The sequence below is a fragment of the Staurois parvus genome, unplaced genomic scaffold (assembly GCF_062004578.1).
Source record: "Staurois parvus isolate SC_StPar_1 unplaced genomic scaffold, SC_StPar_1.0 ptg000978l, whole genome shotgun sequence".
Lineage (NCBI taxonomy): Eukaryota > Metazoa > Chordata > Amphibia > Anura > Ranidae > Staurois > Staurois parvus.
In genome coordinates this window covers 741,494-813,582 of record NW_028318774.1, presented here as the reverse complement: position 1 = coordinate 813,582, position 72,089 = coordinate 741,494, and the positions used below count along the sequence as shown (strand labels likewise).

The 72,089-nt window shown below is 44.6% G+C and overlaps 1 protein-coding gene and 1 non-coding gene across 2 annotated transcripts; both read right to left on the bottom strand.

The window, feature by feature from the left end:
- Positions 1-23,163: 23,163 nt before the first annotated feature.
- EIF5 (eukaryotic translation initiation factor 5) lies at positions 23,164-39,296 on the bottom strand. Its single transcript, XM_089657229.1, has 12 exons — positions 39,173-39,296; positions 38,402-38,622; positions 32,269-32,548; positions 32,096-32,177; positions 30,282-30,454; positions 28,889-29,000; positions 28,414-28,535; positions 28,051-28,215; positions 26,344-26,505; positions 25,707-25,871; positions 25,177-25,311; positions 23,164-23,546 (listed from the first exon to the last, which is right to left on the bottom strand). The coding sequence occupies exons 3-12, from the start codon at positions 32,338-32,340 to the stop codon at positions 23,454-23,456; spliced, it is 1,281 nt and encodes a 426-aa protein (XP_089513355.1). The 5' UTR covers positions 32,341-32,548; positions 38,402-38,622; positions 39,173-39,296; the 3' UTR covers positions 23,164-23,453.
- On the bottom strand, positions 28,585-28,712 carry LOC149441509 (small nucleolar RNA SNORA28). The gene has a single exon (XR_016307336.1). It is a non-coding gene; the product is annotated as a small nucleolar RNA SNORA28 (small nucleolar RNA).
- Positions 39,297-72,089: the final 32,793 nt, after the last annotated feature.

Below are 72,089 nucleotides of genomic sequence, written 5' to 3'. Positions count from 1 at the left end.
GAAGGACAGTAAACTGGCCCTTTGTTTAGAAAGTTTGGAGAGCCCTGCTTTAAGCTAAAAAAAAAAAATGCTCCGGGTTTAATACTACTTGAAGAGAATTATTATTATTATACAGTATTTATAAAGCGCCAACAGTTCGCTCAGCGCTGTACAATACAATGGGAGACAATACATGCGACAGAACAATAACAATACAATGCGATACATGAGGGGTTCGAGGGCACTGCTCCTTGGAGCTTACAATCTAGGAGGGAGGGGATAGTGGTACAGGAGAAAATAGCTGTGGGGGATGGAGTGGTAGGAAGTGTGGAGGAGATCAGCAAATAGCAGAGGGCGGGGTAGGCTTCCCTGTAGATGTGGGTTTTCAGGGTGCGCCTAAAGCAGAGGAGAGTAGGTGATAGTCTGATGGATTGGGGTAGGGAGTTCCAGAGGATGGGTGACACCCTGGAGAAGTCCTGGAGGCGGGCACGGGAAGAGGAGACCAGGGAACTAGAGAGAAGGAGGTCTTGTGAGGAGCGGAGAGTGCGTTTTGGGTGGTATTTGGATATTAGGTTGATGATGTGTCAACATGTACATTCTGTCAGACTGACATTAGTAAAATCACACAAAAACCATCAAACATATGACAAAGACAGAAGATGTAATCACAGCAACATATTTAATTTTTTTAAATCTCAAAAAGAAATCATTAAAAGCATTCATGTACCTTGGTGTGTTTATACTTTTGTACGATTCAATAAATGCAACTGTTAAAGAAAAGTACACTAGGAGAGTCACGCACATAGAAAAATCATGAATCGACCACAATTCTAATAATTCAAAGCAGAATGGAAACTCATAATAGTGAGGATACAATAAGTCTAAATTTAGCACAATGTTCTTCCACCACAAGACCAGAAGGAGAACAAAAGGTACAAGAAGAATGTTCAATTCCGATGACAGAACTCTGAAAGGAAGCCTTTGTAGACAGAAAAAAAGAGGAGGTCTTGCCAGATCCCTGTCTGAAAATGCTAGCTGCCTGGTAGTCATGCTGATCCTTTGACTTCAGTAAATTCTGAGCAGCCAGTGAAATCGGAGCTATTTATTATCACACTTGCTCCAGATTTGTTGGCTAATGCAGGTGTAAAGTCAATAGATCAGCATTTCACTGCCTAGCAGTTATAGAAGGAGATTTTAGCAATGGTAGCCGTCGTATTTCTTCCCGTTAAGAAAAATGTAAACTTCTGAAACAGTATATTGATCCAAGTGAAGGGATGGACGCTGCTCAGTATATTTATCCAGTCCTCTTTCACCTAAAGAAATAATTAAACGAGGAAGGTTCATAGGCATGCAGGCTGTATTTTAATAAATAATATAAAAAATATATATATCCTCCTGTGCTCTTATGATAAATGATGCACTTAACTAAAAAGCAGCCAGCATCTATCCCATACCAAAAAAAGGACAATAAAAGAAATGCATATAAAAATGATGCAGCGCTAAAATAAAAAATATACTCAATAAATATACATAAAATAGTAAAGATACGTATAAATTAACAAAATAACAAATGACCCCAATCTACATGGGGATATGAAGGAGACCGTGACCCCTCACAGATAAATAACAGTGGCTTAGTGCAAAATAAAGTGTCCACAGTTCATATTTCTAAGACGTGCAGGTGAATCACAGCACACTCCAAACATGATCCCAGGTAGTATGGCTGCAATGGCCTCTCACCTCCACTCTCTGACCCCAGAGGGCCACAAAGCAAATGTAGATCACCTCTGGATCCCTCAAACCAGTAGCTCCTCAGATGGGATGGGATGGGCAGTCATCACATGAACATGGACAGTAGCCAGCCGGACCAATGGGCAAACGAAATACACCCTCCTCAGATGTCAAAAGCTCATATGCTCATAAATGAGGAAAGAAACACAATCCTCATAGTGTATTACTGCTTTTAATGGCAAAGAGGCGACAATAAGCCAAAAAAATACAATTTTAATACCATTTTACAGGTAAACTTGTCACCAAAGTGTATAAACTTCTAGTAAAGTGCAAACTCCTTGTGCCCTTCACAAGCTCAAAGGAACTGAGCCTCAGACACGCTAAAGCCGGCCAAAGATGGATTGACTCTCGGCTGGTTCAGAAGAGACTTGTCAAGATTCGATCCATCTATGGGCAGGATGGTTGTAACCAAGTTGACCCATCAATTGACTTGGGTACAACCAGCCTGGCAAATTTTTAGGATTCAATTATTGCCAGTGGCTATTGTGTTGTTCCGGCAGGCACGGCTCACTCGCTCAGCACCACCGTCATTCATAGAATGCTTTTTCAGTGAAGACAAGCCATTCTCTGATTGGACGAGGTGGTGATGTTACTGCCCTTCCTCTCCACCTAGCTAAGGGCATCACTAGTGCCTTGAACTTGGGACACGTGCTACAACTTTTGTGGGGTGCCCAGCATTTTTGTTTTCATTTGAACTACGTACACACCTGACCCCTGCACTCTTTGAGATACATACTCCTGACCCCTGCACTCTCTGCATTCTGTATTTCTGATCTCTGCACATTGCTCACTATGCAGTTTTGACCCCAGTACTGGCCCTTGAACTCTGTGTGATACACACTTTTGACCCCTAAAAATATAAAATATTAATGCAGTGCTTATACTCAAACAAATAATTTCCAAAATATATAAATGTGTTTATATATTTTGGAAATTATTTGAGTATAAGCGCCACATTAATATTTTATATATTTTTTATAGAATATTATTATATTATTTTCTGTATTAACTCAATGTGGCAGCATGTTATGAGATATGTGTACACTTTTTTTATTTTTTTATTACACTTACACATTCACAGAGCAATTTGTGTTTGAGGGTTTTATACCTTAAAATATTTTTTGGATAGTACAGGAGATGACCAGAGACTGCGGACACGGTACAGGAGATGACCGGAGACTGCGGACACAGTACAGGAGATGACCGGAGACTGCGGACACGGTACAGGAGATGACCGGAGACTGCGGACACGGTACAGGAGATGACCAGAGACTGCGGACACGGTACAGGAGATGACCGGAGACTGCGGACACGGTACAGGAGATGACCTGAGACTGCGGACACGGTACAGGAGATGACCGGAGACTGCGGACACGGTACAGGAGATGACCGGAGACTGCGGACACGGTACAGGAGATGACCGGAGACTGCGGACACGGTACAGGAGATGACCGGAGACTGCGGACACGGTACAGGAGATGACCAGAGACTGCGGACACAGTACAGGAGATGACCAGAGACTGCGGACACAGTACAGGGGATGACCAGAGACTGCGGACACAGTACAGGAGATGGCCAAAGACTGCGGACACAGCACAGGAGATGACCAGAGACTGCGGACACAGCACAGGAGATGACCAGAGACTGCGGACACAGCACAGGAGAATACCAGAGACTGCGGACACAGTACAGGAGATGACCAGAGACTGCGGACACAGTACAGGGGATGACCAGAGACTGCGGACACGGTACAGGGGATGACCAGAGACTGCGGACACGGTACAGGAGATGACCGGAGACTGCGGACACGGTACAGGAGATGACCGGAGACTGCGGACACGGTACAGGAGATGACCTGAGACTGCGGACACGGTACAGGGGATGACCAGAGACTGCGGAGACAGTACAGGGGATGACCAGAGACTGCGGACACAGTACAGGAGATGACCAGAGACTGCGGACATAGTACAGGAAATGACCGGAGACTGCGGACACAGTACACGAGATGACCAAAGACTGCGGACATAGTACAGGAGATGACCAGAGATTGCGGACATAGTACAGGAGATGACCAGAGACTGCAGACATAGTACAGGAACTGACCAGAGACTGCGGACATAGTAAAGGGGATGACCAGAGACTGCGGACATAGTACAGGAGATGATCAGAGACTGCGGATATAGTACAGGAGATGATCAGAGACTGCGGACATAGTACAGATGACCAGAGACTGCGGACATAGTACAGGAGATAACCAGAGACTGCGGACATAGTACAGGAGCTGACCAGAGACTGCGGACATACTACAGGAGATGACCAGAGACTGCGGACACAGTATAGGAGATGACCAGAGACTGCGGACACAGTAGAGGAGCTGAAGAGAGACTGAGGACATAGTACAGGAGATGACCAGAGACTGAGGACATAGTACAGGAGATGACCAGAGACTGCCGACACAGTACAGGAGATGACCAGAGACTGCGGACATAGTACAGGAGATGACCAGAGACTGCGGACACAGTACAGGAGATGACCAGAGACTGCGGACACAGTACAGGAGATGACCAGAGACTGCGGACACAGTAGAGGAGCTGAAGAGAGACTGCGGACACAGTACAGGAGATGGACCAGAGACTGCCGACACAGTACAGGAGATGAACAGAGACTGCGGACATAGTACAGGAGATGACCAGAGACTGCAGATCTTTCAAATTCAGGTACCGGCTCCCACTTCCGCTGAGTTGTCCTCCCTGTAGGCTTGTGGGACATGTGACAGGTCCCAGAAGACTACAGGTGGCCATTCACAAAGCACAGCGCTTCTCGCGCATGTGCAGTGGGCACTCAGCTGTGAAGCCACAAGCTGTCACAGCCGGGTGCCCACACTGAAGATGCCGGTGCCAGGGAGGGAAAACGGCTGTTGAAAGCAGAACACCGCTGGACTGAGGAACGGGTAGGACCGAGGAGCAGGTTCTTCTGCATAGCAGAGCCGAGCGGCCGGCCCAGTATTCTAACATGGCAGCTGCGGGAATACCGGTCTGGCCGCTCCATATTCGCTCCATAAGACGCACAGACATTTACCCCCATTTTTGGGGGGGGGGAAAGTGTGTTTTATGGAGCAAAATATACGGTAAGCAGAGTGCCATTCATTCCAAAGACAAAAGAAAGAGCCAATAAGAGGAGAGTCCGGACATGTGACCTGTCAACGTAATGTAACCGGCCTCTAATCCAATGGACAAGTTCTCTCTGCAGTATTATACAGAGGGGACAACATGGGGCACTGCAGGTTTCATGCTGTGATTTCTTCTGAATGAGTTGTAAAATGAAGTCACATTGTGGAGTCCACACTGCAATGTCCAGTGGAGAGGTACTGTATCTACTCTGCACCAGGGGCTGACTGACCATTTGGAAACTCGGGCACCGCCCGAGGGCCCGGGGTCTGTAGGGGCCCCATGAGATGCCCCTGGTACCTTTTTCATAGGCTTTTTTGAGTTTGGGCAAGGACACAGGGGCCCCATGATCCCCTATTGCCCGGGGGCCCCATGAGTGGTCAGTCCGCCCCTGCTCTGCACTATAAATAGGCCGTTAGGATAACTCCATTTCATGCAGGCACCCTCCGTACAACCATGCCCGATACAAAGTACTTTGGGAATAATGCAATTCAGACACTGGGGTGTGAAACGCAGAATTCAAAGGTTTTTATATTTTTGTACTTGAGTTTAAATACAGAGATAACACTGAATATTTTTGGTGGTATTCATAAAGCACCAATCAGAATACATTATTATTATTATACAGTATTTATAAAGCGCCAATAGTTCGCTCAGCGCTGTACATTACAAAGGGGGACAGAACATGTGACAGAACAATACCAATACAATGCAAAACATGAGTGGATTGAGGGCCCTGCTCTTTTGAGCTTACAATCTAGGAGGGAGGGGATGGTGGCACAGGAGGAGATAGCTGTGGGGGATGGAGTGGTAGGAAGAGTGGAGGAGGTCGGTCAAGTTAGCAGGGGGTAGGGTAGGCTTCCCTGAAGAGATGGGTTTTCAGGGTGCGCCTAAAGGAGAGGAGAGTAGGTGATAATCTGATGGGTTGGGGCAGGGAGTTCCAGAGGATGGGTGACACCCTGGAGAAGTCCTGGAGGCGGGCATGGGAGGAGGAGACCAGGGAACTAGAGAGAAGGAGGTCTTGTGAGGAGCGGAGTGTGCGTGCTGGGTGGTACTTGGATATTACGTCAGTGATGTAGTTCGGGGCAGTATGGTGGACGGCTTTGTACGTCAGTGTCAGGATTTTGAATTTTATCCGTTGCGCAATCGGAAGCCAGTGGAGGGATTGGCAGAGGGGGGTGGCGGAGATGGAGCGGTTGGAAAGGTGAATGAGTCTGGCAGCCGTATTCAGGATCAACTGAAGCGGGGATAGCCAGTGGCGAGGCAGGCCAGTGAGGAGGGAGTTGCAGTAGTCGAGTCGTGATACGATGAGGGAGTGGATGAGCTGTTTAGTGGTTTCTGGGGTTAGGAACGCGCGTATTTTGGTGATGTTGCGGAGGTGGAGTCTGCACAAGTTTGTTAAAGATTGGACTTGGGGCTGGAAGGATAGGTTGGAGTCCAGAATGACACCAAGTACTCTGGCCTGCAGGGCGGGTTTGATATTGGCGTTGTTGGATGTGATGGAGAAGTCAATGGGGGGTGGTGTCCGGGCTGGAGGGAAGACAAGAAACTCGGTTTAGATGTTACAATAACTCATCATATGGTACGTAATAGAAATATAGCAAACAAAATAATAAGTTCTGCAAAACCTTCAAGGCTGGAGATACTCATAGATAACAACATTCCACTCCCCAGAGAACATACTGTTTATGAAAATAAAAGTTGGCTAGTAAGCACAAAGCAAAGGATAGTTAACTATTAACTCTTTCAGGCCTCTCAGTGGGTTTGGATTTTAATGATACAACTGGCAGATGGAGGATGTCTGATCTGAGGTTACCTACAAATAGTCATTCAGAGCTAGTATTTGGGTAAGTTTTTCATAAAGTGGTATAAGTGAGTCAGTGAGGCTGGATGAGGCCTTGTATGGTTTTGTAAATGCCTTCTGAATATAACACTCTTCCACCTTTATAAACTAGAATTAAAGTGAAAGGAAAGCCTAACAAAAGGTTTCTTCCTTCTTCTACTACCTATCCTGCCTATCCTGTATTTAAGCAAAATCTGTATACTTACGCAGAGCTTGAAAAAGCCGCTCGCCAAATGCGAGGGGAAATCCTTCTGTGGCGAGCACAGATGGAGCGGCTCCACCTGTGCTCCAAGCCTCATTGTGAAGCCAAGTTCCGGTTTCCAACTACCGGCTTCTTCTTCGGCACCAGCCATTACACTGGCAGCGCCGCTGAGGGGACAGGTCCAGGAGAGGTGCGCTCTCCTTCGCTGAGAGGAGACACCCGCTCTCCACTGCCGCGTGGGACTTGAGGAGAGTTCCGCTCTCCCCCGCCTTGGGGGACACGAGGCACGTTCTCCACCACCTTGGGGAACACGAGGCCCGCTCTCCACCGCCTTGGGGGATACGAGACCCGCTCTCCACCGCCTTGGGGGACACGAGGTCCGCTCTCCACCGCTTTGGGAAACACGAGGCCCGCTCTACACCGCCTTGGGGGACACGAGGCCCGCTCTACACCGCCTTGGGGGACACGAGGAGAGGCCTGCTCTACACTGCCTTGGGGGACATGAGGAGAGGCCCACTCTACACTGGCGTGGGGGACACATGAAGGAGAGACCCGCCAACAGTGCACATTACTACACCCGCCAGCTTAAGGTAAATGACATTAACTAAACTTACATCTTTTAAAAGAGACTTTAGTTACTAAAGTCTCTTTTTAAAGATGCAGGAGATAACAAAAATACAAAATGTTTACTACAGGTTTAAAGCTGTAAAACTTGATATTTTGATCACACCCTATTGCTATTAAGCTATTGCTGTTATGTTTAAATTGACATAATAAAGCTATGTTATAATTGCAGTTTTTTATATTTTGGACTCTTTATTCTAAAGAAAAATGTAATTTCATAAGCTTTAAGGGGGTGTGGTAGGGGGAAGGGCTGGGGGGCAGGGTTGGAGGATGGGCCAGGGGTGGGGTTGGAGGCAGACCTGGGCAAGGTTGGGTGGGGCAACTGGTGGAGAGTAAGGTTTGTGCCTGGCTAGTAGGCCTAGCCTTGAAATTTTAAGCCCTGTACTTACCTATTTTTAATCTGGTCTGGTGATGTGATCCTGCAGCTCCAGCTCCCCATGCCAGTGAGCAGCTGCTGCAGAGCAGAGCTAGAAGTGCTAACAACAGCTGGGCTGTGATAGCCTATGGGAGACCTCATGACACCTGGTATTCAGAGCCACTGTCGAGCACTCCCTTACATAGAGCTGCAGGATCACATGATCGGATGAAAATAGATAAATATATTGAACTTTTTTATACAGGTTGGACAGGATAGGAAGCAGTAGTAAACCGCAGGGAAGGGGAAAAAAAGACCCCTGCAAGGAAATGTCATAATGTGCTAGCATACATTGCATATTAGCACATTATGTAAAATTTACCTTAAAACAAAGCCCTCCAGCATTGCGCTGTCAATGCTGAAGAGGCTTCCTTCTTCATCTGGTCTTCCTTCCGGGTTTGCAAGCTCCGGCCGTCTGACAGGCCGTGCCCTCGATGACGTCATTCCTCGATGAGTCCCAGGCCACGGCACACAGCTCTGAAGGCCACGGCGCACAGCTCTGAAGGCCACGGCGCACCGCTCTGAAGGCCACGGCGCACCGCTCTGAAGGCCACGGCGCACCGCTCTGAAGGCCGCAGCACACAGCTCTGAAGGCCGCAGCACACAGCTCTGAAGGCCGCAGCACACAGCTCTGAAGGCTGCAGCACACAGCTCTTCAGAGCACATGCACGGGCTTTAGAAAATAGAGAATATCTCCTAAACGGCGCACATTTAGGAGATATTCATTTTACCTACAGGTAAGCTTCATTAAAAGCTTACCTGTAGGTAAAATTGAAAAAGAACGAGTTTACTACCACTTTAAAGCTAGGCTTTTCTTGTATCACACATTGATGAGCATTTTAATGCACCTTAAAGTAGTTCTAAAGGCAAAATTTAAATAAAAAAGATGTTATACTTACATGCTCTGTGCAATGGTATTGCACAGAACGGCCCATTACTTTCTCTTCTCTGGCCTTCCACCAGCACTTTCTGCTCCTCTTCTTCTCCCAGTGAACTTCAGCAAGCGTGTGCAGAGGAGGCACAGGTGTAGGTGGGCTTCTGAGCCTGGCTGTGTGCATCCATAGACATACACAGCATAGCTCAGCCATGTGCCCTGCTCCTTTCTCACAGGTGTAGAACTCAATGTCTCCCACTGCTCTCTGTGTTTCCTATGAGAAGTGGAAAAGAGAGCACTGCTGCAGATGGGACAGCTCCGGATCGATGGAGGAGTCAGGGAAGCCTTTAGGGAAGAGAGGAAGGAGCAAGAAGTGGGAGATTTTTTACCTAAATGCAGGGAATGCATTAAGGTAAAATATTGTATGTTTTGACTTTAGAACCACTTTAATGCACAGTACACCACAATGTATGTGTTGTCTTGCAAAGTGCTGATAAAAAGTCAGGTTCCTTTTTATGGTTCACAAAGGGGCGGACTAACCATTTGGAAACTCGGGCACTGCCGAAGGCCCGGGGTCAGCAGGGGGCCCCATGAGATGCCCCTGGTACCTTTTTCATAGGCTTTTTTGAGTTTGGGCAAGGACACAGGGGCCCCATGATCCCCTATTGCCCAGGGGCCCCATGAGTTGTCAGTCCACTCCACACCAATACAGTGATCAGTGCTATTAAAAAGCACTGACACTGTACTAATGGCACTGGGCAGGAAGGAGTTAACATGTGGAGCGATCAAAGGGTTAATTGTGTTCTGTGTGTTTCACTAATTGGGCTGTATGTGCTTCACTCTGAGCACACTGATTTGTATGGCTCTGCTATGCAGAGCCATACAAAGCAGTGTGCAGGAGCTGACAGGGGAGAGATCTGTGTTGTTTATACACAGGTTTCTCCCCTGTCGGAAATACTCGGCAATCACCGGGTGTCGGTGATTGACAGCCGAGGCCGCAAATAGTGGCATGAGTAGGGCACGCCCCTACCCGGAACTGCAAAATCACGTATATATACACATGATTTTGCACACCTATTCCCCCCATAGCAGTAATTCTGAATTGGTTAAAAAATAGCAGAAAACATGCAAGGAAAATGTTAAAAAAAAACTGCATTTTTGCTTGCATATAATTGGAAGATTGGAAATCAGCAGCACATCCCCTCATTTACTAAGCAGTTGAGCAACTGCACTTGCCAAGACAACAGCTGTAGACTTTCAGCCTGGACAGGGTTGCCCAGATATTTTTAAGAATCTGGAATTGAATCTGAACCATAGTTACATAGTTAGTCTGGCTAAAAAGACAAACGTCCATCCAGTTCAACCATTTAAAAAAACCCCACTGACCCCAGGAGTAGGTGTCCTGCCACAATCCTTCCACGAACCAGGCATAAAATCATTAACAAGCTCAGAAAGAATGCAGCCTAAAATCCAGGAAACTGCAGGCCTTTCTGACCACAACCCAAGTCAATTTTCATGATTTTACAAAATATTCTGTAAAAACATGTGACACACAGGAAAATGGCAAGTGGAAACCATTGTTCACTGAAAAGAAAATGAACATCTGGATTATACTTTATAATTAAAAACATAATGGATTGGGAACACCTCAGAGCTTTTCATTTAATTGTGAATTTAATTTACAACACAACAATGAGACCACCGCTATTTATGCCACAGAGTGTGCCTAAAGTTAATCATTGTCTTTTCCATGCAGGGCAATACAACAGGTTCTCTTTAGTGCACATCTCCACGGATGCATATACTTACCTCTCTTTCACTATGTTCAGGAGCACTAGGGACGCCCTATGTAAGCTACAAGTTGCAGGAGCTTACACATAACTATGGACTTTTCGTGCGACAGACTGGAAGGTTTTTTTTGTCCCAAAAGAGAAGTTCAGAAATTAAAAAAATAAACTTACATACTCACTTCGGTGGATACAGCATCAGTCCAATGTTACATCTGTCCCCCGACATCTCTAACTCTAGACTGCTGATCGCTTGGTTCTTGGTCAATAGCTAAAGATCTCCAAACTTCATGTGGCCTTCAGATTAGCACAACAGTGTATAGAGAGCTTCATGGAATGGGTTTCCATGACCGAGCAGCTGCATCCAAGCCTTACATCACCAAGTGCAATGCAGTGGTGTAAAGCATGCCACCACTGGACTCTAGAGCAGTGGAAACGTGTTCTCTGGAGTGACGCTTCTCTTTCTGGCAATCCGACGTGTCTGGGTTTGGCTTTTGCCAGGAGAACAGTACTTGCCTGACTGCATTGTGTCAAGTCTGCAGTTTGGTGGAGGGGGGATTATGATGTGGGGTTGTTTTTCAGGGGTTGGGGTTGGCCACTTAAGGTGTCAGCATACCAAGACATTTTGGACAATTTCACGCTCCCAACATTGTGGGAAGAGTTTGGGGATGGCCCCTACCTGTTCCAACATGACTGCGCACCAGTGCACAAAGCAAGGTCCATAAAGACATAGATGAGTGAGTTTGGGGTGGAAGAATGTGACTGGACTGCACAGAGTTCTGATCTCAACCCGATAGAACACCTTTGGGATGAATTAGGGAGGAAACTGCGAGCCAGGCCTTCTCGTCGCACATCAGTGCCTGACTTCACAAATGCACTTCTGGAAGAATGGTCAAACCTTCCCATAGACACCCTCCTAAACCTTGTGGACAGCCTTCCCAGAAGAGTTGAAGCTGTTATAGCTGCAAAGGGCGGGGCCAACTCAATATTGAACCCTACAGACTAAGACTGGGATGCCATTAAAGTTCATGTGCGTGTAAAGGCAGGCTGACCAATAGTTTTGGCAATATAGAGGATTTCTCTTTGAAGTCTACTTCTTTGTTAGGCATAAATTAGTTATAGGTTATAGGACGGTTATTTTACCATTTATTTGATGCACATTGTTATGGTTTAATGCGTTAACTTTTTTTTTTTCACACACATATTTTTGTATTGATCACTACAGAGAGATTGGTTTTGTGCACCTTTTAGATCAATTATGTTTGTAACTCCTTTGTGCCCGGAAGATAGGTTGCTACATTACCTCTTGTTGAACTAAGCGCACAGTTTTTTTCTGTGTTTATAGAAGCATTTCTCAAATGCAGTGGTGAAGAGATAATGTGGAACATGAAATACTTTCTAGCATTTTACAAGGAAACAAACAGCTCACATAATAAGGTAGTGCAAAACAATAATTGAACTTATGCAATTTGCAGTAGACTTTTTTTAATCAGATAAGTAAAAGCAATGTGTTTGGTTAATATGTCAAACTATTGCTCATTTTTGTATTGTGTTAACAAATTCAGCAATGTGTACTGCCACCTATAGGGAAACATAATGTTGGTAAGTTTTTCTTGGATAAACATTGCTGTTGAATTGAATGCTACAACATTCTCAGGAACATGTCTTCTACAAAACCTTTCATCAGAGGCAAAACCCAAGTTTATGAAAAAAGGAGAGACACCTTTTAACAATGTATTTATTTATTAGGCAAAAGATGTGCTCTTGCCATCTCCCCCGTAATACTTCACAGGAAGATTGTGGATACTTTCTGCACAGAATTAGAAACTTTTACTCACCGGAAAAAGGTTTTGAAGTCCATTGAGGTACACAGGAAGTACTAAACCAGAGGTAGGCAACCTTTCAGAGGTAGAGATCTACCTGGACATGGAGGAAATCAAAGATTCCCAGGGGAAGGGGGTGCCCTTTAAAAAATAATAACTATCAAGCCCCCAATAAAACACAGCATAGTGTCCTGTCGCCCCCCCCCCCCCCCACACACGCACACAACTGGTGTCCTCCCCCCTCCAACTAGTGTCCTCCACTCCCCTTCACATGATCCCCCTTATAGTAGTGTCCTCTGCCCCCAACAGTACTTTCCCTCCCTCACAGTAGTGCCCTCTGCCCCCTTCCCCCATAGCAGTGTCCTGCCCCTCTTCACACACCCCCACTATAGTATCTTCTGTGCCCTTGTCACAACTCTCCCCCCCCCCCATAGTATCCTCTGCACCCCCATAGCAGGGTCCTGTGCACCCTTCACCCCCTCCCCCAATGTAGTGTCCTCTGTCCCTTACACACACACCCCAATGCAGTGTTCTGTGTCCCCTTTGCCCCTCCCCCGGATGTATGACAGTACTGGATAGAGGGCGGGGGTGGGAGCTTCCAGCTTTAACTTTTTACATTAACAAGCTGGTGATTGGTTGCTAGCACTGCCCAGCCACCAATCATCTGCTGGTTAATGTGAAAAGTTACCTCCAGCAGCTCCCACCCTCTGTCTAGTACTGACTCTTCCCGCTCTCGGTTTGCAGTGAAGAGTAGAGCAGCAGAGGCAGGGCGAAGAACTGTGTGCAGGCCTGTGTTCCTGATCAATGGCTTGCCAACCCCCATCCTAAACCTTCAGATGATACCACCACCAACTGCAGAAGGATTAAACACTGCCAAACAAAAAAATAGAAAAACTGTTCAGGATAAGCCCTCCTACAGCCAGAATGCCTCAGGTTTGTAGCTAAGCAGTACCGAAATCATGATCATAATATACACAGAAGGTAGGAATGGTAAGTACAAAAGCCCCGTCTTCTTTCTTCTCCACAAAGGGATACAGGAAGTCTTAAACAAGGCTTGTCCAACCTGCATCCCAAGACAACTATTATTGAGGCCCAACACAAAATTATAAAAACTTACTTAAAAATGTTGATTTTTTTTTTGGGGGGTTTGGGATTTTTAATTTTTTTTAAATGTGTTTACACATAGCAAAACACATGCGGCCAAATAAATATTTGAGTGTCTCTTTCCTAGACTTTTATACGTTTTATCTTCCACTCTTCACAATCACGCCTTATTCATGTCATCAGTTTTCGGCAGCACTTATATTTGTGAGAAATTATTTTCAAGGATAAAGCACACGAAGGGCAAAATTAGAAACCAAAATATCTGATGAGCACCTTGAGAATGCATTGAGAATTGCTACATCCATCAAACCAGATATTGATGCATTAATTTAACAACGGTGTCAAATATTACACTAGTTTTATGTTGCTCTCTTTTACTTTTATTATAAAAAAACAGAAAAAAAATGTTTTTTACTCAGATAGGTACATTATCTATATCAGTGTTCATTAACTTGTGATCTGCCCGACGTTTTGTGCTCATCTGCTTCCCTTATTGTTAGTGTATTTTATGTGTGGCCCAAGACAATTCCTCTTCTTCCAATGTGGCCCAGACAAGTCAAACATTTGGACACCCATGTCTTCAACCTTCAGGACATCCAAAACAAAAGTCCAACTGAGGGGTGGGCAACACCGCAATCAATTGCTAATAGGCCCAAAAACCACAAGGACTGTCAAAATGACCCTATGCCCCCAGCTGGCATCGCATGAGGCCACAACATCCACCTGGTAGAACTTAGAGAACATGTTATCAGAAGCCCAGGTGGCAGCCTAGCATATCTGAGAAACAAATGCTTGATGTTGAAATTCCTAAGAAGAATTTTTAGATCTAGTATAGTGCGCCTTGATAGGGAAGGGTGGAACCCGATCTTTGAGACCCTAAGCTTGGATAAAGAACTGTCTAAATAACTTATAGAAAGTAAAACAAGAAGCAGATGCATCCTTACTGTGCCCAATTGGAAACACAAATCGAGACTCACTGAAAGGAGCAGTGGCTGAGGGATGGATTCTTATAACCTGAACCACATCCAAATGGAGGAAATTTTCCTTTTGGTTAATTCAAGCTGAATTTGTGGGGGGACATTGTCCTGATTAAATGAAAGGCAGAAACTTACTTTCTGCAAAAACAAAGTCTTGGGCCTTAACACCACTCTGACCCTATGCAGAACCAAAAAATGTTCCTCTCAGGATAAGGTCGTCTGTTCAGACACTCACTGAAATAATGGCTACAGCAACACCACTTTGAGCTGGAGTAGAGAGAGTAATGTATCTGATGGATGCAGATCGCAGAGAGTCACAGGGGAACAGACAGGGGTAGCTACATAGGAGATGCTCTGTACAAAGGTTGCAAAGAGTGAAAAGGCCAACAGTCTCCAAAATAAAAAACAAAAGGCAGAAACTTGACCTTTGATAGTGTTGAAAGCCCGACCCTGGTCCAACCCCAGCCATAGGAAAGAGAAATTGTCGCATAGAGAAATTCCTAGGGGGAAGCCCCAAGACTTGCACCAAGTCAAGTATGCCTTCCATGTATTATGATGGACCCTGCAAGGTGTAGACTTCCTAGGTTTTAGTTATGAGACTCAAATGCCCCTGTCCCACAGAACCTGGGCTTCAACAGCCATGTTGTTAAACCCAGCAACTGTGAAGCAAGATATCAAATTGGCCCTTGGCAGAGAACATCCACAGACAAGACGAGTCCACAGAGCACCTGCCAGGTGTCTTACCAGATTGGACACACCATATCCAACCAGGCTAGTCCAGAGCAATGAGGATCACCACCAGAGTGTCCTCCATCTCAATCCTGCAAAGCACAGTAGGAGGAGAGAAAAAGCATAGAACAGGATGTAAAGATCTCCCAGGGCCACCAAGGTATCACTAGAGGATCCCTGTACCTGGAGACAAACCCTGTACAGTTTTGCTGTTGAACCTGGAAGCCAGGAGTTCAACATCTGGCAACACAGGTCCTGGAAAACCTTTACGTGTAGGGACCAGGTGCCACCAGCTAAGGAAATGTGCCATACATGGCTGACAAAGCTCAAATGTGAAGTTCTGCCAAGGACAGGATCAAATCTACCTCTCTTGCCAGAGCAAGACTTCTGGTTCCTCCCCAATGATTAATGTATGTTTTCTGACTGATTTCAGATTGGATGCCCTACCAACCTACCCTTCCCACCCCCCAGTAAGATGGTCCAATGCTGTAGAGAAAGCAAAATCACACATAGCTCCATAATATTCGGGAGATGAGACCCCCCCCCCTTTAATGACCAAGTCTCCTGCAATGACAAAATGCCCAGGACACTGGTGTCCTCTGTGAGGATCTTCCAAATCATTGGAAGTAAGGATTTCCTCAACTCCAGAGTTGAATTCCTGATGTATTGATCTGTTTAGAAACTTGATCGACTTGTCCCACAAAACAACAGAATATTGCACTGTAGGGGTCTAGAGTTAAACTGGGTAAACGGGAATGCCTCGAAAGAGGCTACTATCAGACCTAGGACTCATGCAAAGGTGGAGCTCGAATCTGAGTGTCTGATGTTTCTTGTGTGGAAAGAACACTCTAGCCTAAGCTGTGTTCATGACTTGCCCCAAATACAGTCAGGGAGCAAAATTCCAGTCTGTATCCCTAAAATATCACCTTCTGCTGTTTCTTAGGCTTCTTCTACTGTGGAAGATGGGAGTTATAGCACCAATAGCATCCTTGATGATGTTAAGAAATGGTTTGAAGAGATACTTTCCCTTGAAGACCATGAGGATCAAATATTATATGCACAAGGGTTCCAAAGTCCAGTACTTTAGTCATTGTTTTGCGCATATGAACAGACGTGAGATATATGTGAGAAATGGAGGAGGAGGCTTCTAGAAAACAGTCACCGCTGAAATCCACAGTGGAAATAGACCATCTATGTACAAAATCCTCACTAAACGGATACAAGTCTAATAAGTGGAGTAAACAGCTTGTTAGAATGTTTCACATTTCTATACAGAAACAGTTGGACCAGTTGTAAGAGTGAGTGCAAAAAGTATTTGCAACCTTAATAGTTTTAAAGTTACCCAAGCTTGAAACGAGCCCTGGTAGAAGCGAGAGGCTGATCCTCTATTGGTATGCACTGCATCAATAACAGTCCAAACTGTCTCCTTTGAGAGTAATAACTGAAGAGTGTGATTACTAGTGTGGTACGCTAAACAGTCAAGGACTGTATTTGCTCAGAATTAGAAAGATTCTCTGTGGACAATGACTCAGACGATGCGAAGGCCACAAGGGAAGTCAGATATACAATCTGAAGGAGGAGACGTGGGTGCGCCCTAGTGCCATCTGCGATCAAAGTCAGCTTCGGCTGATTCGGGTCATAGCATCTTTCATGATCCTGGCAAATACATTAGCCCAGAGGGAAGAGGGTCCAGCCACAACCAACAAAACCAAGAAGGATTTCAAGGACAAAAACAGTCAAGAGCATAGGGTAATATGATTTCAGGCTGCAGACATCTGAATAGTCAGTAGACACGTTGCAAGCAAGGAATGCATTTACCTGTGCTCATACTGAAATCTATGAGGCCAAAATCACCTAATTATGCTAAAAAAAATAGCTCATGATTTTTTTTTTTTTTTAAGCATAGGGCATCTAGCATCCAAGTGACTAGATATTGAAATGGGAAAAGCCATAATTACAAACAATGGGATTGTGCATGCATAGTCAGGCAAAGGGAAACACACTACAAAATGCCTAGGCGTGAATGAGGGCTTAAAGAAGAGCTACAGAATTTTTTTTTTTTCATTTTGGATAGAGTAAAGGAGGGTTATGACCCTTGTCAGTTTATGTTTTGCCAGCTGCGTCCTATTGGGGAGATTTACCTTTACCTCCTGTCCCATAGCCAAAACAGGAAGTGAAGGAAAATCCTTGCAAATTAAGGTTATTTCTTGGGGACCCCCAGATCAGCAGAACCAGTGTCCCCATTAGAAAATTTCCCATGTATTTTTGTGGGGACAACCAAAAATTTGGGATTTTCTTTACTTTCAACGGAAACAGATCAGAGAGGGTGAATTTCGCTAACAGGGGCACAGACCGCAATAAAACCTAATAGGTGTTCCAATCCATCTCCACTGAGTCCAAAACTTAAAAAAAAAAGTTTTGCCTTTAGTTATACTTTAAAGTTCATGACTACTGATGTTTGCAGTTTGGTAAATATATAGGCAGGGGTACAGGATGCAGATTGGTCATATCTGCAGTCATTTAAATAAGTGCTCCTCTGCATATTTGACATAATCAAGCCAATCAATTATTGCTTTTGCTGGCTGGCCTTGTTTTGCAAACAGATTCAATCATCGCCGGTCAACAACTAATGTTGTTCAGACAAGGTAAGGCAGGGACCAGCAGCTACCTGGCCTAGGAGAATTCAATGCTCCTGCAAACAGGCAGACACTATTTGTGCAGATGCACAGGGTACCTCTGGGATTTAGGGACCCATAAAACATAAGACATGGGTAGCACAGCTACTAGGACCTCCTCTCACTGTCACATAGCCTTGAAAACTGCTTACTTCTAGGGTTGATGAAAACTAGAGACATCCTTCATCATGCCTCAACTGTGCTCCTGATTAGTAATATATAGGTGGCCAGGCAATATGTTCCTTTACACCCTGCCTCAACATCACTGACATTTGGATCATGATTTTCCTAGAAGTGAAGGGGATGTTGGATGTCTAACCCCAGTTGCATATTATGGGCCTTGAAGGAGTTCACAGGATGAAAGAGGGCAAATTCACACTAGAATTGACAGCTTCCAGAGTGCCTTACCTCTCTGGCAGCTGTTTTTTTTTTTTTTTTTTTATCAGTGTGGTGCTTGATTTAGCACATCACACAGCTACCTTTTATGTTTTTGTACAAAAATACACTTCATTCATGGTGCTATACACCAGCATGATGCGTGGCAGTGGGCTGCATTAAAATAAATAAAATACACCTCTAATATGTGAACCCCCACCAGAAAGTCACACTTTCTCCCTAGAAAGTAGAATTACTATAATATAACCTATCACCATACCACGCAGATAATTAAATATAAACAAATCAAATACTCTCAAAATTAGTAACTAAGGGAATAAATAAAACGTCTAATTAAGTCCAAAGCGGCCACATGGACAAGCCAGGACACCTTCATGAGACACAACAGAGTTTAAATCCCTCCATTTCTCACTTATGCAAGAGTATTTCCGCACCCTAGTGCACGAAAGGTATTTTGCCTCCACTTGATCAAACACCAGACACGGGTGGGAAGTAGGCCTGCCAACCTGGAAGATTTCCCAGAAACATCGTTACTGGTAAGTAACTGGTACTTTTCTCTAGTCATCTTCCAGGACAGCACACCTAAGGCTAGAAGCAAGAAACTCAGGCCTACCTAAGGGCAGGACCACTGCCTGTAATACTGTCCTGCCAAACGCCAGGTCCTGAGGTGACAACTCTACCCTGTAGTGTCTCATGAAGGTTTCCTGGCTTGTCCATGTGGCTGCTCGGCAGATCTGTTCAATCAATGCTCCAGCCCTCTCTGCCTAAGAGGTAGGCAGCGATCTAGTACAGTGAGCCCTCAGGTGTAAGGGAACTGAAACCACCGACTGCTCATAAGCTATGGAGACGGCTTGTTTGATCCATCTATTGTTGGCTTAGATGCTTGCTGTCCCTTCCTCGGACCACTAAACAAAATTAAAAGGAGACTTGACTTTCTAAAGTCACTTACTCTATTCAAGTAAGTCAGCAAACTCCATCTGACATCTAAAGATGAAAACTCTTCCCTCTCATTCTTAGAGTTCTGACAGAAAGAGAGCAAATCTTGTGTCCTATGAAAACTCGAGGCCACCTTTGGCAAATAAAAATGATCCCATCTAAGTACTATCCTGTCCTCTAATACTACCAGGAAGTGTTCCTTGAATGACAGGCTCTGTAGATAGTCTATCCTCACCGTTGTAATGGCTAAACGGCAAGTTAAAACTAACAGAAATCTGTGCCACTGGCTCAAAAGGTGGCTTGGTTAAAGCCTCTAAACACAAAGGCCAAATCTCAAGCCAGAAAACGCAGCATCTTAATGGAGGTCACCAAGGGCTTCAAGTCTGGTCAAGAAAGACAGATAAAAGCAGCCACTTGCACCTTTAGGATGTTCACGACTATCCCCTTATCCACCCCAGTTCACAGAAAGTCTAGGAGCACAGGGACCATGAGAAAGGAGACCCCTTTCTACTGAAACCAGCTAGAAAACACTCTCCAAACCTTGGCGTATACCTTTCTAGTGACAGGCTTCCTACTGAGTTTTAATCACCTTCTGAGAACACCCCCCTCTCCTAAGGGTCTCCTTTTCAAAAGCCAAGCTGTTAACTGAAAAAATTCCAGATCGGGGTGCAGAATTGGCCCCTGCAAGAGATCCTTCCTGATTGGGAGAAGCTGCCAGGGAGCCACAGACCACCTCTTCAAAAGCATTGAACCAGGTTCTTCTTGGCCACCACAGGGCCAGCAAGATCAATCTGAAGCTTGACTGGCTCAGTTTCTGTAGTGCCCACGGGATCGATGCCACAGGGGGAGGAGAATGCATATGCCAGCCTGAAATCCCATTCCTGTGATGGCGCATCCAGCCCCTTGCTGCTCCTGGGCCAGGGAAATATTCAGGCTGCTGCAACCCTGAATTAGCTGTAAAAAGACCTCAGGATTGAGTTCCCACTCTATTTGTCAGATTAACTGTTGGCTGAGAAAATCTGCTTTGGTGTAGGTTGACCCACTTGTGTGGACTGCCGACACCAAAAGGACGCCCAGGAGCCTCTGGGATCTGGTACCCACGTGATGATTCAAGTATGTCACCATTGTCTGACAGGACCTGGACTTCCTTTCCCTGGATCCTGCCTTTGAAGGACTTCAAAGGCCCAAAGCTCCCTGTAATTATAGGAGGTCCCCCTTAGACTCCCATGGGCCCGTTTGTCCTCTAGACCCACTCACTTGTGTCAATGGTTACCCTGAGTGGGTCACACTGAGCCCATGGTCAACCTTACCCCATATTCTGGAGCCTGAGCCACCACCTCAGTGAGGTTCTTGCATCTCCCAAGAGGGAAACCCTCTCATCCAGCGACTTCCTTTTTTTTTGCTCCAACATAGCAGGGAGAAAAAAAAAAAAAAAAAGTGTATGAAGGGGGAACAAAGTGACTTCAAACCAATACTCCTTTTAACTGTAGGATGTACAAGCTCCCCAAACTCTTCCCCCATTGCTTGAGGAACCTGGATAGCATTACACCCACCAAGATCTCTCATTTGGTGTCTTTACTGGTGGGCTTGGAGACAGGAACCCCCTTATCCTTTTTAGCCTTCACAGGGAACTCAGTGGGCCTTGACATCTGGTCCAGTCCTAACCCAAGCAGCAGGGAACCCTCAGAGGGCAGACCACATAGTTGGGTTCTTGATGTCTGATCACCCTCCCAGGCCTTAACCTACACTGCTCTCCAGGCCAAGTTGAGAAGCGCTGCTGTTTTAGCAGATGTCAAGCATTTCCACTGCATCATCTGCCAAGTAGGTGACTAAATATTTATAGATGTGCTACGCAAATATAGTGTGAATAATATAAAAACCCTGGTTTACAACACACCCCTAAATCCCAACATCTTATATTGCACCTATTTATAGGTGCTAGATTTTCCTATTATACATGCGGGAAAAAAAAAAAAAAAAAATCCATAAGTGGACTATTTATTGAAGAAGTGACAGTCCTTTCTATTCCAACATGCTGTGACACAAGGTAAAATATATCTTCACCATGTGCTGCCAGATTACAAGTGAATTGCTCACGCACCAGATTGTTTGACCCCGGTTAAGACGGTCAAACGCGCATTTTGGTCATGTATGAAACAATACTCTGGTTTTCCTAGGGCGTTATCCCTCCAGCAGCTCTCCATTAACAAGGCAAAAACTAAGGCAATAGGGTTAACATCAAACGCTCCAATTCATCTGTAAACTCAATGCTGGCTGATCCTTCCTTAAGTGGTGCTAGGCCACTCAGATAAACCAAATAAAATTTAGGCCTAAGTGTATTGGGGGTGCTAATCGATAAAAAGGACAGCGAGGGTGTGCTGGTTAGCTTGGGTGCCTTGCCCACTTCAAGGGTTCCCGAGGTCTGGAGTTACCTGGTCACAGGGAAAGTGCCCAGCACTTCAGACCAGATCTTTGTCCAGGCCCAGGGAGGCTGGGCTGAGAGAGGACAGGGTGCATCTCATATGTGGACAGCAGGGGAGACAGATCCACCACTGTGATACTACTCAGGAGGGGGAGGATTTATACTATAATTGCTTATAACAGTGATGATCACTGTTATAAGCAATGTTTTAACTCATGAATTGCTTCCATATGATTGCGATGCTGTGACTGGCTACAGCTAAAAATGGTACAGTGTGCCAATCACAGCACAATATTAAGAAAGCCATTCATGACAGGTTTTGCTTACATTGTAATGATTGCTCATGATACCCTGGCCAGTAGGCAGAGCTGTCAAAGGTTTGGGATGTACCAGTGTGCAACATACGGGTACCATTTGTAAACAGACAACTGCCACTTACCCTCAGTTCACACTAGTGCAGTTAATTTGAATGGGCTGCTATGTCTTCCAAGACAGGGAAAGATCCCTGAACCTTTCCAAAAATCATAGTCTGCACTGGCAACCACACTACAGTGCAGGTGCAATTTTTAGTGCAGGTGGCATGCCATTAAGATTAGTGGGGCCCAAATAGTGTGCAGATGGTTGCAATGGCTTCCACCAATACCAGTGTGACTCAAGACACTAAAATAGAAATCCTTCATACGTCAGTCCCCTTTTTTTTTTTTAAATTTCAAAAGACAAGGACCTTGCTATTGCTTACAAGCCACCAATTTAAACTTTTTGCTGCCAGCTGTGTTTGTTGCACATATTTTAGGCCTGAATAAACCCTACAAAATTAAAATTGCTGCACTTGATATCAAAAAGGTCATTTCTGTAAAAGGGGAGGGAAAAAAAAAAAAAAAAAAAAAAAAAACCACACACACCTCTAAGAATGGAGTCATTGACCCAGAAAAAGCATCACATAACCATGCAGTGCTTTAAGGATCTAATTTACATATCAAATACTATATTTTACACACCCACATCTGTTAACTGCATTACTTTTTGCCTAGGAGGAAGTATGCAGTTAACAGGTGTGTAAAATATATATATAAAAAAAAAAAAAAAAAAAAATAAATTGTAAATTAGATTATAAAAGCACTGCGTAAGTTGTCAGAGCTCCATAAAAACCTGAAATTTTCAGCGTGGGTATAGCCCCACTGCAAAAGGTAATTTTCACGTTTCCCGGCATTCAGATTTGAACCCAACAACTAGTTCCCCAGCCTCTAACTCGAAGCGGACTTCAAAAAACAGACCTCACCTGCCAGATGTGATTCTTTGCAAGTGTCAACCTTCATCTAATACAATTCCTTAGTTTCCATAACCTCACCAAAATGTCTTCTTGGCAGTCCAGTGAAGTATGCTTCACATTGCGTCCAAGTCATTCAAGCAGAACAGCAATGACCAAAAACAAAACCTTTATTCACAACTGTATAAATGTGCACCAAAAAACACTAGAATTTAAAAAGTAACTACATGCTATAGACAAAACCAAGTCTGATCCATTTCTCTATGCTTTTGTTTTTTTTAATTAGTGAAGCTTATAGACCAAATCACAGTAGAAAGAAACTCTGAAGCATACAAAAAGTGTAGCATGATGTTCAGCTAGTACAGCTCAATCACATACATGTTGCACTTCAGGCATAAAAAGCAGAAGCAGGATGTGAACAGCTGCTTTCAGTGAAGTCATTTTAAATGGCATCAATATCAATGTCGTCATCTTTCTCAACAGGAGATTTTACAGTTTCCACTTTAGGAACGTTTACAGTCGTGGAATATACAACCTGTGGAGACAAGACACATATTAGTGGTGGATAAAACAAACACTACACCAGCTTATACAAAAATTTTGGATTGTGGAAATTACAGAAGAACCTTGCTGGACAACAATTTCAGTACATACTAGAAAATAAAGGAACTACAAAATATGTCAGGCATGGCATTCCGATAATACACATGAAAAATCAAAAGCCTACAAAACAAAAATTTTATAATTTTACATGCCTTACCATTCATCCCTATGGAAGAGGAATTTAGATTGAACAGTACTAAAGATGTGGCAGGTTGGGCTTGTTATAGTAAAAAAAAAAAAAAAAAAGTGCATTTTTTTCCCCCCCTCCAACTCAAAAGGAGCCTGCAAAGCATTGCACCAGTTATCAGCAGACTGCAGGTGCAAGGTCAGACTCAGGATAACTTGAATGCAATGATGTGCAAATCATATTACCAGACGCCAGAGACATGCATTTCTGGGCAGGTGGTTTTCTTTGACACTTAGCTCTGCTGCAAGCAAGCAATCAGCCTTGGAGCCATGCACCTTACTACAGGGGGAAATAAGCAGCTCTAGTCCAGCTTGTCAGCACTAAGCTTGGAAGAGCATTTGCAGCTGATGTGTTTAACAAAGTGTGATGATGATCTCTGCATTCCCTTTCCCCTTCTCTACCTCCCCCCTCCATGTGTTTGATGTCAGTGTGATTACTTGGCTGTCTGCCAGGCTGCTTGAGGGAGTGTCTGCTGCCTGCAAAGCCTTGGGGAGGAGATACAGGATTTCCCAGCAGCTCTAGCACTCATTGCCTGTGCTGTAGTCTGGCATGTAAGGAGTTAAGCGACTTCAGGTACCTCTGCAGCTTTAGCTTGACTTGTTTTCTCAGATTCGGGTACATGTGCAGTTGCTGCACTGGATATAGATCTTCATGCTAAACTGGAGCTTGATTTGGCTGCTCAGCATGCACTTGTACTCAAGTGCTTCCCTGTGCAAGGGTGACCTGAAGGAATAGTTTCTCTACTTTTCTCATTGGGGGTCGGCACTTCATTTACTTGCTCAGCACATGCACTTCTGCTGAGTGTTAGGCTAGCCTGACACTTCCTCTTATGAGCACCCAAAATGGTGCTCGTTACACTGCAAAGTCTCCCCCCTCCCTGGAGTGCAGTGCTGGAGACAGCCAGGGATGTGCTTTTTCCCCCCCAACCCCCTTTTAAAAATCAGGACAAGCCAATTGTCATGGAGAGAAGTAGATTGGGACCCAGATTTAGTCCCTGGACAAGTAGTTTTTATTAAACATTTCTACACCTCTGGTAGAAGCAGGCAGTTACGCGAGAACAGGAAGATCAATGAACTACAAAGAGCGCTCACAAGCACCCTTGTAGTACACGGAGAACTACAAGCCATTAGCTACAATGGCTGCAAGTACTTGTAGACATTCATTCACAGGAAACTATGATGGATGTGTGTGCAGGGCCCTGAATGCCCCCAGTTTTCAAAAATAGCAACTGTGGATGTGGGGAGAGGTGCATTAAACAAACCTTAGTATGACTTGAACTTCAATAGGAGAGCTTTGCTAACCCGAAATTATTCAAGTTCTACAGATAGCACTCTACCAAGTCTAGGGTAGTATTTAACCAATGAAAGCATCTCACCTCAATATTCTCATCTTCCTCATCGTCGTCGTCACCTGAAGACTCCTCTTCAGCCTCTTTTAGCCATTTAATAAAAGGCTCTGCTTTTGCTCGAATATCTTTGGCAAGTTCTTTAGAGACGTATTTTTTAGATGGCTAATAAAATTGAAAGGGGGGGGGGGGGGGGGGGGAAGAGAGAATAAAATACAAGTGTAAACCTTGCTGCATACAACAAAATATGCTTTCACCACAGCAACTGTAAATGGGTAGGGAAATCCTACAGCATTTTGAGAAAATACTTATTTATTCCCTTCTATTAGAGTTCTTGAATTTGATTCCCATTTAGGCATTTGCCAAGAATTAGCCTATGTGCCAATATTGTTACATAATGCCACGTTTTGAGAGACACCTCCTCCCCCCCACGACACTTTATACCAGAAATTCTCAACATTTACACAATGTTTTCCAGTGTGGCTAGGGCTTAATTAACACATTGTGACACCAATCTACATATTAAAATCATCTGATTAATTGCAGACTTCATTGCATACCTTCTCAGCCCAACTGATGATAACTTCCTCCTCCAGGAGGTCTGCATCATACATCTCCTTCAAGATATGTGGAATTTTGGAGAGTAGTTGTGCTTGGTGCATACTCACAACACACTCAAAACCATGGAGCAGGTACCTCTGTGCTTTCTTGTTGTTGTGGCAGAACTGAAAATCAGAGGAAGTAAAATTTTAGGAGAAAAAAAAAAACCCCACACGAAACCAATGAGTTATGTTTTGGTCACATCTACATGACATTGAAAAGTGGAAACAAACACCTCTTTAAGCTATAATCTTTAGTGACCAAATATGAAGTTGCACACATTCTATTTTATTGCCAGCTAACAATAGAATTAGAACTGAGCAGCAGGAGCTCAATGCTGTCGTTTCAGCACCAAGTACCAAACATGGGGCATACAGAATGCTCTACTATAACAGCAGGCATTAGGATCCTGTGCCAAGACTGACACCAGAGGTGACCTCACCAGGAAGGTGCGATCAAGCCAGTTCACTTTGCTGTAAAAAGGCTGCATATTTTCACAATCATAGCTGATGAGTTGTTAGATTAAACATCAACCTCCTTCCTCTCCAGCTCCAAAAGCCAACATTTTCTCACAGTAAAAACCTCAATGAAACTCACCCTTAGGAAGTGTCGTCTGTATTTCTTGATCTGTTCTCTTATCTTGTCATCAAATAAAACTTCTGTTAAGACCAAAGGCCCCTGTGTTTTTACATCTAGTCTTTCAGCCTCAGCCAGAATCTCCTTTTCTGATGAATCTATAACTCCCTCTTCCTTCTTTTTCTGCAAGAAAAGAAAACGCCAGTCAGAAACGCAATAAAAAGCCACAAGAGAAACCCAGAAGGTGATGCCCACCATAACAAGTGACTGAATTACTAGCCAGAAAATACTAAAGTCCAGCTCAAGTAAATGTCAACTAAAAAACCCTGACCACAAGTTCAAACTATGGTGAAGACATGAGTTCTTGTTAAAGTTCTCAAATCCATCTGAGGTCCAAGATTTACACAAAGCCTTAACTTCTTAAGTGCAAGTGCTTCCTTCTACCAACAAGGCCCACATCATGCTAATCAAAAAAAATGACAAAGTCATCATTCGAGGCACAAGCCTTTGACAGGAATGAAAGGGTGGTGTTTTATAACAACCACTCAACAGAAATATGACATTTTGAGGTGCATGCTCCAGGGCTGTCCCTGTCAGTTAGCAAGGTCTTTAACTGAGCTTGTGTATGGAAAGCAGATCTTCTCTTCCTTGGGGCTTGGACTCCTTAAGCCCTGGTTCAAACTACTGCGGACCAGTCTGTCAGCTTTGCTTGGGCACGGCCAAGTATTTGAATGGTCTGCTGTGCCTGTTATTTGTGCTGAAACAATGTGGCCATAAGTAAACTACATTGTCTTTTTGACCATGCGGGTTCCTGCACCAGCAGTCACACTGCAGGCTGAGATGTATGGTTGTGTCTCAGAATTAAGCGCAGCCCTGCACATCGAAGATAATGATCTGGTTGCAGGTACCAATGTGATTCCTGCAACCAGAATGCACAGTGTGAACCGAGCCCCAGTGAATGACAGTCCTGTAACATGTTCTTCAAAGTGGTCAGTAACTGCTACTCCTTTTTTTTTTTTTTTCCAAAATTTGCGATTGGAGAGAATTTGTAGATGTGGAATTAAAGATCCAAGAGGCTCCACATGGCTCAAATCAACATGTATTTGCAGGCAACAAGGTGCCTGTACTTCCAGTATGCCATGTTCAGAGATCAGGTCCAGTCCACATTAAAAATGTGCCTCAATGTTACCTTTAAATAAAAATGGTCCGATACAGTGCAACATTTATATACATTCATGGTTCTTACACCAAAGAATAATCCACCTCGTGCAAGAAGGTCTGGGCTTTTAGAATGCATAAAGATTGAGGGGGAGAAAAAAAAAAAAAAAAAAGGAAGCTTGAATTACAAGACTGCACAATTGGTTAGGACATGCGGACAATACTAGCTGCCAAAAGGCATAGCATAGTAGCCTGGAGAGCTCAAGCAAGAAGACTAGAGTCCATGCGAATATAGTAAAGGAGCCAACATTGCAGAGGCGGAGTGTCAGATCACCTGAAGGAAGAAAGCTTGGCAGTTAGCCTAGTTTCACATAGCCAAGTATGAAGTGTCGGGTGACCCGACACCACAGCTCAAGTGACTGGGTCAAAAATAACAGAATCCAGCACAAGCATGACTGCATAAAAAGACTAAATATTTAAATTTCCGCTTAAGCCAAAAACTTACAAGCCAGTCTCTAAAAAGCAGATGTGTATTCAAGGTCGGAAGTTACTATCTAAATGCAAGTTCACCTTTACAAAGTCGAACAGCATGTTAACTCTGTCCTCAACGGTCCTTTCCAGATCCTCACTTAGCGTCAGATTCTTTGCATGATCACTTATTTCCTCCATTCGGCGTCGCTGAGCCTCTGCAGTTGTGTCTTCACCCCAATCTTCATCATCATCCTCCTCTTCATCCTAGTGGAAAAACCCCACAAACATGTAGTTATTTGTCCATTACTAAAGTGACAATGTGCAAAGATTAGAAAGAAGCTGGAAAAAAAAAAAAAAAAAAAAAAAAAAAAGTGTTAAACTGCATAGGTCAACAGGCCCACGTTATACACAGAAAAACACCTCCAATTTAAACAAGCTAGAACATTATGCTCATGTACTTACCACACGTGGAGGATTTAACTCTGTTAGGACAGGCGATTCATTGTTTGCTACAGAACCATTTTCTTTTCCCCTCTTGTTTTTTTTATCTTCCTTCTTTTTGCCTGTACTGCTGTCTGTGTTCTCTGCAGAAAGAAATAAGGTAAGAACCGCAGTTTGGGGGGGGGGCGCACACTTGTCAAAGTCAATATAACAGTAGGTCTCATGAGGAGACTACTGGAATAAAACTGACTTTGTTTTATCTTGCAAGCGAAAAATTGGGGCAGATGATTTTTCAGGACAACTGCCACAGAGTGTTGCTTGCAATAAAAAGGGAGCCTTACACACCCACAAAAAAAAAAAAAAAAAAGAAGAAGAAGTGGTCTTGTGGGTTAGGTGTAAGAAGCCAGAACAGGAATACTCCTATGAAGAGATATCAACTATGTATAGCGTGTTGGACCTCCAACAAGAATACACCTAAAAAAGTTAAAACACTTACCTGGTGGGTTTTTGAGAATGAAAGTACAGAGCTTATGATTTGTATCCAGCATGCCTCGATAGCCACAGGCTTTACAGGAATTGCCTATTGTTTGTTTCTTGGGATTGACATGCTGAGAAAAAAAAAAAGTATATTTTTCAAAGCTATGAACTCATGCAGACATTAATGGGGAGGTTCAAAGTATTAGTTCAGTTAACTAGCCAGCACTCAGGTACTCAGGTATACCAGTCAAAAAGAGCCTTAAACCCAACGCATCCCACAGCATAGGAGAAAAGCAAACTCCTGACACTGGAGGCCGACCTAAGAAGTACATCCTACTTCGCTGTCACTCGATTTCTCTGGCTTAAATTCATCATGAGTCACAGACTTGCTCTGAGTGAATGACTTGAAGTACTGAAGCCAGAGGATCATGAGAAACTAAGGCAGCTGGCTTTGAGAGGAGCAGATCAGCAATACCTGCCTGCATATTTCACCTTAAACAGGTGTCTAAGATAGTGCAATCAAATATATTGTAACCAGTTAAAAAATGTGGAGAGGGGAGCCCCCATAACCCCCCTCCACACTTTATATTCAAAGTAGCACAAGGATATACAAGTGCGCTAGCAGCACAATTTACAATCACAACATTTATTGGATATAGGATTCAAATTCCTGAAACCTTTAGACTGAGGTTTAAAAGCCAAAATTCCAAGCTAAAAACATTCAGTCCTGCCCATAGTCATGGTGCCCTTTACTCAGCGCACTGGGGCAGAAAGTGGCACCGACACCACAGGTCACCCAGCAAGAGATGAGGGGTCTTTTGGCATCATATGATCAACACAAAAACTGGCAAGGGCAGGTTTAAATAGAGGAAGGGGCATACCAGATTTTTAAATAAGTGATTTTAATAGCTAGGTCCTAAAAAGGTTTAAATAAGACAATGGCCATCCTTGTCAACCTCATGCTATTTTAAGGTGGTTGTAAAGGCTCAAGGGTTTTTTTTTTTTTTATTTTCTTCATGCATGAATGTAAACACACACACACACACACGCGTGTGTGTAGCAGTACCCCCAGCCCCCTTAATACTTTCCTAAGCCCCATCATGTTCAGAAGGGGGGGGGGGGGGGGTGCGCTTGTTTATCCAATGGACATCGGTAGTTTAGGTTTAGCCTGCTTGGGTGCCCCTATAGCAAGCTGGCTGCAATGGGGGCACCCAACCGACAGACAAACAAGAGCCAGGAGTGCCAACAGGGGATCAGAGAGGGACAATTCAGGCTGTGCAAAACCACTGCACACATCATGTATAGTAGAACGTGTTTTTTTTGTAAAGTAAAGAACCCAAGTATGCATCATGTCTAGAGAAGATGTATTCAATGTACAGTGATCAAAGTCAGTATTAAAAATAATTTCTTACCAGATCTGTTTCAGGATTCTCACACTCAGGACAAAGAACAAACTTTTTAATGAATCCATCCAACATGTCTTGCAGCTTATTTGCCTCATGAGATCCATTGACAATGTAACGGTCATTCTTAACATCAAACTGGGTCTGTGCTCCCAGCTCACAACCAAAATATTTGGTGGGATCTGCAAATAAAGTGAATTATTTAAGTGGCAAAGCTGCAAATGCCATACCACACAGTAGATACAATCAGAATGAATAATTGAAAGCAATAAACACAAGCACTATTTAGGAACAAGAACACACAAGCCTTTATGCTTGCCATTTTAATTGCACAGAAACACCATTAACATGAATGTGTTTAAGGATCAGATGATGGCCATCTAAAAAAACTAAACCTGGTGGAACTCTATGGACTTCTCAACATGACACCTTACCAATCTATGCAACCCCTTGCCACCAGCTTAATGCCATAAAAGCAAAAAAAAAAAAAAATAATAATTTGCCAAGAGGAAAGTGTTTCTGCCCTCATGCAGTTTGTCCGGATTCCTTTATGTCAAATGTAAAAAAAAAAAGCACCAAGACAACCCCCAGGTGATCAGCTTCCTGCAACACCTTAATTGGCAATGGACAGTGATGACAAAACAAGGCTGAACCAGGAAATAAGGCCGTCACCCACTAGTGCAAGAATCTTGTTCAATACTGGCTGAACAAATTAGTCAAGTTTTAGCGCTGCAACACAAGCAGTTCTGTTCTCTTTAGTTAAGTATATCCACAGTTTTAGATGCAGCAGGGGGAAAAACTCCTGCTGTATTCTAAAAAAGGCATGCAGAACTCTATTAGAGGTTTACTTGCTGTTCTGGGACAGTTTCTACAGAAAGGGAAAAGGTCCCAGCTGCAAGAGGACATGCTTGCCCTCCCCTAATTGAGCATTTTGTGCTGTCCCCTGCAGTTTTGACATTTCTCCTCCCATCCTGTCTGCTAATCTTTCCCCCACTTTTTTGGCTGGGGTTAACATTTTAATCTACAGAGATCCGGGAACTGCGCAACAAGCAATAAAAATTGTATTTTTAAACTAGGAGCCTGCAAAGCATTACACCCGCAATCAGCAGATAGTGGGTGCAATGCAGGACTCCTGCACAGTCAGTGTAAGCCATCTGCTTATACCTCATACGGGCAGGCAGTTACACAAACAGAAAAACAATGAAGTACCTAGAGCGCTCAATGCCCTGGTAGTGCAACTGAAAATTACAAGCACACAGCCACAAAGGATGTCTGTATTTGTCACAGAACAAAGCACATGCACTTTTTTTTTTTTAAAGTGACAAGTTTGAGGACAACATCCCCAGCTTGCTGTCAATAGAGGCAGCAGGTCAGGAAGAGGCTACAGCAATGTGAAAATGTTACATGTCCCCAAAGGTGAACTTCTATTTTTAAGCAGTTCTTCAAATCCATAACCAGGCTTCCTTTAAATGAATCAAACCTTCACACTGAAATCCCTCTTCATTGTACCAATTAGACACAGTTGCAGGGTGGTCCCATTCACTTCTATGAGAAGGTGGTATCACATGCCAAACCCTTTTGATTTTAGCACCCCACAAGCCTAGTGGCCACTAGGTGTGGGCAGTCTGGTGGCCATTGCTAGGTTTTGAAAGATGGCAACCCTTAAGGCTTTGCCACACCAACAATTCCCATGTGAAAGGGGCCCTCAGAGACCAATACTAGGGTGAGTGACAGCTTGCAAAATGCACCCTCTCACCAACACAAACAAACTAATGGCAGGACTTTTGGGATGGCCCTTTACTTGCAGCTGGTTCTATACTTACACGTAGGAGGCCGATTAAGCGCCTTTGCAACGTCAACCATGTTGACGATTACTGTCTTTATTCCATTTCCTTTGCCCTCTACCTGCAATGAAAGAACCATTGAAGTATATTACAAACCAATGCACACCGAGAAAATGCAAGCATTTGAGAGGTGTTGGGAAAAAAAAGTTTACCTTGGCAATCAGACGGGGCATTTTGTACCGATAGAACTGATCGGAAACACTGCGGTTGACGTTGACAGACATTTTGGTTTATTATTAGCTCTTTCAAGAAGAGGAAAAGATCTTTGATTGCAACTTTTTGGTATCTTCTGTCTGGAGAAGACTGGATGACATAAACGACTGCAAGAGTTCTCGGTCTCTGACATGAAAATAATTTCGCCACCGAGGCTGTGAGCGTCTTGTTTGTATGCTATGTTCCCCCAATATAGGTACCAATGGCTGCGCAACAGCTCTGAAATAAGAAAAAAAAAAATGAAGTTATTTTTTTTTTCTTGACAAGGCAGCTAAACAGGTCACTTCTAGTAGTTCGATATTCTTGAAATCCTTGCCAATTTCTGAAAGGATAAAATAAAACATGAACTGGGATTTTGAGACTAAACACTGTACACTAAACATGCAGAGAATTAGAACACTGAGGTACTATTGAGGTGCTGCCAACCACCACTAATCCCCACAAATTCTCCTCTGCAATTAGGTCAGCAAAAAGACTCAACGTAAACAAAAAGGAAGGCTTGCAATACAGTATTTTGAACTAGATCACAACATCTAGTCAGTTGTTAAAAGTTAAACATAAATAAGAATATGCTTGGCTTAAATACCAACAAGTCTACTAGCAGCGAAAATCTGTTTACTAGTTTGGATAATTACATACTATTAAGAAAAAAATTATATCTACTTTAACCTGCTTCAAATGGAATAACCCTTTTCAGAGTTTGTCAGAAGAACTCTCCAACAGACCCTTTCACACAAATGTTCCGGTCGGGTCTGCCTGTGTTTTTCCAGTTGGACCCGATTGGAACCGCCATTCCCCTCTATAGAGTGGGTGTAAACAGACATGTGTCAGTTTACATCTGCTGACATCCAATCCGCTCAGCTAAAAAGACAGATGGGGGGGATCCATTCCCCTTTTGTCCAGCAGATCAGATAGCAGTCAGGTGTAAACGGACAAACAGTCCATTTACATTCGACCGCCCATAGAGGGGAGGAGGCTGTGTCCATGTCCCTTCTGCATAAGCGGAGCAGACCACTCATTCACCTGCTCTGTGGGGATCTGCGGAGTCCACCTAGTGTGAAAGGGGCCTTACAGAGATAAAAGGGCTCCTCTTTTGCACAGAAGGTAAAAGCCAAAACCCATTTAAGAATTTTATCTGTTAATTCTATTGCAAATGTCCCCACTTTCTATCCAATGAAACAAATATCAGCAGGATACAGCGAGGGGAACCCTTTCTAGATGAGCTTGGGATAGCAGTAAAGACACCAAAGATTTACAATACTCCCACACACACACAAAAAAAAAAAAAAAAAAAAAAAAAAACTAGAAGTCATTGAGATTGTCTGTTCATGCATTAACTATTCAACAGTTTGTGTCTCTAAGAAGGTTTCATCACAGCTATACCCAAAAGAATAATTTCCATCTTCGTGGTTCAGAACTTAAAATATCCACATCGAATTATAACTAATAATCCACCTAACAGGAACTCAACTTGCAATACCTTCAGAAAGCAAAGTGATCACAAAGCCAACATGGCTACCAACAAGAATGAAAGATACCACAGCTGCCAGCAGATTGTTACATTTTCTCACAGCTGCAGCAATTGGCAGAGACTGATTCTAAGAAGTTATTTAGTATAACTATTTAGTATTTGCAGTTGGAGACAAATATTTCAGAATTTGTTCTTCACACAGAAACCCTAAGGGCAGTTTCACATTATACCCCTTGTCTTCAAATTAAATAGGGACATGTGCAGTCCAGTGCGTTTTATTGCATCCCTGTACAGTTAAAAAAAAAAAATGCAGCTTATTTTCTGCATCTGGGACGCAATGGAACCACAAGAACTAATGTGTACTATGACATGGACAACCATGTAATCCTACTTTGTGCGTTTTGGACGCAGGAAAAAAAAAAAATGAATTGAACAGTAATACCTCGGTTTATGAATTTAATTAGTTCTGCAGGACTTTTCATAGCAAAAAAAAAAAAAAAAAAAATTGTAAAACGAAACGCTGTTTCCCATAGGAATGCACTGAAAACCAATTAATCCGTTCGAGGTCAGAAAAAAGGTAAACGCTACTAAAATACAGCACAAGTTATTTTATCAAGTCATGCGGTACTTTAGTAGTGACAACCATGTGTTAATGTTCCAGCTGTCAGTGGGGTTCCCCACTGACAGCTGAATGTAAAAATTGCCGGGGAAAAAAAAACCCCACACACAACCACACGGAGTGGGCTCCCCCCTCCCAACCAAACTCTTCGGGTCTGGTATGGATTTTGAGGGAAACATGCCAAAATTAAATAAAAAAAAAAAAAAAAAAGTGGATGTCCACCCCCAAACTCCATGCCAGACCCTTATCCGAGCATGCAGCCCAGCAGGTCAGGAAGGGAAGATTCACGAGCGAGCACCCCCCCCCCCCCCCCCACCATACCAGGCCACATGCCCTCAACATGGGGGGATGGTTGTCCCTATGTTGATGGAGTCAAGGGCCTCTTCCCCACAACCCTGGGTGGTGGTTGTGGGGGGGGTCTGCAGGCAGGGGGCTTATCAGAATCTGGAAGCAACCCCCCCAGATCCTGACCCTGCTATGTGAATGAGTATTCACAAAAAAAAAAAAAATTTGTAAACCGAGGTATTTTCATTCGTAAACCGAAAATTACGTTAACCGAGACGTTTGAAAACCGAGGTATTACTGTAGTGTGAACTGGCCCTTAAGAAAACCCAACACTATAAAATCAGTGCTAGTTGGAATCCAAGAAGCACTTTCACCTGCATACACTAACAATGGCTTAGCCCTTGGTTATACATATGGAAAAACCCCACTGCAATCTTCTCCAAAGCTCTTGCACACAGGAGTAAAACCCACTTTTTCTTTACTGATCAGCATGTAGTCTGTGAAACAATGCACACAGTTGCCCAACACACTAGCAGCAAGGACTACTGTGCCTTGGAAGAGTGATATGTAGTTGGAATGCTTTTCAAAAGGCGTTTGACAGACAATAAGGTGATAGGTTGCCTCCTCATTGCCAGTTTTACTCGATACCTTTAATCACCAATCAACCAATAGATCCATCATTTTCTCAGTTCCTGTAACAGGGCCACATTTACACTGCAATAAAATGTAGCAGTGTTGTCACCTTGCAGACAGAGCAGCCTTAGATAGACTGTAGATGCTTGCCCCCAGCATCACAGGAGTGAACAGTCTCACGCAAAAAGTTCCTTCCATGACCCTCAGCTTGCTCCAAATGCACTTCTCTTTTGCTGTGATCTGACTTCTGTTAGAGAACGGCTACATTCATTCTCCATGGTCCCACTGCATGTTGGAATACAGCCACCCTCTCTTGCTCACTCACAAGAGTCTATAACTTGTAGTTTGCATACAACAGTGACAGCCACCAACATGCACTTCCCTTCCCCAGACTGACAATGCTGCTGTCCAAAGGTGCCCCCTGTGCTGCTTCATCCAGAGTGAAGACACTAATACTGCAGGTGTGTTACTGACCACATAACTAGGTGGACAGAGGGAAGAACACACGTGCAGCCACTACATCTATAATTGGCAAGCAGCAATATATGACTAGTATTTACACACATCCATACACTTAATTGACCTATAAGCCGACTGGTTACCATGCACAGCTGCTCCAGTTTTAGGCCCCAGTCACACCTGAGTGGCAATTCTTAGATGTGATGGTTGCAATAGTTTCTTAGGCTTTCCTTTCCATCTGGTGAGCCAGCCTGTTTTCCAAAATCGCCAGCTCTCCAGCAGAATGGATCAGTTTACGTGGATGAGAATCAATTTACCACTAACAGGGGTGCTTACAATGATCAGCTTTTACGTAAAACCTTTATCTCAACTCCTCCACGCCAGCGCCTCCTGGCCCGCTAAGAGTTTCAGAAGCCGGGAGGCGGGGTTTAGAGTCATGTTCGAAAGAGATCAGAACCTTTCTGCGAGTACCGGACATGTGTGCTGGGCGCACGCTCTCAACATCATTTTTTTAATAGAACACAAATGTGTGACTGCTCGGCATCTAGGCCCAGACGCTGGGAGGCCGCACATTTGCATTCGGCTGATGTGAAGAGGTTAAAGGGAAAAAAAAAAAAAAAACTTGCTGTATCTGCTTCTAAAGTGTGCGCTGGAGATTGGCTTCAGATTGTTAGTGTATCTATATCTGCTAAAACATTTGACACTCCCCTCCACCCAAACTGGCAATGCTGCTGTGTTTCCAATTCTCATTGTGGTGAGTCTCACCAATACTGGAGGGGTTACTGGCTAGATCACTAGGTGAAAACGGGTAAAAAGCTAAATAAAAACCAATGCAGCCACCACATCGGATTGGTAAGCTTAAATATATTACATTTTGGTTTTGTGATGAATACCGCTTTAACAAAAAGGCACTGACAACAGTTTAAAGTTGTTCTAAAAGACTCAAGCTTCATGCATAAATGTTAAAAAAAAAAAAAAAAAACCCTTGTGTGCAGCACCCCCCTATTACTCACCTAAGCCTCCTCTTGATCCAGCAATGTGCACTGGAATCTCAGCTATCCCGTGACTCTCTCTCCTCATTCGCTGAGACAGAAGTGGGAGCCATTGATTGGCTCCCACTTGTCAATCACAACCAGTGAGCCAATGAGAAGAGAAAGGACACATGGAGCTGAGGGTGCCCCCATAGCAAGCTGCTTGCTGTGGGGGCACCCAGCAGGAAGGAGGGGCCAGGAAAGCCTGCAGGTTACCTGAGAACAGGAAGATCCAGGCACCTCTGTGCAAAACCATTCCATAGAGCAGGCAAGTATAGACATGACTGGTATTTCTTCCAGAAAAAAAAAAATTAGCCTTTAGAATCCCTTTAAGAATGCCTACATGTGGATGCAGCCTTGTGCAGGCCATCCATTGGTCAAATTCCAAACTCATTTTCTAAATAAAAAAAAAAAAAAATTTCCCTGGAGATTTTAGATGGTGCCACCATGGACTTAAAAATGTAGCCAACCAAGTCTTCAACTTCACCTCACGTTACCACAGGACATTTGTATCTGGTAATCTTCCTGGGTCACAGCTCATTTCTTTTTCGATTATATTTCTCACACGATTCTGCAATCATTGATTAGAATTTTTTTTTTCCCCAAAAATTTCCAATGTGGCTAATCACTGATATTTGAGGGCCGCAAGAACAATCAGCCTGTTGCTGCAGCCCACTAAGTCAAACAAACATTTTTTGTTACAATTTGCAAAAGAAAATTTGTTTGGAATTTGCCCCATGCGTAGCCGGGTTTGGTAAACATGCCCCTCCCCCCACACGGTTTTCTGTTTACCATGTGCAAAAAAAAATGCAGGAGACTAAAACAAACCAGCAAAAGATGAACTAGCCACCCCCCCCCCTCAAGAAAAAAAAAAAACCCCCACCACACAGAAGAGAAGCACCCCCCTCCCCATCAAAATTAAAAAAAAACCCCACCACACATTTAACACCTACAGGTCACCCCTCCCCCTGTCCATACCTGTGCTGCTGGACTACCCCGGCCCTAAAGTCTATCAGCCGCTGTGTCTGCACACAACTTCAGCAAACAGCAGCAGAACCCCAGCCCATCCCCCTCCAGGGTGTTGCTGCATGCTGGAACTTGTTGTTCAGCAGCAGGGGAGCCCCATATTACATAAGCCTACAATTACAGGCCACCTTTGCCTCTCCCCACAGGCTCTGCTTATAGATGGGAGAGGAGTCCCCAGGCTCAGGGCTGGAGATAAACACACAGGAGGGGGAGGGGGGAGAGGAGCTCATATGACTCACAACTGCAGCACTGAGTCAGCCCTGGCAGGCCGCGCATGCGCACACCCCCCCTCCTCCCTGCTAGGCCCCTCACCTTTCCATGGACACCCCAGCACCGCCGCCCGCTCCCCCCTATCAGCCGTCCTCCCCTCCACTTCAAAAGTTCCCCCCGACACCCCTCACCCGCCCCAGGGAGCCCCCCTCAGCCCCGGGCCAGCTACCTGCGTCACGGTCACGAGGCGCGGCCGCCATTTTCTCTCCCCATCCCGCCGCGTCCCCGCCATCCCACCTCACACAGACATATGGCAGCTCTCGGTCTCTCATACTCACCGTTTTCGTCCAATAAAGACATAAACACAACGCTGCTCGCCCTGGGGTGCGATGAACGGAGGCAGAATGAAGCGATGGCACACAGCGCAGCAGCTTTTATGGACGGCACAGCGCAGAGCTGGCCACGGGAACTGGACGAGGGCCGAGCGAGCCGGGAATTTAACACCCTGTCAACCAAAGCGGGAGACACCCTCCGGCCGGGAGAAGAAAAAAAAAACCACCTAAGACACAAACCGGGGACACAGCATTAATTTCCAGTGCGGGAGGGAGACGACAAAACACTTTCACATTGACGCAAACAGAGGAGGTCGGGCACGTTTTTCACACACTAGCTGCGGGAGGGGGACGAGAAACCATTCACAGATCACGCACCTTTACCGCAACTGAAGCGGTCGGGCACGTTTTACACACTTTAGCTGCGGGAGGGGAACGAGAAACAATTCACAGATCACAACATTTGCCGCAACCTAGGCGGTCGGGACGTTTATTTTTTTAAATGGAGATAATTTAGCTGCGGGAGGGGACCAGAAATGTTTCACTCATTTTTGCCTTTATGCAACAGAGGTGGTCGGGCACGGTTTAACACTCGCATGTGGAATGCGAGGAGATAATTCAGCTACGGGAGGGGCCATAAAACCAAATAAAGCGGGCGGGTTTAATACAGGAGGGACCCGGTGGGATAATTAATTGCAGCCAATTAAAGGCCGTTAATTAGTAAATTGATTCATCTGGAGGGGCTTGCCAGGGCGCCCACGTTGCGCAGCTACTCACCTCAGGAACCTTCTAGCTCTCTAACACGGAGGCGCTGTGAGCGGAGCCTCTTAGCAGAGACCGTCCTACGTGTGGGCGGGCACCGCCTACCAGAACTCTACCCAGCCATTGGATGCGGAGGGGGGTCCTTACGCGTTTCCGATTGGCGGGCTAACCTAACCAATCGGTGTGTATTGGCTTGTCACCCAATGACTGAGTTTTCCTCGATGTTTGGGGAGGAGATCTCGCGAGAGTTGGGGGGAATGAGTTGTCTATGCATGGAGAAGCACGCATGTGACCAGGGTAACCTTGCTGTGTGTGTTAGATAGCAATGGGTCAAGGGGGTTGTTTTCCTCAGTTAAAGTTGCATTTCAGGAAGACATAAAAGACACAAATTAAAGTACATGTGAAAAAAGCACATAAAACCGCCCATTAAGGACCAGGCCTCGCCAGACACTTCCCTCCTACATGTAAAAATTATTATACAGGATTTATATAGCGCCAAGAGTGCACAGCGCTTTACAAAATGAAGGCAGACATTACAGTTACAATACAATTTGATACAAGAGGAAAGAGAGGGCCCGGCTCGTTAGAGATTACAATCTAGGAGGAAGGGTTGAGTGATACAAACGGTAATAGCTGTGGGGGGATGAGCTGATGGAGGAAATAAATGGCAGTTTACTAGTTAGAAGCAGGATAGGCTTCTTTAAAGAGAACAGTTTTCATGGACTGTCTAAAGTTGGATAGATTAGGAGCCGGACAGATTGGGGTAGGGAGTTCCATAGGATGGGAGAAGCTCGGGAGAAGTCCTGGAGGCGAGCATATAAGGAAGTGACACAGGAACTAGAGAGCAGAAGGTCTTGGAGGATTGAAGAGAGCGGTTTGGTTGATATTTTGAGACCAGGTTGGTGTTGTTGTTGGAGGCAGAGTTGTGGATGGCTTTGTAAGTTGTTAGTATTTTGAATTTTATTTGTTGGGCGAGTGGAAGCCAGTGGAGGGATTGGCAGAGAAGGTAGAAGACACTGAACGGTGGGTAAGGTGGATGAGCCTGGCAGCAGCATTCATGATGGACTGGAGTGGGGGATAGCCTAAGTAAAGGTAAGCCAATGAGTAGGGAGTTGCAGTAGTCGAGGCAAGAGATAACCAGGGAGTGAATTAGGAGCATTGTGGTATCATTGGTTAAAAAGGGGCGTATTCTGGAGATGTTGTGGAGGTTGAGGCAGCATGATTTGGACAGGGACTGGTTGTGGGCCTGAAAGGATAGTTCAGAATCCAAGGTTACCCCTAGAACTCTGGCATGTGGGGATGGGTTGATAGTTGTGCTACTGATCTTGACCAAGAAATCAGGGGAAGGGGCATGTGGGGGAGGAACTTTTCTAGACTGAATAATTGTGGAAAGTTCAGAAGAGAGAAAGTAAGGTAGCTAGGCAGAGAAGTCATTGGCCCAGGTGGCCAATAGATCACAGCAATTCTTAAAGAAACTGGAGAGAATAGACAAATACAGTGACCTTCAAATGAGGAGAGGGACAGAGAGGGAGGTGAGTGATGGACCTGAAAAGTGCTTTGAGGAGATAGGATTCCAATTCCACCTCCCTTCTGTCCACTATACCTGGGAGAGTGAGTCCAGAGGAGACCACCATGGGAGAGGGCAGCAGCAGAGGGAAAGTCAGATCCATGAAGCCAGGTTTCCTTAATTGCAAGTAGGCTAAAGGTGTTTTTGATAACAAGGTCATGGACAGAGGTGAGATTGGTACAGGCAGAGCCGGCATTCCAAAGGGCACAGGAAAAGGGGAGGCTGGTTCTAGGAAGAAGAGGAATAGTAACCAGATTATGTGGACTGCGGCCGCTGTTAGAGGATAGGGGTTGCCAGGTGTGTTGGTCAAAGGAAAAAGATGGCAGCCCAGGATTTGGGGAAGTGACTTATGTAGACAGGGACCAGTGTCCTGGAGGTTTTATTAGTATGTGGGTTCAGAATTAGCAGGAGTTGGTGAGCGCAGTAATAAGGTGAAGACAGGAGTGAGGGTGATATATATAAGCTGTGGGATGGAGAAGAGAGGTGAAGGAAAGAGTTTGAGGAGAGAGGAAACTACTGTGAGAAGAGGGAGTAACGTGTGCATGTTATTTATTTTATTTATTACAGGTACTTATTTAGCGCCGTATTTTACGCAATGCTTTTACATATATATATATATATACAGTATACAGTGGATATAAGAATATAAAAAGTCTACACACTCCTGTTAAAATGTAAGGTTTTTGTGATGTAAAAAAATTAGACAAAGATAAATCATCTCAGAACTTTTTCCACCTTTAATGTGACCTATAAACTGTACATCTCAATTGAAAAACAAACTGAAATCTTTTGGGGGGGGGGGGAGTAGACATTAAAAACTAAAATGTGGTTGCATAAGTGTGCACACCCTCTTATAACTGGGGATGTAGCTGTGTTCAGAATCAAGCACTCACATTCAAAATCATGTTAAATAGAAGTCAGTACATCATTTAAAGTGCCTCTGATTAACTCCAAATAAAGTTCAGCTGTTCTAGTAGGTCAGAGAGATCTCATTGTTAAAAGGTATCAGTCAGGAGAAGGGTACAAAAGAATTTCCAAGGCATTAGATATACCATGGAACACAGTGAAGACAGTCATCAACAAGTGGAGAAAATATGGCACAACTGTGACATTACCAAGAACTGGACGGGCCTCCAAAATTGATGAAAAAAAAAAACAAGAAGAAAACTGGTCTGGGAGGCTGCTAAGAGGCCTACAGCAACATTAAAGGAGTTGTAGGAATATCTGGCAAAACTGGCTGTGTGGTCCATGTGACAACAATCTCCCGTATTCTTCATATATCTGGGCTATGGGATAGAGTGGTAAGACGGAAGCCTTTTCTTACAAAGAAATACATCCAAGCCTGGCTAAATTTTTCAAACACATCTGAAGTTTCCCTGAAGCATGTGGGAAAATGTGTTCTGGTCTGATGAAACCAAGGTTGAACTTTTTGGCCATAATTCCAAAAGAGACGTTTGGTGCAAAAACAACACTGCACATCACCAAAAGAACACCATACCCACAGTGAAGCATGGTGGTGGCAGCATCATACTTTGGTGCTGTTTTTCTTCAGCTGGAACTGTGGCCTTAGTCAAGGTAGAGGGAATTATGAACAGTTCCAAATACCAGTCAATATTGGCACAAAACCTTCAGGCTTCTGCTAGAAAGCTGAACATGAAGAGGAACTTCATCTTTCATCATGACAACGGCCCAAAGCATACATCCAAATCAACAAAGGAATGGCTTCACCTGAAGAAGATTAAAGTTTTGGAATGGCCCAGCCAGAGCCCAGACCTGAATCCGATCGAATATCTGTGGGGTGCTCTGAAGAGGGCTGCGCCCTCGCAATCTGACAGATTTGGAGTGTTTTTGTAAGGAAGAGTGGGCAAATTTTGCCAAGTCAAAATGTACCATGCTGATAGACTCATACCCAAAAAGACTGCTGTAATAAAATCAAAAGGTGCTTCAACAAAGTTTTATTTTAAGGGTGTGCACACTTATGCAACCATTTTATGTTAGGTTGTTATTTTTATTTCCCTCCACCTAAAAGATTTTAGTTTGTTGTTCAACTGAGTTGTACAGTTTATAGGTTACATTAAAGGTGGAAAATGGGTTGAAATTATTTATCTTTGTCTCGTTTTTCACACAGACGGGCGGACTGACCATTCGGGAACTCGGGCACTTGGGAACTGACCATTTGGGAATCGAGGGCCCGGGGTCAGTAGGGGGCCCCAAGAGATGCCCCTGGTACCTTTCATAGGCTTTTTTTGGGTGTGGTTTGAGTGTGGGCTAGGACACAGGGGCCCCATGATCCCCTATTGCCCGGGGGCTCCATGAGTTGTCAGTCTGCCCCTGATCACAGAAACCTGACATTTTAACGGGTGTGTAGACTTTTTTTTTATCCACTGTATGTGTGTGTATATATATATATTTATATATATTGTACATTCACATCAGTCCATAACCCTCAAGGAACGTACAATCTAAGGTCCCTAACTCACATTCATACATACTAGGGCCAATTTAGACAGGAACCAATTAACCTATCATGTTACAGAGTGGTGAAATCAAGAAGCAGACTGGGTAAGAGATGAAAAAGTTGGATGGGAAAACAGGACACCTGTCTGTTTAGTATTTGGAGTTGTCTGCTGAAGTGCAATGCTCAATACAGTACTTAACCCAAGATGATAGCTTCCAATGCTACCGCTGCCTGTGCTACCCCTGGTATTTAGTATATATTGTTTTTCTTGCGCTGATCAGCATGCTCGTAGTCCATTCACACTTCCTCCAGCTCTCTAATTGAAAGCCTGTACAGAGGTATGGCCAGAAAGCTGGAGAAAGAGTATGCAGGAGCCTGACAATGACAATATTTTAAAGGGGGTTGATTATTTTCTATATGGACAGCACAGTGGCTAAATGGTTAGCACTTCCGCCTGGCAGTACTAGGGTTGTAGGTTCGATTCCCAACCATGGCACCACCTGCCTGGAGTTTGCATGTTCTCCCTGTGCCTGCGTGGGTTTCCTCTGGGTACTCCGGTTTCCTCCCAGACTCCAAAGATATGCTGGTAGGTTAATTGGCTCCTGTCTACATTCACCCTAGTATGTGTATGTATGAATGTAAGTTAGGGACCTTAGATTGTACGCCCCTTGAGGGTTAGGGACTGATGTGAATGTACAATATATATGTAAAGCGCTGCGTAAATGGACAGCGCTATATAAGTACCTGAAATAAATAAATATACCCACTGTAACTTCCATGTCAAGCCTCTGCAAAATTGTTAAAATGGTTCTTTCTTCATGATCAATCAAGTGTTCATTATTAACTTTACAATCCTTATATCCTTACAATTTTATTTTACTGTCATCAAACTCCTTATCTATTAACACATGAATAGCTTATGAAAATAGATCTTGATGCCCTTAGCAATCAGTTGGGTTTATTTTTTTTATTAATATAAATATTTTATTCATTTTCAATATATCACATTACACAGTTAAGATTTCAAGATATTCAACATTACACAATTCCCTTATACCTCTTGAGTCTAAAGGAAAAAAAAAGCAGCAAACAGCTGCTTTTTCCATGCAGGGCAAAGGAATGGGTTCACTTTAATTCAACCCCTCCTCAGCAGATCATGGTAATTTTTTCTTCTTGCAACGCAACCACTTGTTTTTACCACCTGATGCCACCTCCCCCTTAGAATGAACAAAGCATAGGTTTGCATCAAAGTGAATCTGTACTTTGTTGATACTGGGAGCATAAGCAAACAGTACTAAAGCTGGCCATACATGGATTGAAACTTGGCTAGTTCAGCAAGAACCGGATGAATTTCAGTCCATGTATGACTGTTCCCATTCATGAGAAGCTGATCTATTGATCAACTTTTTATAAACTGGCTTGCTGGAAAATTACCACATGATCAGTACATGCAGCACTGCTCAGAGTATTCTGATGGCAGGGGAGTCCCCAGCTGTCAGAATACAATGACACAGCGGGGAGGATTTCTCTGTCCAGTCACCTTTCGTTCTATCAAAATTATGTAAGATGAGGACAATCCTAAACATTTCATGCAATTAGTATTAAAGTAGAACTGTATACATTTTCTTTCCATTTTGGATAGAGCAAGGGAAGGTTTTAGCCCTTGTCAAATTTTTCTTCACCATCTGTGTCACATTTCGGAGATTTACCTTCACTTTCTGCCCCATAGCCAAACAGGAAGTGGGTGGAAATCCCTGCAAATTAAGGGAATCCCTTGGGGACCCCCAGGTCACCAAAGCTAGTGTCCCTATTTGGTGATTTCCCCTCTATTACCTTTCTGGGGACAACCCAAAATGTGGGATTTTCTTTACTTTCACTGTCAATGATAACTGGACAAATAGGGTAAATTTCCTTAACGGGAGCATAGATAGCAATAAAAACTGACAGGGGTTCTAATTCCTCTACACTTTATCCAAAAGTTTTAAAAAATTGCCTTTAGGTATACTTTAAATTAGGCAGGCTCCTGCACTACATAGACATAAAGGAGATTGTACAATCATAATGTATAGAATGTATGGTCAACCCAGTGTTTCTCAACTCCAGTCCTCATGGACCCCCAACAGGTCATGTTTTCAGGATTTCCCTCAGATGAAACAGCTGTGGTAATTACTAAGGCAGTGAAACTGATCAAATCACCTGTGCAAAATAATGGAAATCCTGAAAACATGACCTGTTGGGGGTCCATGAGGACTGGAGTTGAGAAACACTGGGTCAACCCAAGTTTAGACTTTCCAAAAAGGTTGAAGATTTTGCAAAGCTGTAAATGTCATCTTACTTCCTCCCATGGTGGCAGCTCTCCAGGCTTAGGTGTCCAGCAATGCTGGCACAATGGGGTCAATTCACTAAAGGTTACCGCAAACAATAACACTGTCACATGACTCATTTGCATAAATTATCGCAAGTGGTAACAAAATGTTCAATTCACAAAAAAGATAACGATTCTGCAGTATTTTATGCAAAATTAAAAATGTTCGGTAAATACCTAAAAAAAAAAACACGAGGTAAGCTGTTAAGTCCAATTCACAAACAGAACAGAAAGTAAAAAAAGATGCGATATTTATCACATGTGCCATTTTTTCAGATGCAGTAATGGGGTCCCCCCAACACCTAGGGGTCTGGTATAGATATTAAGGGGAACCCCATGCCAAAATTTAAAGAAAAATGGCATGGGGCCCCCCCCCAGATTCATACCAAACCTAAGGGCTGTTTTTTTTTTTAATTTTGGTGTGGGGTTTTTCCTTAAAATACATGCCAGACCCAAAGGGCTTACACAGTTTTTTTCATCATTTGTAATTGCTGGAATGTTTTATTTACATTTAGCTGTCAGTGGGACAGCCACTGACAGCTGATGAGTCCGTTGGTAAGGACACCGCAGCTGGCTTCCATAACAACCAGCTACTGTGCGATAAATTACCGTATGAAAATATGTGGTAATTATCGTAATAACGGTATTTTTCCGCATGAGTTATTTACCGCAAAATTCTTAGTTAATTGCACATTTGCACAGGTAATTTACTGCATGCGTTATTTTACAGCATTTTTTCAGTCTTTATTTAACTCTTAGTGAATTGACCCCAATGGGGTCAATTCACTAAGAGATAAATACCGCATGAATTTTTGAGTTAAAATAACTCATACTGTATTTATTTCAAAAGTAGTCAATTCACTAAAAAACATACGTTATTTACCAAATGTGTTATATATTTATGTTTTGCGATATTTAACACTTAAATTTTACATTATTTTTGGTGTTTTCTCACAATTTTGGGGGGGGGGGGGGTTGCATGCTAATATTGCACCAGAATGCACACATCAATACTGTGAAACTATGAAAACATTGTAGTGTGCTTTCATTCATAAAATGATCTCCCTCTGATGAAATGTTACAATTTATTTTCATTCCTGAGCTCAGAGCATTTTTACACTGATACATTGTATACTTTTAACTTTCTGACCAGTGCAGAGTTCCTCCAATTGTTATTTTGTACATTTCTAAGATACCACCAACAAACACCAGGTGATAAATAGCGAATGTGTGTGCTTTTTAACAAATTGACTTTAATTACTTATCTCATGTTTCTTTCGTGGTATTTATCTCATTATTTTAACAAATGTGTGGTATTTACCTCACATTCGATATTTTACTTTGATGAATTGAATCTTTTATAATCTCATGTGATATTTCTGAAAAATGAGTCACATGACCTTCATATCGCATGCGGCAACCTTTAGTGAATTTACCCCACAGTCCTTTAGCAGCCAAAGCAATAGAGCAAAGTGTTTCACTTTTTTCCCAAACTGAAATAGATGGTGTTGCATGACAGTCTAGGGTTACATATATATAAGTAGGATAAAGATAGCTAAGAGAATGCAGGAGGTAATAAAAACTAATTAGAGTTATCTAATTGGGTAATAAAGGGCTAAATGTCTGTATGTGTATATATATATATATGTATATACACACACTGCTAAAAAAAAATAAAGGAACAGTTTGAAATCACGTCAGATCTCAATGGGAAAAATATCTTACTGGATATCTATACTGATATGGACTGGGTAATGTGCTAGGAATGTAAGGATGCCCCAGCATTTGATGGAAATTAAAATTATCAACCTACAGAGGACTGATTTCAAAGACACCCCAAGAATCAAAGTGAAAAAATGATGCAGCAGGCTAGTTAATTTTGCTGAAATTTCATTGCAGCAACTCAGAATGGTACTCAGTAGTTTGTATGGCCCCCATCTGCTTGTATGCATGCCTGACAACGTTGGGGCATGCTCAGGGGCGGACTGACCATTTGGAAACTCGGGCACTGCCCGAGGGCCCGGGGTCAGTAAGGGGCCCCATGAGATGCCCTTGGTACCTTTCTCATAGTTTTTTTTGAGTTTGGGCAAGGACAGGGTCCCCATGGGTTGTCAGTCCACCCCTGGGCATGCTCCTAATGAGATGATAGATCTGGATTGGTATTTCCTCCCAGATCTGTACCAGGGCATCACTGAGCTCCTGGACAGTCTGAGGTGCAAGCTGGTGGTGTCGGATGGACCGAAACATGATATCCCAGAGGTGTTCTATTGGATTTAGGTCAGTGAGCGTGGGGGTCATTCAATGGTATCAATTCCTTCATCCTCCAAAAATTGCCTGCATACTCTGGCCACATGAGGTCGAGCATTGTCATGCACCAGGAGGAACCCAGGACACACTGCACCAGCATAGGGTCTGACAATCGGTCCATGGATTTCATTCCGATACCTAATAGCAGTCAGGGTGCCATTGTCTAGCCTGTAGAGGTCTGTGCATCCCTCCATGGATATGCTTCCCCAGACCATCACTGACCCACCACCAAAACAGTCATGCTTAACGATGTTACAGGTACCAAAACGTTCTCCACGACTTCTCCAGACCCTTTTACATCTGTCACATGTGCTCAGGGTGAACCTGCTCTCATCTATGAAAAGAACAGGGTGCCAGTGGTGGACCTGCCAATTCTGATGTTCAATGGCAAATGTCAATCGAGCTCTATGGTGCCGAGCAGTGAGCACAGGGCCCACTAGAGGATGTCAGGCCCTCAGGCCACCCTCATGAAGTCTGTTTCTGATTGTTTGGTCAGAGACATTCACACCAGTGGTTTGCTTGAGGTCATTTTGTAGGGCTCTGACAGTGCTCATCCTGTTCCTCCTTGCACAAAGGAGCAGATACTGGCCCTACTGATGGGTTCTATCTCTCCTAGAGTAACTGCCTGTCTCCTGGAATCTCCTCCATGCTCTTAAAACTGTGCTGGCAGACACAGCAAACCTTCTGTATTGATGTTCCATCCTGGAGGAGTTGGACTGCCTGTGCAACCTCTGTAGAGTCCAGGTATTGCCTCATGCTACCAGTAGTGACACTTACCCTAGTTGCAAAACTAGTGAAAACCAGTCAGAAAAGATGAGTAGGGAAGAAATTGTCAGTAGTCTCCATCTGTAAAACCATTCCTGTTTCGGGGGTCATCTCATTGTTGTCCATTTAGTGCACCTGTTGGTAATTTCATTAACACCAAAGCAGCTGAAACTGATTACCAACCCCCTCTGCTACTTAACTGACAAGCTCAATATCCCAGGAGTTTATTTGACTTGATGCTATACTCTGATTTAAAAGTGTCCCTTTAATTTTTTTGAACAGTATATATATATATATATATATATTCGTTTCTGTTTTACATATGATTAATTTAGGAATGAAGGTTTCAGCAATACTTTATTCATAAATAGATTAATCAACCTTACAGCCCAACCCTGTAGATTAGACTGGGAGAGTGAAGCCATACCTGGGAGTACTGGATATTTCTTGGACACGAATGTCTGGGGAGCATGCGAAAAGTAAGTATTGGTAGCCTAGGATCACTTTTGCATGGTGAATTTATTACTTTGCATAAAAAGTGCTAACTACAGGTTCACTTTAGAATAACCCTGTACTAAAAGAAATATAGAGATTGCTATTGTTGATTTCCTTCTGAAAATGCTGTTTGCCTGGCTGTTTCTGGCCTCGGTGCTTTGCAAACTACTGACCCAGAAAAGACAAGCAACAAGAAAAGTCATGTAGTGCCCACTAAGTGGGGCTAGTGTGAGGTGAATTTATTTTTGGCTCATGGTAGTGAGTGAGCTTACATTTCTGTGGGTTCAGTGTGAGGTCAGGCTGGATGACCTAGCAGGTTGGGTCTCTATCTTCTCCACCTGGTTCTGGAGGTCCATAGAAACTTCCAAAAGCCAGTGGGCGGAAGGGTGAGGAGATCAATCTGCATTTTCATGGGAGCCTAACCAATCCCATAGCGGAGGCTCTGGAAGTGTGGTAGACCAGCCCATAAATGTGAGAGAGCCATGCTAACAGGGAAGTCGGGTGGAAGATGGATTGCTGAGAGGTGTTGCTCCATAGACTGGGAGGGAGCCCCAGAGGAGGGGGGGGTTCTGCTTCCAGGTTGGAAGCTGAGGAGAATCTGAGAGGGAGCTCCACTGCCCTGCCATCCACCGGGGAAGGACAGCCTGCAAAGCTTGGAGAAGAACCAACCCAGCTAGAAGGCCTTCAAGCATTTCTATTCACAGCTGCAGGACAAGGACAGTGTGATTACCTCTACACCCCTAGGGCCCAGAAGGGATAGGTCTGCTGGATGCAAGTTCTGGCAAGTCTTCAGGGGACAGTTAATAGCTTACCCAATACCTTGTCCTAGGATCAGATACCGTAGCCAGGTGAGCTGGTATTCTGTGCACCAAGGTGACCAAAAGCCCCACATTGTCGCGTTGGTAGAAATCACCTCAGTGGACACCAAGCCCTTAGAAGGGGATATATTTACTAAGGACTGTAATGGTTCTGGCTGGAATGCAGTCAAGTGTTTGACTTTTTTTTAAGTGTGCCAGAGCAGGAAAGTACTCATTATTTTTGTTTCTTCAATCACAATGGGCATCCCATAAACCCTTTACCCTAACTAAATTGTTAACCCCTAATAAATAAATGAAAAGTTCATGTACTGTTTACTGACTTTAAATGCAAGTGTGGAAAGTGCGTGTTGCCTGGCTGTGCAGAGCTTAAGGGGGATCCAAAAACTCAGCAGTCCTCAACAGGGTAGCACTACAGTCAGAACGACTTTGGATCCAAATAACAGCCAAGCAACTGACATTTTCCAAAAAAGGGTTTGAGAATGTCAACTGGCCTATTTTCTCAGCACAGGTTACCTGTAATGATCTTTGTGGGAAAGAAGAAGGAATTCCATTTTCCATTAAGTTTTGCTATAGGCAATATCCTATTTTGTCCTAGTTCTAATTTTTAGCTCCATTATTTACCAATCAGCCTCAATGAGTCATGTGACTAAAGTCTTACAACGCTCTTCTAATATGAGGGAAGACAAAATTACCTTCAAATATGTGACACTGTTGACATTGTCGCACTGACATCACTGCGTATACACACATATATGACCTTCTGAAAGGAGTAAGGATAAAACTGAGCTGTCTTGAACTTAGCAGAGACTTTATTAAGGCAGCATACCGGTATCTGCAAACGTTTCCAGCTCATGAATGTTGTGCTTCTTTTGCTCAGTGTCCAGCACAAGGGCTCCCTGTGACACAGAACACTGAGGACTGTGTAGTACGGGGCCCCCGAGGTTGGCTCGGTGACTTTTCTGGGGCACTGCACAGGCAGTAGAGGTACTGTACATACCACAAGGGTGCAATGAATGCCTTCAGCTGTTTGTTCTGGTAGCAGTAACCTATTATCAACACATGGAATAACATTTTTACATGTTAAAGCAGTTGCATAGTTTGTGTCTCTTGAAAACTAAGCAGACATGTAGCTAATAGTAACATTTACAATATTGTAACGTTGTTATTTTATTTTGCTGATTTTTTAGCTACTGCTTATATGTTATACGGATGTTTCCTGCTATGTGAACACAAACATAGTTAAAATTGGAAAATTGTCATCAGCATAGAGAATTACCCACAGTAGAGGCTAGTTAAAAAACATACAGGTAGGTTCAGGTATAAATTTATTTAAAGTCATATTAAAGGATTTTTATTGTTAAATAAAACAGATGTTATACTTACCTGCTCTGTGCAATGATATTGCACATAGTGGTCCTTTATATCCTCCTTGGCTGTCCCGCTCCTCCTTCCACTGGGTGCCTCCTCAGCAAGCCAGGTATTAAGAGAGCATCCAGGCTAACATGCTCCCATGCTGGGCTGTGTCCATAGACACTCACTGCACCAGTAAGCCACGCTCCCTGCTCCCTCCTCACAGGAGTTTGACTGACAGCAGCAGGAACCTATGGCTTGTTGCTCTCAGATCCTCCTGTGAGACCAGGAAGAGAGGGGAGCGGTGAAAGAAGCCAGGTAAGTGTTTAGGGAGAGGTGGGTGGGAGAAGGGGGTAGAACAGGAAGAACCACTTTAAGTTTTATCCTGTATTGATAGACCAAGTGGTGGGGGGTCTAGGTCTAACCATCTAGCTGATCATCGCTAGTAAAGCTAGGAAAGTGTACCTAGAGCCAGCCATATGCTGATAGATTATTTCTGTTTAGCCTATAGGCAGAATGACAGAAAATGATCTGATTCCTCGATCCACTCTAATGACCCATTGTACTGGCCCAAATGGTAAAACGCAAGTCCCGTCATAGTCCCAGACGATATATGGAAGCTGGGAGGTGGCTGAAGAAAATAATACCAAGCTCAAGGTAGCACTTGTTTTAGCTCCTTGTCTATATATTGTATACACTGTATACAGTTTGCAGTATACACAATACAAAGACCTAAAGGATTGCAAAAAACTAACAACAAGCAACTGGGGAGGTAGGTGGGAGTTGTTGGGGTGCCCTGGAGTCAGACATCCCAGAGAAGAATAATATGCCCTGGAATCAGTGGAAGGAAAAATAGTTCCTAGCTGAGGGTGTCCAACAGGAGAGAGGAGTGGGAAGAGAACAATAGTGTCAGGAATGGACTCACCATTAGCGGTAGGACTCATCTGCCATGTGGGCTGCAGTACCAGGGCTGGCCAGCGGGTGCTCTCAGCAACCAGAAGCTCATTCCTGCAATGAGCCATCACCTGAGGCTGATTGCAGGAGGTGTATTTAAGGAATGGCCAGACCTGCAGTCAGTGCCTTGGTGTATGTTTCCCATGAGCCCATGTACCGTGTATCCTGTGTTCCTGTTCTTCTGCCTATCTGATTTGTTGCCGACCCTGCCTGATGCTGACCTCTGCTGACTTCCCCTGCTTGATCCCTGGCTCGTTTGACTACTCTCCTGGACATCCCTAATCTGATCTGAACTCCTGTTACCGACCCTGGCGAGTGACCCGACTACTCTTCTGCCTGCTGCCTAGTACCACGCTGACCTGCTGTTACCGACTCGGCCCGTCTGACCACGCTAATCATTCTGCCATCCATCCATCCTGCACGGATCCAGCCATCCCTGCTCACACCTTCTGCCTCTTCACATCAGGCTCTCTACCTGCATATACCTCTGGCGGTACCCTCTACCACGAGCAGGTGTACTCAGGGGCCGCGACGTGGTTCCTGTTTGCTCCAAGTCCATCCCCACCATCAGGGGCCCTGGTGAATAAGCAGACTGGGACTTAGACTCCGCGCCCTGGGGAATCCTGTCCTGAGGACTGCTAGAGGTACCACCAGACAGTTGTTAACAGAACCATATGGCCGGCCTGACCATTCCACCTCTCCAGCCCTGACTACGCCTGTGTTCCTGCACATACTAATATTAGTGGAAGGTTGGTGTGTTTACTGTGCATTTTATATATTTGGGTGGCTAATAATAAATTATATTGTTGTTATATCATTTCCTGAAGCCTGTTACTTCCTTGTGTCAGTCCACACATTTCTGGTCACACCCGGGATCCTTGACAAATAGTTTCCAATAGGGGAGCAGAGAACAACGGTGCTCACCAGGGGAAAGGGAGGACAATTGTACCCAACAGGGGGAAGGGAGAACAACAGTGCCTAGCAGGGGGTGGGGAGGGCAATGGTGCCCTACATGGCATGGGAAGAACAATGGTGCCCAACAGGAGGTGGTGAGATCAATAGTGCCCAGTATGGGTGGAGATAAAAATGGTGCCCAACAAGGCAAGGGGAGAACAACAGTACCTAGCAGAGGGTGGAGGAGAAAAATAGTGCTCATTAGGGGGTGCAAAGAACAACAGTGCTCAATGGTTGGTGGGGAGAATAATAGTGCCCAGAAGGGAAATTAAGAAAACAATGTCCAGTAGGGGTACATATTGGTATCTTTGGAAAGTACTTACCTTGATCTAACATTTGTGTCTGGATCATTTCCCTACTCCTAGTCTGCATAAATCTGGAGCTGGGTGCTAAAACAAGCTCCCTAGCCCTAAACTCTGGGGCGCAGCTCAGACCTGTGGGATGCTGGGATTGTGCTGAAGTCCTGGGACAGTCCCACACAGTCTGGGACAGTTTGGGGTTATGCTGCTCTCCAAGGCTCCATTATAGGGATTTTCCCACACTTCCTGTCCTACTGACAACATTTTACCAGACAGGAAGTTAGAGAACTCTCCAGCTGCAACTCAGACAGAAATACAAACCATTTTTTCAGTAGATTAGGGGAAGACAAGAACCCCATCAGATTTTGATTTCTGTCTGCATTGCTGTTGAAAAGTTCCATTCTCTACTTATCTGCTAAAACGTTATTAGCAGTGAAGGAAGTGAGGGAAACTTTCTCCAACTGAACGTTAGAAGTAAAAACCAGGCAGGAGTTTTAATCTTCTAATCTTTCCCCACTCTATCCAAAACTATAAAAAATTTGCCTTGACTTAGACTGTAATTGTAATATACAGTATCAGGGTATCCCATGATAGGCTTCCTGTGAAGAACAATAGTTATTCCTGTTAGTGGTTTTATTTTGTGTATGTAATAAGCATTAGAGCTTTGTGCTCGCTGTTCATGTCACTCACCAGCTGATTTTTTCATGTTTCTATTAAGCTGTGCATACTTTCCACTAAAGTAACTATTGGCCAAGTGCCACCAAAACGTTCCTTAAAAAGACATTTTTTGCTTCATGGCCACTTTCTGTCACAAAGATGAGGCTTCGTGGTCCCACATATTTTGCTGGCCCTAAACTCATTGAGTTTTTTTTATGCAAACAATCATAATATCTGTTTGTTTAGTTGTTTGGATGTTTGAAAAAAATCCTCCAATGCAACAAGAACAATAAATTTAAATCAGATCACTTTTAAGGACAAAAGATCACTGGAAAAAGTAAACAAAAATCAAATGGAAGTGTTTCAGAGTTGACCAATTGTTCCATACACTACTTTACAGGTTTGCAAACAATGAAAAAATTCCAATTTGATTGCTGTCGACATCAATTCAAACTTGTGATCAACATGGTAGAAGAAGAAAAAAACAACCAATGATTGCTAGATTTGATTAGAAATTCAAAATGATTGTTTCATCCAAAGATTGGAACAATACATCATTGGCCAGCAATAGGGCTTCATCACAATTAGAGGGACTATCACTAAAATACATTTATAAACAAAATGTAAAGCTCTTCTTTTCCACTGCCAATGCAGCCAATCCCTGCTCTAGTGAAAAGAACCAGTCAGAAGAAAAGTCCCTCACTGTCTGCTGTGGTTTATCCCACTGGCCTTTACATCTCTACTGTGTCCTGTAGTTATATAAGGGGGTTGGTGGATGGAACCATTGAGCTCAGTGGGGGACCAAGATTACGATAGACCCAGCAGTGCCAGATTCTGAAGATCCTTCAGCCAGCTGTTTCTCTTGACTAAAGCATAGGCCAATGGAGCTGGCAGAGGGAGAGGTGAATATTTCATGTCTTCTTTGCATGGAGTATTTCATATATTTAATTTAGCAATAGAGTTGCTTTGAAACAACTCTTCTTCCATATAGGATGAGGAGTCTGTGGGTGCACCGAATATCTGTCTTCATACAACAGTTTACCACTTTTGTCCCAACTCTGTTCTAAATATGTTGAGTTAGGGAGGGAGGAAGGCTCTTGCTCATGCACATTATGGCAAACATATCTCTAAAGCTGGCCATACACTGATTGGAACAGTCTAGCAGGGACCAGCCAAATTTCACTCGGGAGTATGGGGTCCCCACACTTCAACTCCATAGAAATCAGACATAACTTCATTTTATCCTGCATCATTCACTGTTTTCTAGTTTCCTGCTTCAACTGATAACAGGTCCATGCTGTAGATCAGGGGTCTCCAAACTATGGCCCTCCAGGTGTTGAGGAAAGTCCCATAAGGCCTTGCAAGACTCTGGCAGCCACAGACAAGACTGGCAGAGGCATGATGGGACCCCTGCTGTAGATGGATAAGATTCAGCCATATGCTGCTGCTCCCCCTCAATGGGAGGCAGCCACTGATCAGTATATTCTGACAGCGGAGGAGTCCCCCTGTCAGAATACAATGGTTCAGTGGGAAGGATTCCTCTGTCCACCTTGCTTGTGTGGATGGGGGAATCCATTCGTTTTTTTCAATCAGCTTGCTGGCTGATTGATAAAAAAAGGAGTCATCTATGGCCAACCTAAAGCCTAAAGTCATCTATGACCAGTCTAATTTATCAAAATTTGCTTGGTTCAGCAGGGGCCAGCCGAATTTTGATCCTTCTATGGTTGCTCCTGTGCCAGTAAAGTTGATCTAATGGTCAACATCTCTTGAACCGGCAAGGTGAAAATTTTTCCTTCAATCACCACCGCATCCAGTTGATTGAAGTGCTGATCAGTGTATTCTGACAGTGGAAGAGGAGTGGAATCCTTCCAGCTTTATTATTACATTCTGACAACAGGGAGGATTCCACTAACCATCTCACTTGTGTGGATGGAGGAATCAGTTCACTTTTTTCATTCAGCTGATTGGAAAAAACGAAACCAAGGATGGCCAGCCTTACTCAAGTTCTCTCTATCTGAAGGGTCTGCTTCAGAAATGAAACTACTAATCATTCCTGTCAATTATGTCAACATGGCTAAAGTGCTGATCAGAGTATTCTGACAGTGGAGGAGGAGTGGAAACCTTCCAGCTGTGTTATTGCATTCTGACAACAGGGAGGATTCCACTATCCATATTACTTGTGTGGATGGGAGAATCAGTTCAGTTTTTTCGATTAGCTGATTGAAATAACTATAGTAAAAAGATTTTTTTAGTGAGCGCTACCAAAAAACAAAAAGAAAGTGTGTATATATATATATATATATATATATATATATATATATATATAAACACAACAAATTATGTTAATAAGCAGCTGATACACCGAAAGGCAACCAAGAAAAACCTCCAATAGTACATAATATTCAAGTAAGTTGGTGCAGCGCTAAATGGTAATACACTTTAATATACACAATAACATGCCATTTCAAACATATGTGGATACGTGAAATGGCATGTTATTGTGTATATTAAAGTGTATTACCATTTAGCGCTGCACCAACTTACTTGAATATTATGATTGAAATAACTGATCCAAGGATGGCCAGCCTTACTCAGGTTCTCTCTGTCTGAAGGGTCTGCTTCAGAAATGGAACTGTACCTATATTTTCTGTCAATTCTCTTTTTATCGGCAAAGTGCAAAAAAAAGCTGGAGCATGCATACATACTGTCATCTCAGTAGGAATCTAGGATTTTTTTATTGTAATAAGTGTAGACATTTGTAGATTTGCCACAGCAGTCATTCTCAAACACGGTTACTCCACAGTTTGCCAGGAGTTTTTGAGCTGTGGATAATTAACCCCCCATCTGATGGTGCCTGCATAGAACCAGGGCCAACACAACTTGGCACAGCCAGCTGCATGACATCAGTGATCTTTGTATTTGTCTGTAAGGGACATTCTGACCACCAATAATGACTTGGTTTTAACAGGGATACCCTAAGATCTTAAAATAATATCAATGGTTCCTTTGGGGTAAAAGTTGGGAAACACTGCACTAGAGGAAGGGTAGCCTAGGCAATGTCCTAGCAGAGCTGCTTAATTTGTTATTAGAAGTATATTATGTTCAATGATTCGGCCAACGAATAGACTTTCATTGTGACAAGAAGCGGTAAAGCATAACCCTTTTGTAGCATTTCAAAGTAGAAAGCAGAGCCTGCAAATGTAATGAGATAACATGTAGATATATCGTTACAAGCTATACATAGAAACAGGATTTTGGAAAAGAATAAAGCTCAACTCCAGGCTCTGAGCTTCCTCCCTCAAGGATCTATTACCCCCCTAGAGCCCCACTGTGTGTACTTTATGCTTTATGAAGACATCTTGTAGTGAAAAAGAATTACTGCAAAGCTGCATTTTTGTTTCTATCTTGGGAAACTTAAAAAAAAAAAAACAATTAGCCATGGCGTTTGGCTGCAAGCAAGATTATGTCTTTCACTAAACATTTCCTTTACAGAAGAAGATTGGGTTGGACAAAAAAATAAACATACATATTCACCTCCATGCTGCAGCATAGGTGTGATGCTGCAGCTGTCCTCTTCTGGTTCCAAGCCCGAGAACTGAACAATCACATGACTTATGATCGCTCAGTTCTCGGTCAGTTCTGAACAGAGAGCGGTGACTGTCAGTCACCGCTCTCTGCTCTGCTCTTCCAGCGCTTACTGGAGTGCCAAGCAGGAGAGGGGGCAGGCACAGCTGGCTTTGGCTCTCAGCTGAGCCCTGAGAAGCAGAGCCAGTTGTCAATCAGGCTGCTGGGTGAATCCTGCCAGAGCCTGGGATCCATCCAGGATCCTTCCAGAGTCTGGAGTGGCTCCATGATGTCACCCGACAAGGGGCTTTAACCCACTGTGTGAGCTGATTCTGGGTCACAGAAGAGCAAAAGTAAGTGCACTTCTGTGACCCAGAAGAGAAGTAGGACCAAAAAAGCTTTGACCATACTTCCCTTTTCAAAGGCAGCAGTAGATCCATATCCATTTGCAGTATTTCTTAAATTAATTACATAAAATCTAATCAATCGAGATGAATCACCTGTCTTCACATAAAAGCGTTGTAGACAAAACAAATAGTCTGAAAGCTGTGAGCTCTATTGCAATCAGTATAAAAATAAGTTTTACTTACAGTCAGGACAAGAGTGCAATTATACAACAGGAAACATCCACACCCTGGATAATAGAACACTTGTTACAGATAATCCAGAGAAGCCATAAAAAACTAATGAACTGTTGCGTCTGACAGATACAGTGCCTCATTAAATGCAGTGTGAAATCACCAACAAACGCATTTAAATTTAGCTGCCTCATTAGCTGATGCAGGGGTATGATGTCACCTGTTTTCTAATGCATTAATTCTCACATTATGTCACAGAATAAAAAAATTACTTTCTTAAAGTGGAGTTCCAGTCATTTTTGTGTTTATTAAAAGTCAGCAGCTACAAAAACTGTAGCTGCTGACTTTTAATAAGCACACACTCACCTGTCCCAGGGTCCAGTGATGTTCCTTCTCTCCCTAGTGCATCTTAACTGTGGGCAATAGGCTGTGACAGCCTCACTGTCGGGTGCCAACTGCGCATGCGCGAGTCGTGCTGTGCATCCTGATTGGTCTGGCAATCTTCTGGGATCTGTGAAATGTCCCAAAAGACTGCGGGAGGAAGGAAGGGGGCCAAACGTCTGCAGCAAACTGATCCGGAAGTGGGAGCAGGTACCTGTCAAAATCAGGTATACACTCCCCCCCAAAAAAGTGACAAATATGGCAGTGGAGGGGGCGAGGAGGCAAACAAGCAGAGCTTCCACTTTTGGGTGGAACTCTGCTTTACAGAGATCCTGTCACCAACTTAAAAAAAATACAGGTAAACAGGTACAGGTAAAAAGGCAAAAATCAAACATTTTAATGCTAACGAAGCACTTTCCCTTTCCTTGAACTATTATGTAGCTGCCAGGGAGGAGTAAAGTGGAATTTCGATATGTACCTTGATTCAGCTGATGATGCTGACATTACATCCAAGATGGTGACATCCAGCAGTAGTCTCAGGGCTCTTGGTGCAGCAGTCTGATGCCCTCCTGCGGAGTCAGACCAATATCTGCAATCAGTTAAAACTGTGAAGTTTGGTAACGCAGCGCTATTGGTATGACACAGCAGGGAGCTTGTAGGCCCACTGCTCTTACAGGGAGAGCAACAGTACTTAGTTGAAGGCAGGCAGCAGAAGTCAGACTTTATTAGTAGCAGTGGGGCATTTTTACACTGATAGGAAGGTAAAACATTGAAAGGATTTGGTGCTGTACAAAGCTCCCACAGCATACTTGCACATTATAACATCCTTATATTGAGCCTTTCTTTATCAGTGCAGCATCCGCTCTCTGACCTTTTGCTTCATCCGTAGGCGGTGGTACCTTCTGGTGATTTTCATCTGGGTACAGCATCTTCTGGCCTGACCATTGGGCAGTCACTAATGATGAAGAAGCAAGGGGAAGAAGTTTTTTGGCAGAAGAAACTTTGCACATCTCCACTGCCTAAAAACTCTTCCTCTGAGCATTTTTTTTTTTACGGTTAGGACTTTAGCTCTGTTTTAAACGTGCCAAGTAATTGCTGACTTTTTTTTTGAACATGTAATGTCACTGGCCTGTAATAAGGGTTCAGATAGTAGACTTTGAACTCCCAACCTGCGTAATTTTTCAGTGACTCATTTGATAGCCAAGCAGGGAAAAGGATGTCAGACAGTCATGCTTTATAAATACATCAGTAATTACAGAGTTTTGAACACCTGTCAGATTTATGTTTAATCTCTTGTTTTATTGTGAAAGTTTAAATGGTTCACAACATGCTGTGCAAGGAGCAGGTCAAGATGTATACAATATGTTAGTCCAAGGGTACAAGTAGTAAGTTCAATTAACTGCTCACATAGAATGTATAGACAAAAAAGAATAAACAATAACAGGTAGCAGAAGAATAATATGTTGAACAAATACTATAATGAAGTATCTCGAGTTACAATAGCTTAGTGCAAATAATATCACAATTAAATCAGAACTAAGAGGTGGCCCAAGGAGCCTCTGTATTTATTCTCTCAGAAGAACAACCAAATATCCGTCATCACGTAACCACAATTTTTAGGGCACTCAAATAGCCGTAAGAAGGATGGCATCAATAAACCTATAGCAAGGCAGCCATACTACGTAACATAAGAAGGAAATGTAAGATAAAGAAGGATAGGAGAAACAATCAGGGTAAAAAAAAGGGAAGCGGTTGGAAGTTAGCTAGTTAGGTGCTGTCCTGGATGGGAAGGCCAATGTTATCTTAGTTCACAGTTTCTTGGTTTTGGTGGGATCCTTGGGTCCGACCCACTGCTCCTGTGAGTAGAGATGAGCGAATCGAACATGACGAAGTGGAATTCGTTTCGAAGATTAGGAAATATTCGATTCACGCCGAATCCGAAAATTAGCAAACTTCGGATGCACGAATCGAATTTTCCCAAAAATGGCGGCGACATGTGTGGCGACGGAGCGGGGATCTCTGGGAAGGCGCGCAGACAAGGCGCGCTGACCCATAATGCATTCATTCATGACATGTGATCGCATTAGCCAATCAGCAGCCAGCCAGCCAGCACTGTGTAATGGTGGAGCTATCTTAGAAATCGCGGCCATCTTAGAATTCTCCATTAGCCTCCGGTCATTCAAGAGAGACAGACCTCTGTTTATTAGGGACAGAGTTAGAGCCACAGAGACTTTAGGGACACAGAATCGTTACTTAGGGACACAGAATCGTTACTCAGGGACACAGAATTGTTACTCAGGGACACAGAATTGTTACTCAGGGACACAGAATCGTTACTCAGGGACAGACACAGAATTGTTACTCAGGGACACAGAATTGTTACTGAGGGACACAGAATCGTTACTCAGGGACACCGAATCGTTACTCAGGGACACAGAATCGTTACTCAGGGACACAGAATCGTTACTCAGGGACACAGAATTGTTACTCAGGGACAGACACAGAATTGTTACTCAGGGACACAGAATTGTTACTGAGGGACACAGAATCGTTACTGAGGGACACAGAATCGTTACTCAGGGACACAGAATTGTTACTCAGGGACACAGAATTGTTACTCAGGGACAGACACAGAATTGTTACTCAGGGACACAGAATTGTTACTCAGGGACACAGAATTGTTACTCAGGGACACAGAATTGTTACTGAGGGACACAGAATCGTTACTGAGGGACACAGAATCGTTACTGAGGGACACAGAATTGTTACTCAGGGACAGACACAGAATTGTTACTCAGGGACACAGAATTGTTACTCAGGGACACAGAATTGTTACTGAGGGACACAGAATCGTTACTCAGGGACACAGAATTGTTACTCAGGGACACAGAATTGTTACTCAGGGACAGACACAGAATTGTTACTCAGGGACACAGAATTGTTACTCAGGGACACAGAATTGTTACTCAGGGACACAGAATCGTTACTGAGGGACACAGAATCGTTACTGAGGGACACAGAATTGTTACTCAGGGACACAGAATTGTTACTCAGGGACACAGAATTGTTACTGAGGGACACATAATCGTTACTCAGGGACACAGAATCGTTACTCAGGGACACAGAATTGTTACTCAGGGACACAGAATTGTTACTCAGGGACAGACACAGAATTGTTACTCAGGGACACAGAATTGTTACTGAGGGACACAGAATTGTTACTCAGGGACACAGAATTGTTACTCAGGGACACAGAATCGTTACTCAGGGACACAGAATCATTGAATTAAAGAGTATGTCAGACAACACGCAGAGGAGTGGCAGAGGAGGCAATGTTTCAGGAGCGAGCAGACGTGGCAGCAGAGGAAGGGGTCGAGGCAGCACTAGTCGCAGCCAGAGGCCAGTGCTCCCGGTGTCATCCAGCGGTCGTGTCTCCACTGACAACCCTGCCGTCATCGATTGGTTGGCTCGGTCGTCTTCCTCTTCCCAGGTCACCTCTGACACCTACAGCCAACGGTCGGTGGGTACGTCAGACACAACCGTTAGTTGGCATGGCCCGGGAGCAAGCCCACTGAAATCACGTGTCCTCTACCTGCCCCTGTCCTTTGGTGTTCCCTCACCAAGCGAAGTATCGCATGCTGTGGGCTCAGCCCCACTGTACAGTGAGGAAGAGCTAACAGAGGGCGGTCAGGAACGGGGGGAGACATCCACCTCTTCAGCAGCCAGGCAAAGAAGTACTGGCGAGGAGAGTGGCTCGGTAGCCGGTCTAGAGACAGGTCTGTCTCCTGACCCACACGCAGCCGAGGGGGCTAGTAGTGAGGCGGAGACCCTAATTGATGATGATGAGGCTGATCGCACTTGGCAGCCTCGTCGTCATCAGGCTATTGCTTCCGCATCATCAGGAGAAGAGGGTGCCAGCTTGGCAGCGAGCAAAACAGTCGGTGGGTTGCCCAGGAGGCAGCAGGGTCGCAGCAGTGTCAGTGGAGGCAAACGGCCACGGAGTAGAGCACCAGCTCCACTGCAGCCTACCACCACGGCCAGTAGTGGTGCCGGTGTGCACGGAGGAAGTAGCAGTCAGCCAGTGAGGAGCAAAGTTTCCTACTCGGCGGTGTGGCAATTTTTCGTCAAGCCGCCCGAGGAAGTAAACGTAGCCGTATGTCGACTATGTGGCCAGAAAGTCAAGCGTGGCCAGGGGGCCCATGTTGGGACTACATCGTTGCGTCAGCATATGCAGCGTCGCCATTCGGTGGCCTGGGAAAACCGTGATAAAGATACGGCGGTTCTGCCTGCCCCAGCCCCCGCTCCATCACCCGCTCCGTTACTTGCTCCGTCACCCGACGTCAATCGCCCTCTATCAGCCAGTCAAGGCTCCAACACCTCTGCTGAGGGGAGTTGTCGCTCGTTGGCATCTTCCGCTCGTTCAGATGCTCCTTCTCCTGCTACTCCTCTTCACGGATTCCGTCAGCAGTCTTTCTTGGAATCCGTTTCCAAGAGACAACAGTTTGCGAGCACGCACCCGACGGTGCAAAAGCTGAACGTCCTCCTGTCCAAGTTGCTGGTGCTGCAGTCCCTCCCTTTCCAAGTGGTGGACTCAGCACCTTTCCGAGAAATGATGGCTTGTGCCGCGCCGCGGTGGAGAGTGCCAAGCCGTCATTTCTTCGCCAAAAAGGCAGTGCCAGCCCTGCATTCACATGTAGAAGAGATGGTGGGCCAGTCTTTGAGCATGTCGGTCTCTGCCAAAGTGCACGGCAGCGCCGACGTGTGGAGCTGTAACTACGGTCAGGGACAGTACATGTCATTTACGGCCCACTGGGTGAACGTGGTGCCGGCACAGCCGCACCAGCAACTTGGACAGGTCACGCCGCTTTTGCCTCCACGTTTGCACGTCCTTGGTCCAGCAAAGATGTCCGCCTCTACCACCTCTTCTTCCGCCGTGTCCTCAGCCGCCACCCCCGTGCCAAGTCCCATTACCCGACCGGCATATCACATGTGCAGGGCGCAACGGTGTCACGCTGTGCTGCACCTGGAATACCTTGGCGAACGTAGTCACACAGGGGAGGAACTTCTGAGTGTAATGAACAGAGAAATCGACAGATGGCTGTCTCCGCGCAAACTGAAAATCGGAACCATGTTGACCGACAACGGAAAGAACATGGTGTCTGCTCTGCGTCAAGGAAGGTTGTGCCATGCGCCATGCATGGCTCACGTGTTCAATCTGGTTGTCAAGCGGTTCCTAAAATCCACCATCCCACTGCAAGACATCCTTAAAATGTCACGTAAACTTTGCATGCATTTCAGCCATTCCTACACCGCAAAGCACACCCTCCTTGAGCTGCAGCGGCAGAACGGAATTCCACAGCATCGCCTGATCTGCGACGTTGCAACAAGGTGGAATTCAACCCTACATATGTTAGACCGCCTTTACGAACAGCGAAAGGCCATCACCGATTTCCTGATGTTACAAGCGGATAAAGGTACTCCCCTGTGTAACTTAGATGTCAGCCATTGGCAGCTCATGCGTGACACCTGCCGCTTGCTCAGGCCCTTTGAGGAGGCCACGCTATTCGTGAGTCGGCAGGACTATGGGATGAACGACGTCATTCCTCTGTTGCACGTCCTGGAACAAATGCTGTTAACAATGGCTGGTCAGGGTGCGGTAGACGTGGCGCACAGATCTCAACGCCACATGACCCCTGTGGGGGCAGGACAGGAAGAAGAGGAGGAGGTAGAGGAGGACATTGGTGCTCAGGAATTATTGAGTGTAATGGGTGGTTTTTCCACTCAGCGGACAGGAGTGGAGGAGCAGGAGCATCTGGTAGAGGAGGAGGAGGAGACAGAGGACCCAGACGCACCGTGGCAGTATGCTGTGGAGATGGAGGCAGGGAGTCCCTCGCATTCCTTGGCACAAATGGCCCATAGCATGCTCGGTTGCTTGCGTAGCGACAGCCGAATAATAACCATCAGACAGAGGGATGACTTTTGGCTGTCCACCTTGTTGGACCCTCGCTACCGTTCAGAAATGGTGGCCTTTTTCACACCTGCTGAGAGGGAGGCCAAAATAACGTACTATAAAAACCACCTATGTAGTCAGTTGGTCTCTGCCTTTCTGCGCCAACGTCCATCCTCAGACACTGTGGGCCCTGTGCGCTCGCGTTCCGCTGCCATGGCAGCAGGGGAGGGGTGGGGTGGTAGGAGCAGTGGCAGCTCCACCAGCAGCGGCTGCCTCAGTCTGCAGTCGATGATGAGTAGCTTTCTTCACCAGCGCAGTGAGGAAACTACTAACCAGCCGCAGCAGCAGCAGCAGCATCAGGTGGACCTGGAGCAGGACCTCAAACAACAGGCTTGGGCCTACTTGGACAGCACCCTGCCAACCGAGGTAGACAATCCCCTTGACTACTGGGCAACGAAACTTGACCTTTGGCCCCAACTAGCTGAATTTGCCCTTGAAAGGCTGTCATGCCCGGCCAGTAGCGTGGCATCGGAGCGCGTGTTTAGTGCGGCAGGAGGTATTGTAACTCCGCGGAGGACACGACTGTCCACCCAAAGTGTGGAGAGACTCACGTTTGTGAAAATGAATCAGGCGTGGATTAGTCTGGATTTCAAACCACCAGTTCCTGACACAACTGACTAAATCCGCCATGAATCATGCCCCAAACATGTGCCACTTTCAGGTCTCCTCACACTGCTGGTGTGTTCCATTTTTTGTCATAGGGTGCTGGCAGATTACGGGCCTCCCATAGCTGCTGCCAGGCCCCTAATCTGCCATGGGCCCCTGTACCGCCTCCTCTTGCTGCTGCCAGGTCCAGAGTGTGTCATGGGTCCCTGTACGGCCTCCCATTGCTGCTGTCTCCATCGCCACACTCTGCCATGTGCCACTTTCAGGTCTCCTCACACTGCTGGTGGGTTCCATTTTGTCATAGGGTGCTGGCAGATTACGGGCCTCCCATTGCTGCTGCCAGGCCCGTAATCTGCCATGGGCCCCCGTACCGACTCCTCATGCTGCTGCCAGGCCCGTAATCTGTCATGGGCCCCTGTACCGCCTCCTCATGCTGCTGCCAGGTCCAGAGTGTGTCATGGGTCCTTGTACGGCCTCCCATTGCTGCTTCCAGGCCCGTAATCTGCCATGGGCCCCCGTACCGACTCCTCATGCTGCTGCCAGGCCCGTAATCTGTCATGGGCCCCTGTACCGCCTCCTCATGCTGCTGCCAGGTCCAGAGTTTGTCATGGGTCCCTGTACGGCCTCCCATTGCTGCTGTCTCCATCGCCACACTCTGCCATGTGCCACTTTCAGGTCTCCTCACACTGCTGGTGGGTTCCATTTTGTCATAGGGTGCTGTATGGCCTCCCATTGCTGCTGCCAGGCCCGTAATCTGCCATGGGCCCCCGTACCGACTCCTCATGCTGCTGCCAGGCCCGTAATCTGTCATGGGCCCCTGTACCGCCTCCTCATGCTGCTGCCAGGTCCAGAGTGTGTCATGGGTCCCTGTACGGCCTCCCATTGCTGCTGTCTCCATCGCCACACTCTGCCATGTGCCACTTTCAGGTCTCCTCACACTGCTGGTGGGTTCCATTTTTTCATAGGGTGCTGTATGGCCTCCCTTTGCTGCTGCCTCCACCGCCACACTGTGGCTCCACACTCTGGTTTTGGCCCCGTGACTGCCCAAATGAGTGAAGTGTGCGGTGATTTTAAGATCGACGGCACTCATCTGCATGTCATACTGACTGACAGTATTATTTCTCTTCCCCAGCAGACTCCAAGGGCATTTAAATTAAAGGTACAGTGTTCTGCACTAATATAAAGGCTCTCTGAAGCCTAGAAACACCCTTTTTATAAGTTAAATTCGCAGCGAATATATTCGACTCGAATCGAATTTATTCCGCAAATTCGCCGAATCAGCCGAATCGAATTTTTGAATAATTCGCTCATCTCTACCTGTGAGTATAAAAATGAACATGGTCTAGAACCCGAGGTCTTGAGTCTCATAGACTGGGTCTGGGCCTTATTCCTTCAGCTCGTCCGTTAGCGACTGACCACCAGAGAATGAGAATCTGGGAGATGTGAGAGCCATGACACTTGGGAGATTCCAACCACTGGAGCCTTCCACTCATTGGCCTCTTTTTATATGGATTTCACCTCTGCAGGTGTGTCGGGACAGCATATAGCCTGGTTAGAATTAGAGACTTAGGGACAATGACTGATGGTTATCTGGAATCATTTGAACTGTGATGTCTGTTGTGTCGGACTTTGTATCATTTATTTTTTCAGTAACTTTGCCACCTGCCTGGTCTGATGTTACTCAAAGGAATGTAATGCAAGTAACTGGCACAACTTCACATTTAGACTACAGCTTGGGTTATTAGCACATGGGGTAAGAAGAGTTAACATGTTAAAGAGTCACCTTCATGCAAGTTATACATGCAGTTGCCATGAGCAATGAAGGTACAGTAAGTGAGAAACCTGTCCGAAGAGTGTACCTGTTATAGGTGGAATTGCCTCTAGGTACGAGAGAGATGTTGTTGGCAGTCCCTACACCGCATTCCATCTCCCACAGCAACCAAAACTGCCCTGCAGAGGTCCCCATCTTGTACAAAGGTACAGAAGTTAAAGAGTTAAAGTCAAGTGTACGTTTGAGCTTGCGCTACCTGCATGGCATGTTTCCATGCTGCTAATGGGACTGGTAGTGGGAAACGTTAAACAGGTGGCTGTGGCCAGTGTTCAGCACAGCATACCTAATTGCAAGTCTACAGTGGGAAGATGTACATTTACACGGGGACTCGAGAGTTAACTGGAAAACAATTGTGCAAGAGTACGTGTACGTTCATCTCTAAGTGTAGAGACCCGCCTTAAGGGCAAGTATTCCCTGATTGCAACCTCAGCCTTGTTTCAGGGCATTGGTGAAAATGGCACTAGAACAAAGGTACCCCATGTTTTTGTAGCACCCTCCTGGTAAGCTAGAGGGAGCTAGACTCCAGTTGTTTGCTGGAGCTAAGTAGCACCCTGGAAGTAATAATTAGCAGGGGTCAATTTGTGGTCAGAGCTGAAAGGCTCTGCAGACCAGCCCTCTGGACTTTCCCCTTGCTCTAGAACTTCTAGATTCTAAAAGCAGTGGGTGGATCTGAGGAGTGGCTGATCTGCACTTTTGATGGAACCTGGCCAATCCCCAACAGTAGGACCAGGACATCCCTTAAAAGTGATTGAGCCTGCTCAACAGCAGGAGAGTATGGGTGGAAGACAGAGAGAATGTGAAGCTGGAGGCAGGAGCCTGTGAGGGGGGCCCGGATGGAGAGGGGCTCACCTGCAGGCAAAGGACCTTAGAAGGAGAAAAACTTGGGACTTCACCAGCCTCCTTAGAGAGAACCACCTGTGAGGCGGGGAAGGAGCGGCCAAGCTTAAAGGCCTGGTAGGAGCCACCAATCCACCAGCAGCATAGGAGAAGGACTGAGTGAGTAGGCCTGCACCCCCTGAGCCAGATAGGGGAATGAGCACTCTGGTGGGAAACCAGTTTAGCTGCTGCCCAGGACTGTCCTATTGTAAGTGACAGACACTGGATCCCTTGCTCAGGGATTCCTCCAGGCAGTCAGATAGAGGAGTATAATGAACCAGCAAACACAAATGCTCCTGCGCTTGGGGATGGACTCGATGCAGGCTACAACCACATTAAGAATGTCCTGGAACATGCACACCTTGCTGCCCTCAAATGGGCCTGAGGAAGAGGCAAGTCCTCGAAACACGTCAGCCTATTGGATGTCTACATTCCCCATTGTGGACTGTTACTTAGTGCGGTGTTGACCCAGCTGGTCTTTTATGATGTGCCTTGACTTTATTCTTGTTTGTGAGTACAACACCTATTTTATTTCTTATTAAACATTTTTTGTGGTAATGCACTAGGCCTGTGCGTCCTCTCTTTGTTCTTTCCTCAGTCAGATAGAGGAGTGTCTGGGGTCTGGGGTGGTACACTGGGAGACGCTGGCTAGCCCTCCAAAAGAGGATCTTATGCTGTACAAACTTGTAAATAGTTTCAGGAGGTTTGTCTTTAGTTCCAGTTCCATTGGGCATCCTTGGGACACCCCTTAGCCCATTCAAGTTTTATTATCCCTTAACAAAACATCAAAACAAGCTCAAGAACTGGTCACTGTCTCCTGGATGCAAGTAATTTGGGGGACCCAAATCTCTTGTAACTCCTAAGGGGTAGTGCTACATGTGTGAAATAAAGAGAGAGAGAGAGACCCAGTACAAGGTACCTAGAGTAGCTCAGAACAACCCATCCCTGGGGTGGGCTTCTCATGCGACCCTTGCTTGGGGCCAGGGAGGAGGGAAACATGGAGGACATGACAAACAACCCCCACCACACTATTCCCCCCTTTACACAGTTAGGGGATGGAGATTTTTCTTCTCTGTCATATTCTTTTTCCATACCCAGTGCACAGACACGTGTATGTTGACAGACAAGCATAAGGGGGCTCACCCCCGTGGTATGGAGGAGGGAATTTTGATCAGAAATCAGTGCAGAAGAAAGGGTGATCAAGACAGCTAGACCATCCAGACTATCAAGATATAAAGGGTTCAAAGTCTGATGAATAACGGAAGAGACCACACTGTCCAAATGAGTCTATATGACTCCTTCTTGCCCTCATCCCCAGCAACCAGACACTTGATATGGTTAATGTTCTCTATCTCGCACACCCATTCGGTCAGCGAGGGAGGGTTGGGTTTGTGCCAGTGATCACTGAGCAGGCAGCTACTAGAAAATGTCTAATAGGAGTCTTTTTTATTTGTTCATGAGAGCTCAAGATCATCAATAAAACTATATTTTAAATCGTATTTGGGTAGGAATCCCCATCTGCTTTTCACAGAGCTTCAGAATTTAATTCCAAAAGGGAACAAGCTTGAGGCACTTGCCCCAAATCTGGGTCATATTGCCAGCAGCCTGTATACTTCTCCAACATATGTCAGAGTTAGTTGGGTCCATCTGATGCAGAGACAAAGGGCACTGGTACCATCTCAACAAGGTCTTTTAGGTAAGACAAATAACTCCTGTTCCTATTTAGCTATAAAAGGTGGAGGCTGATGAAAGGATTTTCTTAGTAAGATTCAATATATCAGGGAAAGCAGTTGTTCTTGGGTGAACTGAAAAAGTAACAACTCAAATTATGTGTGTTGCCTAGTCAGAGGGCAGAGGGTGGTTAGTGTGCCATGGTAATGTTTAAATTGTATTCTAGCCAACTTCTCAAGGGTTTGTAATTTTGGTATTATCTGATACTATTTGCTCCTATGGAAAGTATGTCCCAACAAGGGAAGGGCACTTATTTTCCAGGAGAGAAAGTGCGACCAGTGTAACGTCGGTGGGAAAGCCAAGCTCCCAAAAAGTGGGGTCAACAAACTTGGGTGGGAAGAAAGACCTTTGGAACGGTATTCATCTCACACTTGTAGAGTGAGGATAGGTAAGCAGTCTGGGGGCAGCCTAGCTTTGGGGGCCATCCAGGTTAGAGAGGTAAGATCAAGGCTTTGCAAATAATTTTCCAAAGAGGCCCATAGTTTTGTATGTTTCTCATGGTACCAATTGAGAATTTGGAGCAGAGAGGCAGCATGATAGTACAAGGAGAACTAAGGGAGTGCCAATCCAACTCTATCCCTAGGTAAGGACAGAACCGTAAACCTTATCCTAGGTCTTTTATTGAGCCATATATAAGAGCGTATAGCTTTGGCCAGGAAGAAACCTGCCTGGAGAAGTATGGGTATTGCTTGAAACATTCACAATAATTTGTAGATATCCATTTTAACAGCATTTACTTGGCCAAACCAGGAAAGGGATAGTTTATCACAAGTTTTAAGGCAGGAAAGGATTCTATGGAGCAAAGGCTGATAATTGACATCCACCAAGGAGGACAATGAGGTGGAAATATAGACCCCTAGGTATTTGAAAGCTGCTAGTAGTCCAAATTCCTCAAACTCTCTGATGATAGAATGGAGTGAAGTGTGGGGGTTTGTCACGTACAGCAATAGATCATCGGCATATTATGATAATTTGTAGTGGTGTTCACACACCATAATCCCTTGAAAATTTGGATTTTGACAGAAGGCTATTGCCAGGTGTTCCATGGTAAGGATATACAATAAAGGAGAAAAGGGACACCTCTGCTGGGTACCATTATGGATTTGAATAGGATCTGAGAGGATACTAGTTGAATAAACCCAGTATTTGATGTAAAAGACTGGGCCCAAGGCCCTCTTTCTGGAGGGTAAACCTCATAAAATCCCAATTAACCCGGTCAAACACTGAGATTCAGCAGGCCGGGATATGTTGTTTCTGAGAGTCCATTAAGAGGATGGTTTTGTCTTGAGCCTCCCTACCCATTGTGAAGCCAACTTGGGCGATAGGACCTGTGAGGTTTATATTGCCATCTATGTACTATCTGGAGATTTTCCCTCACTTCCTGTTCCTGTAAGATTTTCAGGTTTAGCATGGAAAATATGTGTTTCTATTTTGGTGCTTCCTTGTCACAACCATTGTATTATTCAATGAAATCTCTTTGTAGTAAACCTCAGCAAGGGTTTTGTAATAGTTTTAATAGGGGTAAGTCATGATGAATGACATTAAAAGCTTTCTGTCACATTCTTTGCTTTGAATACTCCCAGATGATGGAAACATCATTAATCGGTGATATAAATATAGCTGTACAGCTATAGCTATACAAATCTTTGTACACAATGATATATCTTTCAGATGCATTTGCAGAAGATTCACGGCTCATTCATACCTATGTGCTCATATTCATAGGTGCGATAACATATGTGTTTAAGTGCGGTAGGAGAACATGTTGGGTATTGCCTTTTATTTTTATACATTGAGTAAACCATGCACAAATGTGGGAAAACCTGTTCCTAGGGACATCTGTTTCCTTGACTGGTACACAGTTCACTTATCCCTGAGATTGACTCGAAATAACCACACTGACAACAAAAATACTTACAACTGGGTTGATACTTTATTATTTAGGTATCGGCCACAGCTTGATATCTGGAAATGATGAACAAATAACCAGTCAAAAATATCCAACATCAGATCCCCTTAGCTGTGCTGTATCTCCACTTTCCAGCAGGAGCCAATACAGCACCCAGCCATCCAGATTAGGCTCAGGGGCTTACTTGGGCTTCCTGCTACCAATTCCACTGCCTCTACCAGCCACCTGCCACCTCAGCCTTCAAAAGGGATAACTGCTAGCTGTAACAAGAGGACCAAGAGGACCATGTTAAAACAAACATACATGATTGAAACCAATAATAAATTTAGCAGGAAGCATGAAAATACAACAGTATCTAGAGAAGGAAAAACCACAGTGAAGAGGGGGCCTAACCATGGCCCACACACTCGGTAATCTGCCAAACAGAGGAACCTAATACAAAGACCTATATCATATT

What these genes read in the sequence shown, in the direction of transcription:
- EIF5 (XM_089657229.1), bottom strand. Translation starts at nt 32,340, where the DNA reads ATGTCTGTCAACGTCAACCGCAGTGTTTCCGATCAGTTCTATCGGTAC. An exon ending in GCTTAATCGGCCTCCTACGT is followed by an intron (nt 30,455 to 32,095) that starts GTAAGTATAGAA and finishes CTTTATTTGCAG; the next exon opens with ATCCCACCAAATATTTTGGT. An exon ending in ACAGACGACACTTCCTAAGG is followed by an intron (nt 25,872 to 26,343) that starts GTGAGTTTCATT and finishes TCTGATTTTCAG; the next exon opens with TTCTGCCACAACAACAAGAA.